The 70,820-nt window shown below is 44.9% G+C and overlaps 3 protein-coding genes across 3 annotated transcripts; 2 read left to right on the top strand and 1 right to left on the bottom strand.

Annotated features, from left to right (window-relative positions):
• Positions 1-3,372: 3,372 nt before the first annotated feature.
• Positions 3,373-22,364, top strand: SKIL (SKI like proto-oncogene). The gene is made up of 7 exons (XM_083868757.1): positions 3,373-3,419; positions 4,351-6,284; positions 11,064-11,161; positions 12,518-12,759; positions 12,970-13,211; positions 14,197-14,421; positions 17,196-22,364. Exons 2-7 carry the CDS (start codon positions 5,178-5,180, stop codon positions 17,355-17,357), a joined length of 2,076 nt encoding a protein of 691 aa, XP_083724883.1. The 5' UTR covers positions 3,373-3,419; positions 4,351-5,177; the 3' UTR covers positions 17,358-22,364.
• Positions 22,365-25,907: 3,543 nt separating this feature from the next.
• On the top strand, positions 25,908-37,910 carry CLDN11 (claudin 11). Its single transcript, XM_083868618.1, has 3 exons — positions 25,908-26,213; positions 29,315-29,479; positions 36,766-37,910. Exons 1-3 carry the CDS (start codon positions 25,988-25,990, stop codon positions 36,996-36,998), a joined length of 624 nt encoding a protein of 207 aa, XP_083724744.1. The 5' UTR covers positions 25,908-25,987; the 3' UTR covers positions 36,999-37,910.
• A 6,418-nt stretch (positions 37,911-44,328) lies between these two features.
• SLC7A14 (solute carrier family 7 member 14) lies at positions 44,329-57,574 on the bottom strand (the record flags this gene model as incomplete). The annotated part of the gene is made up of 7 exons (XM_083868853.1): positions 44,329-44,651; positions 45,854-46,731; positions 47,232-47,440; positions 48,332-48,478; positions 50,425-50,642; positions 51,402-51,638; positions 57,271-57,574. The coding sequence occupies 7 exons, from the start codon at positions 57,572-57,574 to the stop codon at positions 44,329-44,331; spliced, it is 2,316 nt and encodes a 771-aa protein (XP_083724979.1).
• Between the last annotated feature and the right edge of the window lie 13,246 nt (positions 57,575-70,820).

The following is a 70,820-nucleotide window of genomic DNA, read 5'->3' on the forward strand; positions in this document are numbered from 1 at the left end:
TTAGCTCATACCCTGCCACAGATTGCAGCGGTTTAATTTCTGTATTTCAGTGTCTTTTAAAAAGAGATTTTTGTCTTGCCTGTTAGCATGGGTGTGCGTCGGCAATCCTGGCGAGCGCTGCAGATGGCTGCATATCTTACATGCTTAACCTCCCCCCACGCACACTCCCTGTTTCTGTTCAGTTGCGTGCCCAGCTGCTCTCGCCTCAGTCTGAGCAATTGTTTATGCTGAGGCACTCTATGAAGGAAGCTAATAGATTGGATAATCTATATATACACTTGGGAAGTGCTAAGCAAGAAGTGTCCTTGCTTCAGCATGGATGGTGTAAGGTGCTGAAGCAATGGAGAAATCTGGAACTGGCCACAGAATAAGGATGTTTTCCTGGGAAGAGAGAAGGTAGGGATTGGAGCCCCTTTGAGAAAGAGTGGATTTTACCTTATCTTGCATTTTTTTGCAAAGCGTTCCCCCATGGGTTTCTTTTATTTTTTTTTTCTGCTTATAATAAAGGGATCTGCATAGTTGAAAGGTGGACTGCTTCCATTTAATCACCAAAAACTGAAGACAGAGCAGCATCTATATCCCAGGTCTGTGCAGCTTTTGTGGGAGGTGGCTTTTTCAGGCATAAATAGAACCAGGAACCTCTTGTGTCCACGTTTGACTTCTAAGGATGAGTAAAATCTCTGCATTTATACCCCCTCTTACACCAGAGGAATAGTTCAAATCCTTCAGGAGCTGAAGTGTTTTATGCATGTCCCCACTGTGATTTGTCCTGCAGGATGTGGTGTCTGCCAAAATCTATCAACTTTTTGTGCTTAAAACCCAACCTGTAACAGGGTATCTATTTTACAGGAGTGAAACCTCCTATGACAGATTAGCTAACAGTCTGAACTGTTACAACTTACTATCAAACATGACTACCAAAGTGATTTTTTTCTTCTTTAAAAAGCACAGTATAATCTCATCAGAGAAGAAAATGCACTGTCTTTGTTCACAGTTAAATTATGCTCTCCAGGGCACAGTTCATAGTTAAATTGTGTATCTTCAGGGACTGTGTATCAGGGAGGTTTGGGAGCTTCCCCAGAGCCTCAGCACTTCTTGAAAATGCAGACGCTTTATTAATCAAAGCAAGATTCCTCCTGTGCTATTAATGCACTTTATTACCACTTGCAAAGGTCTGTAATTCAGGTTTTAGTTGCACAGTGTCTTCAGAACTGCTTTTCACAGTCCACATTAGAAATTGTAGGCGGAGCTAACACCTTTTTTTAGACAATCCTCTACCTACAAACTTTGTCTTCCATTGCCTGATCACTGTAGCTCTATAGCAACACTATCATTACAGCACAATAGTTACCAGAATTTGAAACCTGAAATGGAACATTGCTGCAGCAGAACCTGAAAAAACAAAAAAAAAAAAAAAAAAACAAAAAAAAAAAACCAAACAAAAAAACCAACCAAATTAAACAATGCCACTGAATCCTAAGCTTCCATGACATCAGGAGGTCTAATAAAAGGTAGAATATCTGCCTACATATGTTGTCTTCCTCACAGACATTGATCAGCCCAGCTCTGATGTTAGATGTTACATTTTCTTCAATAAATTCAAAAGGGATTATCAAATAGTGCATTTCACTGATTGGTATTTGAAGAGATTTTTTTTTTTTTTAAACAGGTCCTGAAAGTCCAAGAGGGTGGAAAGCAGACAGGAATGTCTAGCATGTCTAGACAATCCCCTCATAGGTCCATATCTTTCAGAATCAGCTCCGAAAGCTGCTGGACTCAGAAATCTTGTTTAATTTTGCCATACTGTTGTGGCTTTTACGCAGACCTTGTATCTGCTTAGTAAATAAGTACTGGCTGTTAGTATTCTTTGCAAAAATGTTTGCTCTTCTATAAAACCCTGATGGTTGGGGTTGGAAGAGACCTTAAAGATCCAAAGATACTGTAGACAGTGTTGCAGATACCGGCAAATGATGTGGTGCTTTAAGTGCGAGTTAAGAGGCGACTGGTGAAGCAGCTTTGCAGTGATGCTCAAGGGCCTCTCCATCAGCGAGCCCGGCCAGCCGAGAGGAAACCTGAGCGTACCAAAGGTGCGAAGTCAAGGATTAAAGAGCACCAAGCACCTCTCTCAGCCGCTCGGCAGCGAGGCGGGTTCGGGGGCTGTGCCATAATCCTCCTGGAGCGGCATTAGGGGGAACACGGCGGAAAGGATCCGGCCGGTGCCAAGCGGTGCCTGGTGCTTGTACAACCGCCCCATTTTCCTGTGCTGCGCCTTTGTACTCGCATCAAAATATGTAACCGCGTGGGATGAAAGGAAACGGCAAATTGGATTGCGCCGTAATCCCGGCTGAAGCGCTGTCTTCGCGAAGATGTAGACTGAAAAGCTTTGGGCTTCTTGCAGGCAGAAGAAACTTGTAATACGCGAAGGAGTCGCACAGCGGCTAAGCTGTCCCTGAAGAGCACCTTCCCCGCCTCTCCGCGGTTTGATCATTGCGCTTCCCAAAACACCTCCAGCGATGCCGTGGCTGGAGGGAGAGGTTTCTGTGACACTGCTGAGGGGACAGGCACCGTCACACCGACCCGCCTTCCCCGTCCCCAGCAGTGCCAGAGCACGGCCCTCCCTGTGGGGAGCCTCGCTGGGGAACAGTCACTGTGAGACCCCCGCCGAGGGACGCTCTTTGAGGGACAAGGACTCTCACTGAGGGACCATCTTTGAGCGACATTTTTTGACGGACAGTCACTGAGGGGGCCTTCTTTGAGGGAGCCTCGCTGCGGGACATCGACTGAGGGCCAGTCACGGAGAGCCAGCCCCTCGCTGGCGGCCTCTGCCCGCCGCCGTCGCGCCTCAGGGGAGCGACACGCCCGACAGCTCCCCGACAGTGCCTGGCCCTCCTCCCGCCTGGCTTTTCCCCTTCTGCCATGGCCGCTCTCCCTTCCCCCGGCCCCAGCCGCCGCTCCGTGCCCGTCCCTCAGCCGGCCCCTCTCGCCCGCTGACGGGGGAGCGGCGGCAGGGCGGCGCGGGGCCGGGTCTGACCGGGCGGGCTGAGGGGAAGCCCGGGGCAGAAACAACACTTTTCCACGTATATTCACTTTTTAACGTATATTATATTTATTTATTTATTTATTTTATTTTCTATATCTTTTCCCCACGGGCAGCGGGGCGGTGTGTGGGGGGAAAAGCCGGGCCGGGTTTCCCGGCGCTGAGGCGGCTGAGGCGGCGGCTGAGGGGGAGGGGCGGGCGGGCGCTCCCGCCGCTGCCCCAGACAGTGGGCGGGGCCGGCGCGCGCCGCCGGCGGGTTCGTGCCCGCGCGCCGCCGCCGCCGCCGCCGCCGTCTCGGTCTCCGCAGTGAGGTCACGGGTGGGCGGCGCGAGCGCGGCGCCTGTTCCGCTCCCCGCGGCCGCCGGAGCCCCCGCGGCGCCGGGTGAGCAGCCGGGGAACTTCACTGCGAACGGCGGGGAGAGCGGGGAACGGCGGAGCCGTGGGGGGAAGGGCGGGAGCGCCCGCCCGGGGGATGGGGAGGGAGGGAGGGAGCGGCGGCTGCGGAGAGGCGGCGCGGGGGCGGCGGGGAGAGGGGCAGAGGGGTACCGGGGAGGGGAGCGGAGGGAGGGGAGGGACACGGGGGTGGCGGAGAGGCGCGGTACGGCCGGGGACAGCGGGGAGCCGGGCAGGGCGGAGGGGCGAGCCCGGCGGCGGGAGGGGGAAGGGCTGAGCCGTGCCCGGAGCGGTGCCGGCGGGGCCCGGGTGAGTCACGGCGCGACAGGGAGCGGCGGGATGCGGCGTCCCGGGAGGGGCCGCGGGGCGAGGGGTCGGTGCCCGGGATGCGGGGGCCGGTGCTCGGCTGGCCCGAGCGCCCGTCCTTTGGGGCGTGCACGCCGGGAGAGCCGCTCCGGGCCGCCCCCTCCCCCCCGGTGTCGCCCATGGGTTGGGGGCTTGTCCCGGTGTTCTGTGAGTTACCGGGAAACGCACCCGGCCTCTGGCAGGGAATCCCAGAATGGCTCGGGTTGGAGGGAGGCCTTAAAGCTCATCTCCTTCCAACCCCCCTGCCATGGGCAGGGACACCTTCCACTATCCCAGGCTGCTCCAAGCCCTGTCCAGCCTGGCCTTGGACACTTCCAGGGATGGGGCAGCCACAGCTTCTCTGGTCACCCTGTGCCAGTACCTCACTATTATCACAGAGAATAATTTCTTCCTTTTATCAAATCAAAACCTCCCCTCTCTCAGTTTAAAGCCATTCCCTCTTGCCCTGTCACTCCGTGCCCTTGTCAGAAGTCCCTCTCCAGCTCCCTTGAAGCCCCTTGAGGTACAGAGCAAACTCTGGCATTGCTTGTGATCGGCCTCTCTCTCTTTCACAGGATATCAGGAAGGACTGGCAGAAGTCTGTGCTGGCACACGGCATGAATTCAGCCCATGGCCTGGATCTCACCTCTATTACTAATAACTTGGGCTGGGAAAATTCTGACACACACCAGTGACATCTGGGCGAAAGGTGACTCTCTAGGGACGTTCAGCTTTTGCCGTCGATCTGGATCAGCCTTTAATTTCAGGATTTGTGAACTGCCAGAGTAGCTGTCACGGTGGTGGTGAAATCATAAAGCTTGGCAGCGCAGTAAAGGAAGCTCTTAAGATTGTGTTTGATCTCTGGGAGCTGAAAGTGCTGAATAAAATTTTCACACAAGTTAAACTACGTTTTGGATCAGTCGCGTTAAGATTGACATTCTTCTAACTGAGCCCATTTTCTATTTTAATATTTAAATAGAGACTTATTTGAAAAGACAGTATATTTTTTAAAGGAAAAAAAAATGATTGAGGATGAACACGCATCATCGCATCGTTTTTTACTAAATTGCTGGGCAAGACTACTGTGTAAAATAGTGGATAGTGTATGAAGAAAACATTTTGTATATGTATTGCATTGGGGTTTTTATATTATGAAATTGAACAAATAACTAAGGAAATAGTTATTAGTAATTTTACTCCATTAGTATTTACGGTATTACATGCAAAATGGTTTTAAAAACAGTTTTTACTGTTGGATCCTGAAGAAATAATGTTTTAGTGAAAGGTGCGTGCAGCTTGGTATACCTGAGGTAATCCAAGATCACATGAAACTATTTTTTATATGAAAAAACAAGAACATGCACATTCAGGACTGATTTAATTAAAGCTGTAGTGTTTAGCAATGGAAAGCCCACAGATAAACTTCCCTCTAGGTCTGGTTTCAGACCAAAAAAGGAGCAGGATCCAAGAGGATGGGAGTCCTCCACTGAAAAAAGCAATGACAGAAATGCATGTGAATAACAAAGTACAGGTCGTAATAAATAAATTGCCAACAATAAAGAAGGAAAACCTGGATGACTATGGTGAAACTCCAGTGGAGGCTGATGAAGAAACTTCCAAGCCAAACAGTGCTTCACTATCTGAGCCTTTGAGTTTAAATCCAGGTTTGAAACATACGTTGGCACAGTTCCACCTGAGCAGCCAGAGCTCATTGGGTGGACCTGCAGCTTTTTCAGCTCGGTATTCCCAGGAAAGTATGTCACCCACTGTCTTCCTGCCTCTCCCATCACCACAAATCCTCTCTGGTCCTCTGCTCATCCCTCCAGACAGCTCCACAGAGCTCACCCAGACCCTGCTGGAGGGAGAATCCATCTCTTGCTTTAAAGTCGGAGGAGAAAAAAGACTTTGCCTGCCTCAAGTGTTGAATTCGGTTCTCCGAGACTTTTCCTTGCAGCAGATCAACACGGTGTGCGATGAGCTCTACATCTACTGCTCCAGGTGCACCTCTGACCAGCTTCACATTCTGAAGGTTTTGGGAATTCTTCCATTCAACGCTCCGTCCTGTGGGCTCATCACACTGACGGATGCCCAGAGACTATGCAACGCTTTGCTGCGCCCTCGCACTTTCCCCCAAAGCGGCGGTTTCCTCCCTGGTAAGAACACCTTGGCCCAGCTGAAAGAGACTGGCAGTGCCTTCGAAGTAGAGCATGAATGCCTGGGCAAGTGCCAGGGCTTGTTTGCACCTCAGTTCTACCTTGCCCCCGATGACCCGTGTATCCAGTGCTTGGAATGCTACGGGATGTTCTCGCCCCAGACCTTCGTGATGCATTCGCACAGATCCCCGGACAAGAGGACCTGCCACTGGGGGTTTGAGTCGGCCAAGTGGCACTGCTACCTGCACATTAACCAAAAATACCTGGGCACGTCAGAGGAGAGAGAGCTGAAGCACCTCTTGGAGGAAATGAAGGAGAAATTCAGCGAGAAAAATCAGAAAAGGACTCGGTCCAAAGTAAGTTCACCTGGTGTAAAACTCCCAGATCTCTTTCTGGTCACATGTAAATACTTGTTTTAGAAGCACATTGCTTGGCTTTTCTAAGTGGGAATACTTGTCACATCAAGCCTAAGTTAAATTTGTGAGAGCTTCACCATGGAAATAACATTTCTCATTAAGAGGGATGGTAATTTCTTTCCTCTTTGGTCTGCAAGTAACCATTCGAGCTGGCTTGGCTTTGTTGGTTCTTATTCTGTCCTAAGGTATACAGGCTCTGCAAAATTTGGTCTATTGTGAAAATTTTTGTTCTTCCATTTGACCTTTGAGTAGGTTTTATGCAGTGTGTGCTGCAGCAGCTGAGCAAAGCAGAAAGGAGCTTGAAAATCAAGTATTACAGATGAATTCTTCATTTGTTATTTGTACTGCAGCACGCACACAGGGGCTGGATGGCAACCTGGCTTGCTGGCCACCCATCTCATGACTTGTGTGCAGGGCAATGGTGCTTTGCTAAATGGCTATTTAGAAGCCCAAAGTCTGCTTGTTCAGCAGGAGCTTTCTGTTTAAACCACTTGTGCGGTGAAATATGCCAAAAAGAGGGGGTTTTAAGCAGCCCAAGTAATGAGCTGTAGGCCGGTATCTTGACAATAGTTAATAATAGACATCTTATTTTTTCCTAAAATACTGCTGCAAGTCTGTGCTGTGGTTCCAAAATACAGAGCTTATTTGTCCCTTGGAGAGCTTCTACTTTAAATAATAGGACAAGCAGCAGAGAAACATTAATGTTATAGATGTTCCCATTCTTAGAAAGCACAATTTTGGGGTATAATTTAAACTTTAATAGGTTTTTAATGGTTTCTGCCCCATGACTGTTTCTTTTCAGTGTATTCAGTGTTTCTGTGGCTGCTGGTTTGATGATAGATCCATGTTGCCTGTTGGATGTTCTGTGGTGGGTTTCAAAATAGCAGCAAGAGCAGCGCAGATGGTTGAGCCCAAAAAGGGGTGCTGTGAGCTGACACCTTTCAGCACAAATTTCTGAAAAGTTGGTGTTGCAGGAAGGCTGACTGTAGTAACAGGTATTGTTACAGTGGTGCCAGTCTGCAGGAAGAGATTTTACCAGCAGATTCCCATGGAAGTCTGCAGTATGGCATGCTTCCACATGCAGAATTATTTGAAGATGCAGTCTCCTAGCAAAGAGACTTTGCTTTTCGACTGATAAAGACATGTCAGTCTTTATTCTTGCAATGCCAGTGTAGGAAATGAACTGCACCATGGTGGATGCATCAGTGGAAATTGTTTTCCATATGCACAACTATAAATGCTGCTTCTCTTCTCACAGCAGATTTCAGACAATGAGATCTTTCAGTTTCATGTGCAAAGATGAAAAAACCCAGCTGAAATTAGCAGTGGCAGTAATTTGGACTGGACTGGTACAAATGAAATTGTAAGACTTTCTGCAGTCTTCTGTTGCAGACCTGTGTAGTTCTTTCTTACAAGGCAACATGTGAAACCAGAGTCAGAAGCTGTGAAAACCTGAGCAAAATACAATGATGGGGGAGGTTTTGAGGTTTTTTTCCGTCCTCTGGATATTCATCTGGGAAGTACAAAAGAGCAAAAGATTTTAAAAGAGCAGTGTTGAGAGTTTGGTTTCTCTTTCCTTGTCCTGGGGGTGCTTAAGCTGCTTCAGTTGTCTTTTCATAGAATCAGTGAACGGTTTAGGTTAGAAGGGCCCTTAAAGATCATCTCATTCCACCCCTTGTCCCTGGACAGGGACACCTTCCACTAGAACAGATTGCTCACAGCCCCATCCAGCCTGACCTTGAACACATCAGGGATGGAGCAGCCACAACTTCTTTTCCTCATTTCTGTGTTGTGGGATCAGGTACAGCACGTAGACATTCCCTTTCCTTCCACTCCTAGGGGAATTTATTTGCAGGATGTTCTGTTTGCTGTTCTGTCACCTCCTCACCACCTTTGCTGAGTCAGTCCTCAGAAGTGCTGACACGTCTCTGTGGTTATCTTGGAGGGCCCAGGAAGAACAGTTGCCCTTGGCTAGGTCTTTCCCCTTCTAGTAATAATAAATTAATTAAATCCCATAGTCTTTGGAGCATCCTAGATCCCATGCTTTGCCTTTCTCCTTAGCATTTTACTTTAAGTTTTATTCCCCTCACAGTGCAAATACACTTTTGTTTCAACATTTTAAGAGCAAAGTACTCCTGAGATTAATTCCTTTCTGTTCTTTGTGCTAGTAAGAAAGCTGTAAGCTGTGAGCTTGGTTGTCATAATTTTCTGTGGAGTTCTAGGCTGCAGTGCAACATCCACCTGCTCTTCATGGAACAGCTGTCACCGAGTCTCTGCTGATTCCTGCACTGACAGATCCTTGTTCCCTTTGACTTTGCGACAGTTTCCTCATCATCATCTCTGCACTAAAACTTTGTCTTGCTTCTGATTCCTTGAGCTGGTCACAGTGTGTGAGGGAAATCTCACAGTGTGGGGGCTTAACATTTCTCCTGATTGTTTTATAAATCCAATCTCTGCTAAAACTACTGGTTTAATGATTACACTAAAACCATTTCTTACCTATATTTTTCCTTAAAGAACAGCTTTGTCCAACTAGCCTTGAAGAAAAAAAAGTAATTTTTCATGTAACCCTTTTAAACAGTTTGAGTAGAAATAATTCAGTTCAACTGGTTGTGTTTACAAAATTATTTAAGAGCACCTAAAATAAACAAATTGTTGGGTAATGAGATATATATATACGCACATATAGATATATATATATAAATAGATGCCTTATTTCATTTACTTGAATGTTGAGGGAAGAATCCTGTTAAAAGAAGACTTCGTTTATTTATGGTAACATTTCATTTTCATTCCTAAGTTAAAATGTGATTGCATGCTATGAAATTCATTTGTAAGATTCACACACTAATGGGTAGACAGTAAATTCAGTTTCCATTTGAAGTAGGTAAGAAAAAAAAAAGGCAAAAATCTGACCTAGTAATTTGAAAATAGAGATGACCTGATAATTTCGTATGTAAATATTTAAGCAGCATGTTAAAATGTGAGTCCTGAAATATGGACAAATGCGATCTGAAGCTGAAATCAGATCACTGCATACTAGCTGCAGTATAAGTAGATTATATGTGATTATTTAAATTATTAGAATGATCTGAGTAAGTAGAAAAAAAGCTTGACAAGTGTCAGGATGAGGCCATTTTTCTAGAGATTATTCACATTTTTTTTATTTAAAGCCTTTTTATGAATTTACAACTCCAGAGTTTCTCTTCCTTGTGCCCTCCCTCCCTTTCTGTTTGTGTTGGAAGTGAGGAACTGCAGGGGTGGAGTTGAATTTCAGTTTCATTGTGAGAGCTGAGTTTGGTGGGGTGGAAGGTTTGCTCAGGATGGGGTGGGTGGTGTTGGATTGTGCAGACCAGGGCTCAGGTCTCCCACTGCCAGGGATGAAGTTCTCTCAAAGTTTATTCCAGGCTGTGTAAATACAAAGTTTTCTGATAATACAGCACATAAGAAGTTGTGAAGATATTAGAACACTACCTAAAGGTTTTAATACAGGTTTATTTAAGTTTTTTTAGCTTTATAGGCTGTTTTTTAATTGAGCAGCTTATCAAAGGGACTGGGTCTGGTAGGAATGGTGTTGACTTACTTTGTAGCAGCCTGTATGGTGCTGTGTCTTGGATTTGTGGCTAAAACTGTGGCTGCCATACCAGTGTTCTGGCTACTGCAATAAAAACTGGGATAGAAGGAGAAAAGAGGGTTTGGCATCCAGGGTAGAGGTTGTTCAAGGGTGGCTGGGCAGTTGGCTGAGGGAGGGACTGAGCCATGCCCTTTGCTTCACTTGTGTTTTTCTCTTTCCTTCACCTCTCAAACCAACTTTATCTTGATCCAGGAATTTTCTTGCTCTTTTCCCTTCCTTCCCTGGGGATGGTGCTGGGGGAGCTGCTCTGTGGGTGCTTGGCAGCTGCCTGGGGTCAGCCAACCACACCCTACCCAAAACCCCACGTCCCAAGGCTGTTCTAATACAGTGAAATTACAAATCAGTGTCTTAGCTATAAGGATATTGTAAATAGATGGTGAGCCACCTTTCACTTGAAATTAAGAGCAACTTCACAGGAGAGCACAAAGTATCACCAGGAATTTTGAGTAAAGAGTAATTCCAAAAGCGTTTCTTGAGACACACAGAAGAAAAATGGCTTTCCAAATGCAAAATACACAGAAGTTTTTAAGATTGTATATTCTGATGCACCTGAGTTAATTTTGTTTGCTACTGCAGAGGGAATGGCATTTTCATGTTACTGGGAGCAGCTTTGCCTGGTTGTGTGATAAAAATTTGTGATGACCGAATGAAGTTCTGTCCCTGGAACACCAGCACACTGTTCCATTTAATTCTGAAATAAAGTATCTGGCAGGTGCTTACCTTATATAGACACATTATTACAAAAGGCTCCTACACCTTTTGGGAATCCTAGTTTCTGCTTTCTGTTTCTCCCAAGCTTGTTTAGTAGAGTTCTGGAAACTCAGCAGAGCTGTTAGATAAGTCTGTAAAGAGATTTTCCTTTAGTTTCATTTATATTTTGCCCACAATGTTAAATTGGAAATCAAAGAAAATTCTGTGGCTTGCATCACCCTGCATCTCTACCAAAGACACCCCATTTCCCAGTACCCAGTGTCTCTAGTGTGCCTGGATTAATGGTGTAAATGCCATTTCTCTGAAGAGTGCTTATGAGAATGTAAATAACCTACATCCATGTCTCAGTTATCAATTTATTTTCTTTCCTTTAGGCAGAGCCACAGCAGAACCTGGAATTATCACAGTGGTATCCAGTTATAAAGCAAGAAGCAGAAACTGATCCTCAGCCACCTTCCTTTTTCCACCCCAGGTAACTGAATTTCCTATGTAGAACTATAAGCACTGTCAAGTATTCAAATACTTTTGGCTATTTAGAAATAATTCAAACTGAAAAAAAATGTATTTACAGCCTGAACTGTCAGGAAAATTCTTAAAGTGTCACACAGGAATGATTTAACCCTAAATTTTTATGCATTTCTTCATATAAATACTAATGAGCTGTTTATGAGTGTTTTTTGGTATAGGACTCAAGCTGTGACCTGTGGGTGTTCTTCAGCAGGCAATACAATTGAAATGTAATTAAAATTTCCCCTTTCTTAGTAGAAATGACAGAGGTAACTTTTGATCTTTGATATTGTAGTATAGTGCGTGCATGTGGAAAGCTGCACAGGGCCTGTTTACCATGAGGATAACTTAATTTCCTTCCAGAAAAGACTTCCAAAAGGTGTTGGAAGGTTTTCTTCCACAGTGGAACAAGGGCTGCAGCTGAATTGTCTGTGGACTGGTTTCCTGGTTTTAAGAAACCAAGTGCACTTCCTTGAGTCCTTGCCCAGTTTGTCACCTGCAGCAGTGAGGGAAATAGTTTTCCTTGATATTCCTCTTGCCCTCACCCCCTGTGGTTGCTGAGGTCCCAAATTTGGGTCAGAGCAGACCTTTTTTGGTGCACACACATCACACTGGTTCCATGCAAAGAAGGGAGTGGAGGAAGTTCTGTGATGGGCCCTCATGTTGTTTCTGCCAGTGCCTTCTATCAGGACCAGGAGAAGGGGAACAGTTGAACTCCAATAACATTGGTGATCTTGGCACTGACCTGAGCACTCCTGGGGCTCTCCCCCCTCTGTGCTGGGCTGGGTGCTGAGGTCAGGGTGGGACACAGGGAGGCTCCCAGGAGTGCAGGAGCTGTGGAAATCCAAATGGGCAGCTCAGTGTGCTTGGGAAGGAAGGTCCAGCATTGGTCTGTCAGAACACAGCTTTGCTACTTAAGTGAGATGCTCATTCCCACTTCACTAATCACCTTCCCATCCTCCATTGCTAATATAAGGATTATGAAAATATTGGAGAGTCTGGATTCAGTGGCATTCTAATTTCACTCTTAGCATTTAAATGAAGTCTTCATACGATTTCCTGTAATTTTTTTTAATCAGCCATGTTTGGAAAATCTACTTGTTTGATAGCCTCAAAACCTTATCTGGATAATCTACTCAGTAAAGATTAAGTGGGTCGTTAGGCTTTCCTTTTGCATAGAAAAACTTTAAAAGGATGTGCTTATTTTTCATTGATGCTTTCAGAGTTTCAACTCATGTTAAATTAAACTTACTGCTCTCAAGCAACCATCATTTATTATGTCTTACCTTTCACTATGAATTTTATTCTTTTGCTGTTTCAGTTACTACCTTTATATGTGTGATAAAGTGGTTGCCCCGAATGTGTCTCTTGCATCTCAATATAAGGATGTTTCAAAAACAACAGTAAAAGCTTCAGAAGTTAATAAATCCTCACCTGGGCAGTCAGAGAAGAAGCTGAGTAGTGGAAAGCACAAAAAACCTGCCTCCTATCCAGAGCTTTCTCTTGAAGAACAGGAAAAAATTGACTTGAAAACTGGTGTGGAGCAGCCAAATAAACGTTTAGGTGAGTAGTGAAAATTATATTGAAATCTTTTGATTTTAATGCCACGGAATTTTGGAAAGCTTTACACTGAGCTAGAATTTCAGGAATGTCACTTCAGGTACCCAAAAATTCCCTCCACCTTTTTGTAATCTCAGTTTTCTTTGCATTTTTGTCACTCTGGAATTTGAACTTTCTGTGATTGTTGTTCTCTGGTTTTGTTTTCCTGTGTAGATCTTCCTGTGTCAACTCGCCCTGCGAGAGGTGGAAAGTCTGAGCGTGTTCCTTCCAAAACCACCAGAGACTGTGGCCGTGGGGAGGGAGGGGCTGAGGCACGAACCTTGTCCCCCACCCTCATGAAAGACATCAGCTGTGAGGATGACAAGGGGAAGATCATGGAAGAAGTGATGAAAACCTACATCAAGCAGCAGGAGAAGCTGAACGTGATTTTGCGGAGGAAACAGCAGCTCCAAATGGTACCGTGGCAGTTGGGGGGCATTTTCCCCTGGGCAGGAGGGAGCTGGTGTGAGCTTGTTGCTCCACAGTCAGCATCACAGATTGATTGCATCCTTTAGAAACACAGATCATCTTTTCCTCAGATTAAATCCAGACACCAAATCTTCAACATCCCTTATGCTCATGAGTTGTGAGCCCCCTAATAAGTGGTGTCTCTTCACTTTGCAGCTGCTGGGTCCAAGCAGCTCCTGCTTTTGCTGTATCTTCTCAAGTGACTCAGTTTTCAGGTTTTTAAAGATGCAGATATCAGTATTCTAGGAATGGTCTTATCACTGCCCTGTGTAAAAAAGACCACTATCTTCCTATTCCCATTTGCTAATCTGTGCTTTTAGGGATTTTATTTTCAGTCTTTTCTTTAATAATGGATTATTCTAGAGGCTGGTGTTCATTTCTGTTTCTGAATTCAGTTAAATACTGTCTTTGCTTCTTGCATCTTGCATGGAACAGACTAATATTTTAATTTATTTTATTTTAATTGAAATACTAATCTCAGAATCTAGGAGCTCAGGTAGGGCCCTAGAGCTGCTACTTCAAAGTTTTTCTGCTGTTGGAGGTAAAGCTTGTAGATAAGTTAAAAAAAAAAGGAGTTTAAAAATATCGAAGTGTCAGTGGACAAAGAAATCAAACACTTCATTTTGTTTTCTGATGCTACACTTGCATCTTCAAAGTATATTTTAGTGAATCAGTGCTGCTGCTTCCTGAGGTTCACTGCTGGAAGCTCCATGTACTTGGAAGTGTAAGTAATTTCTGAAAAATCAGGTGCATGTTACAGAATTCCATGCTGTCATTGGTAAGTAGATAAAATACCATTATCAGGCTGTTGTTATTGGTAGTTAAAAATGGTCTTTTTGGCCTCACTGGCTCCAGAAACACTTTTAAATTCAGGTTTTTTTACTTTTCTGGTGTTAGAAGGAAGGAGTATGTGATCTTGATCTTTCTTTACAGGAAGTGGAAATGTTAAGCAACTCTAAAGCTATGAAGGAACTGACTGAAGAGCAGCAGAATTTACAAAAAGAACTCGAATGTTTGCAAGCAGAGCATGCACAAAGAATGGAAGAATTTTATTTTGAGCAGAGAGACTTGGAAAAGAAACTGGACCAAGTGATGAAACAAAAATGTAGCTGTGACTCCAATTTGGAAAAAGATAAAGAAGCTGAATATGCAGCACAGGTGAGAAAGGAAGGTTTATTTCAAACAAAACATGTTTAGTGTATCAGGAAATTGTGAAGTTGTTCAGCCAGCCTAAGGTTTCATTTTCTCTGTGTGTTCTAAAACCACAGACACCAAAATAGGTCAGAGCAATATTTAATTCCCTGTTCCTTGATTGAAACTGAGGTAGAATGTAACTTACAGAAACATATTATATTATTGATGAAATGTTAAACTTAAACGTGAGGTCTGTTAAATGCTCATTTAAAACAAATTCTGTTTTTAGTGTATATGGGCTTGCCCATGATATAGACTTAGACATTATCATTATTTTGTGTAAAAAAAAAAACAAATCCAAACCTCTGAACCATCTTTTTGTCAGATGAGCAGCATACCTTGCTGCTCCTCATGTTCCTTGGTGGTAGAATCTTCTGCAATATCTGATGAGCCCTTTCTGGTCTCTCCCAAAACATTTGGCCAAGAGTTCTCTTGGAAATGAAAATCATATTAGTGTCTCTCATTATTTTCTCTTGGATTCATATGTCAAAACCTATGGAGTTGTTTTTTCTTCTCACTTTCCTTTTAGCTTTTACTATTGCTCTTTATGTTGGAGGTTATTCCAGTGGGAATAAATATAGTTAATGACAAAGGGAACCTTGGAATGCCCCTTTTAAAAATCAGCTGTAGTTATGGTTGAATTTTTTATTTTGCACCATATCACAGCAAACCAGTCTTAACAGGCTCATTTTTAAAGTGAACAAATTCCAAAACTTGAGCACAGTAAAGCTCTGTGGTCCTTTGTTCACAACTGTGTCTATTTCCTGTTCTGACTGACTCAAACTGAGAAACAGGCACTACTTGAGAGACAGGTTTTGGTATTTTTGGTGAGTAGGGCAGAGACTCGCCTCGTAAATCCTTCTCATGAATTTAATTTCATGACATCCCACTCCACTGATTCCTGGCCTTTGCTGCCAGAAATAATCCTCTCTGACTAAGGCCTGATTTACTAAACATCTGGTACAAGCCCTATTAGTGCAAGTAACAACGTGTTCTAATTTATGGAGATCATCATGTACAGCACATTTTAAAGGGCTTGTGCAGCTTTACTTCCTTTGGAGGGTGAAAACTGTGGATTGTTCCCCAAGGAGATTGGTTGTGTGTTTCTTTTGAAGTCAGACTTTGAAAACTACATACATTCCTTGTGTAGAAGTTTACTCTGTTATTACCTCTGTGGTAGATCTATTCACAACGTATAATTTGAACCTTTTTCTCCATTTATCACATCTTGCAGTGGATTCTGGTCCCAAGAAGCACCAGAGTTAAACAGAGGTCTTGGGAACAGGGAACTTCCCCAAGCTGTGTATACAGCACTTTAAAAAAGCCTTTATCTGATGTGTTCTTGAAGCAGTGGCCCAGGCTGCCTTTTCTGTCTGAGAACTGTGGACTGGGAGGAACTCTCCTTGTGCATTAAACAGAATTAAGAATTTGGTATTTACAACTTGCTTAAAAGTCTCTTTCCCTTTCTAGCTAGGCCTGTCTGAATATGCACTGTCTTGTCCTCCTTTTTGACTTGTTTATTGAACCAGTTGATTCACCCTGTCAAGTCACAGTAGGGCAGAATAACCAGTCCTGGAGCCTTTCCTTGGAGCTGGAAATCAAAGCCAGAGACGTGCTGCAGCATGCAGGCAGTGGGCACTGTTGCACTGCAGCACTTCACTGCATCACTGATGCAGTCAGGACTTGCATTAACAGCCTGTCTTAAGAACTGCTGAGGTATTTCTGATTAAAGCATGGGGATGAAATGTGGTGTTTCTCTGAAACCAGCACAGCCATTCCTTCACCCAGCACGTTCTGTAGCAGTTGGTGAGCACCAGTAATAAATACCCTGTATGTTCCTGCTCTTTGCTTCTCATGGGCTGTCTTCCTGATTCTCAGTGAGATGGATGCTTAGTGATGATGTACATCAGGTAGATACCCATCATTTTAAAGGATTTTTTTAGATGGAGTGAGGTCTTTTACTAGAAATAACCCCATAAATCAATGGGAAAGAGTCTCCTCCCTGTTTTAGCTGCTGGTCATATACTATAAGTAATAAGGAACTTCCCCACATTTGAAAAGATGTTTCCAGATATCACTGTAAATAATTTTGGTGACATTCTAGCAAGTTTGAGCCTTGCTGTTATTCCAAAGAGGAAAAGAATACCAGATTTCTGTGTTTAAACACAAAATACATCACAAAACCATTTGTGTGGACTCAGGTTTATATTTGAACACACACACAGATGGTTATGTATAAGATTTTCTGACTATTTCATTTATACTAAGGAATATCAAAAACCATGTTGGTGGTTTATTTTGTTTCTTCTAGAAATACATTCAGGCTTTGAAATAAAGAAGTAATATTTTGTCAGGTGAGAGAAATGGACCCTGGGAAATGGAAAAATGCAGTTTATTCTGGGATTTCTGACACATCTGATGCAGACATCATCACAATTTTCCCCAACACAATCTGTGTGCTATTGACAGTCTGCTGTGACAGTTCACATAACTAGAACTTATATGCATTTAAAAATTAGATTTTTCTCATTTTTTAAATTATAGTATGATGTTTATGCAACTTTGCACATTGACATTGTTTGCTAATGGTGTAGCAGGAAAGTGCATAATTCTTGGTAACTGCATAATTCTGGTGGACTGAAATTCTTGGATGCTTAGAGTGGCCATCTGTGACCCTTTGATGTTTTAAATGAGTTTGCTGAAATTTACTGTGCCTCTCTGTCTCTGGTGTTTCACAGCTGGCAGAGTTGAGGCAGAGGTTGGATCATGCAGAGGCAGATAGACAAGAGCTCCAGGATGAACTGAGACAGGAACGAGAGGCCCGGGAAAAGTTGGAGATGATGATAAAAGAATTGAAGCTGCAGATCCTGAAATCTTCGAAAAACGGGAAAGGAAAATAGAAACTGGAAGGGGAAGCGTGGCTGTGTCCTTCAAACAGGGTGTTTTGGTTTTAATGATTGTGAATAATTTTTGTGTGCCGAGAAAAAGTGTTCTCTATGGATTTTTATTTCCCAGACTGGTCCAGATGAAGATATACATAGATATAAATAAATAGAGATAGACATTTTTGGATTTTCCTAACCAATGAAAATCTGCATTGATTTATACTGGTGTTTTTCACAAACAATGAAAAATATGAAACTCTTGATTTAGAGTGACCAGTTTCTGTCTATTTCTAATGCAGTCTTAAGGACTCTACACCTTTTAACATTGTCTGTTAAAACATATGTGGATATCTTTATTTTGCTATCACTTGCACATCCAGGTATAAAAGTACATTAAAAATATCCTCAGTTCTTCAAGGTCTTAAATAGTTTGGGTTTCAGTAAGAATCAAATATTCTTGAACTGAAGAAAGTAAAGGCAGCTTTTTGTCTGTAAGGCAGAGCTCAAAATTGCCACAACTGATTGATGATTGAGCATCAAAAGTGATTTACCAGCATGAGTTTTTCTCATCATTTCATTGTGTCAATTCAGCTGATCTTTTCAGTATTGTCTATTTAACAACTCATTATCAATCTAAAGAGTGTTAGAGCCAGCACTTGCTTGCTCTGCTGGAAGAAGAAAACATTAGGGGTTGGTGGGTTTTTTTTGGTTTGGTTTGGTTTTGCAAATTAAAAAAATTGCAATTACAGTGGAATCTTGGGAAGTTAAAAATTCACAAGTTTTCTTCTGTTTTTTTTCTCTAGAGTATGAAAGAAACATTAATGAAAGGCTTAAAGGTGGGGCTTTTCCTTTTAGAAACTGAGAAAGCCTGACTTAACTGTTTTTCAGATATTGATGCTTTCAAGAAAAAAAAATTATTAAGGAATATGTATTAATTTCTTCAGTACCCCCAAGCCTCCACACTTCAAGCTTCTTGCCAACTTGTGGATTTTTCTTTCATTACAAAGAACAGGCCTTAACTGACATTGTGATCATAACTTAAAATATAAAATTCTGAGGTATGGCACTTTGAAAAATCATTTTGATAGTCTCTGTATTTGAATGGCATGGTAGGGTTACCATGAGTTAAGAAAATACAGCATGTTTGTTAAGCTATAACATTGGGAAATGTGTAATTGTACAGAATTACTGTTTTATGTATATATATAATGTCTGAGTACTTCTGAAGTCTGGTTCCTAGTGGGTTAAATGCATGGCTAAAGTTGGATGAAGAAAAACTTTTTTTGCACTTCTCTCCAAAAAATTGGATACAGCTGGCAGATGTATCCAATCCTATCCAATCATGTCAATGATAGGAATATTTTAGTAATTCTAGTGTTTCACTATGGAATTTTAACTTGTGCTTTTAGTTTCTGGTTTTGAGGTACTTAAGTTTAATAATCTCTTAATAATTCAGTTAATTTTGGATAAAACCACTAGTAAAAGCCTACATTGATTTTTTTTCCCCCCTCAACTAGTAAAACTGAAAACCTGTTCTTTTTTGTTTCTCTGTTAGTGCTATAACAAGACTGAATATCACAGAGAAAGATAAAATTGCACATATCTTTAAATTGAATGAGACGTGAGGTGGTAAATTAAATGCCATGGAGTCATAGGATGATTTTTTTGATAACTGTACAATTTCGTTTATGAGCTCTGTGTCATATTTACACTGATAAATTACGCAGGTTAGATTAAAAACAAAACCAACAATTTTCTTTGTCAGTGTTGAGAATCATAGAATGGTTTGGGTTGGAAGGGATCTTAAAGATCATCTAGTTCCACCCCCTGCCAGAAAAGAAGACCAGGGTTATATTTTTCTCTTCTTCAGCTCCCATCTCCAAATTTTTCCTTTAAAAAAAAAGAACAAAAAAATCCCCCCACAAAGTAAAAAGGAAAAGGCCTGTTTTCGCAGCTTAATTTGGAGAGAAAGGTGCTGACTAAATGGTTGTGTGTGCACCACTTGCTTTAAAAACACCACAAATGTTTTGCTGTCCAGCCACCAGACCCGTGGATCCAGGGAGAGCAGGCAGGAGGTTTGTTGGAGGTGTGATTGTTGGGGAGCAGAGCTTGAGGCTGTCCAATGGGATTGGCAGATCCTGTGCTGGATGAGCTGGAAAATGGGAAAATTTCACCTGGGTGCTGCTGAAGGATGGAGAGAGTCCCTTGGTGTTGCTGCTCAGTGTTGTGGAGCAGGCTTGGGCTGTTGGTGAAGCCACAGCTCCTTCACAGCTGCAGTGGCTGATGCACCACAGTGTTTACAGCTTAGCAGTGCAATGTTTGGAGCCCTCCTGGGATTATTGAAGTTGTAGGATAGTGAATATTCCATTCCCATTCTTGTCTGTGCTCTGTGGCTCCTGCTCAGCTGTCCCCCTTGGTTCAGCAGTGGCAATGGAGGGCTGGTGTAGCCCAGGTTCCTGTGCCTCAGCCAGCACTTGGGTCACTGCTGGAGGCTCTGAAAATGCTGCTGGCCATCCTTTGTACCAATATTTCCACTGCTGCAAGAACTCCCAGCAGCTGCAGGAAGTTTTTACCAATTCCAATTGCAGATAAGGCTTCCTAATAGTTTTTGAACATCTGGCTGGTAAAGCAAATGGAGCATTTATTAAAATGACCTTAAAAGTAGCTTTGTAAATATTCCATTTAGTTAATCTAAAGTTAGAATGCATTTTAAATTATTGTAATCCTCTTAAAATTCTTAAATACTACTTTCAGGCTCTTGACGTAACATAAACAATTTTCATACGTGTAGACTTGATTTTATACTGATTTTAAGTAATAATGTATACATAAATGTGCCATAGACCTTTGTGTGCTCACAGTCTCTGAAAGATAGTTTTTTAGTAAATTGTAAATAATGCTCTTAAGTTTTAGAATATAAATATGTGTTGATTTTTTTTTGCTACCTTATCCTAATTCTATTGAATGGTTCATTTTATAGGCTGACATAGGAACTTGGAATGCACACTTGAGGGCCCTCACTTAAGTGCACACTTAATGGTAGAGACTAAATCAGTCATTAGGTCTTTGCTTTTAGTCATAGCATGCTCATTTTATGTATTATTTGGTTTGTCTTCAGTCATTGCTTGCTGATCTTTTCAGGCAAGAAGTAATTTTCCCAGGTAGTTGTGATATGAAGCCTGTAGAACAAAGTCCTAAAATTTGTCTATAATTTGAAAGTTGCTTTATTAAACACCTACACCAAGATGGAAGTTGCCTAGTGCACCTTTTGGAATAAGTAGGATTCGAGGTGAATACCTAATTTACTCTTAAACTTTTATAAAAGAGAATTTTAACATGCTTTGTATACTTTAATCAATAAAATATAAGAGCTTAGAGGGTAAAACTCTTGTACTTTTGGCAATCTGGAAACACCCTCACTCACAGTGAAACCAGGTGTCCCTCAACGAAAGAGATTTTTATCTAAATCTCCAAACTTAGTAAAGTCTGTGTTTTAGTTTTTGTAAAGCATATCGTTCAGTTGAGTATTTAGATGAATGTAGTTATGTTTCACATTCTTAAACTAATTTTATTCTATATTTAATATATTGATAGCTTAGGTGTAAAACCATCTGTACATAGTAAAGGCATAATGCAATTAGTGATGTAGGAAAAGTTGGGTGGGAGCATAAAGCTACTGGTGGCCTGAAAAGAAATAAATTTTGGCCCATATTTTAGAAGTCACAATGTTTTATTCATACATTCTTGTTTTGTATTGGGGGAGGGGATAGCTAGAATGTGTTATGAAATTTTTGGAAACCTTTCCTAGCATTAGTTGGGAGGTTGGCCTTGAAATGCTGTCGTGGTCAGCTTCCTAGAATTCACTTGTTTGTAGAGTATATATTTTGATTGTCAGTAAAGATAACAACTTTGTATTTTTTCTGCACTTAATTCGTGTAATTAATCCACACAACAGAGTTTTCTATAAAATGGTGAAGTCGACAAAAGACGTAATTTCTCCTACCTATTAATCTGTGCTTGCAATATGTCGGTAATTTAATTTAAACCATCGATAGGAAGCAGCAGAAAGCTGCAAATTTCAGTTTTCTTTTTGCTCATTACATTTGTGGTGTGAGTGTTCATTGGTTTTCTTTACAGAAAGCTTGTAGAATTTTCTATTTGCTGCATATATCTATTTTAAAAATACAGTAATTTTTTTTTTAGCTTTTGTGAAAGCAGTTATTGCTTACAAATTGCACGATGATTTTATAGTGTGTCTCCAGTACTTAGCAAATTGGTTTTTTTCAGGGTTAGTGGTTCAGTTGGAAAATGCTTGAAAAATGAGTTTTAAGCACTTCATCAAGCACAGCAAACACGGTATATAAAATTTTGCTATTTGAAAATTAATTAAGTGTAACGATATCAATTGAATTTTTTTTTTCTTCTAAGAGATACCTCACTTAAAGGAAAGCACAGCTGTACTGTATTTAAACGAATCCTAGGAAATAATAAAAAGTTGGTCTGAAATATTTCGTTGCCATCATGTTGCTTTCTGTGATTGACAGAACGTGTTTTTTTTTTGTGTTTTCATCCTCACTCTCTGAAGTATTTATTGCTGTTGACATGCCAGTATGATTCTCTCAAATGACAGAAAGTAGCTGCAAAACAACAGAGTCCGTGTTAGCTCAAGGCACCAGGCTGAGTGACTATTCTGAAACCATAGGAAAAGCCTGTGAAAAACGACCAGTGCATTCAGCAATTTTTAATACTTTGCCAATGATGTACAGTCTTATTGTCAGCATTGCTGTGGTTGCATTACATGACACACAGAACTGTCCTCTACCTCACGTGAGATTTAACAAATATTTTATATGGTTTTAGTAGACAAGATGCATCTATCTGGTCACTTAGTTTACAAATTTTGAATTATATTTATTGAAACATGACATACTGTGCTCTTAGCTTATACCTCAATTGTATTTTGTGCTGTTATCCATTTCCATGCCTTGTAAATACCTGTATAGATCGTGGACTCAAAAACAAATAAAGAACTGTAATGTCAGAACAGTTGTCTCTGTTGTATTTTTGAACACTGACTTCTAAACTTGGCTCTTTGAAGGTATTTAACTCAGTGCTTTTCTAAAAGCAGAGCCTTCCTTGCTTTGATTACAGTCAATTAAAATCTGATTACACTGAAACTTGGTAGTAGAGCTCCCACAGCCTGCAGCAGGTCCCCAATTTCTCTAAGAGGTATTTTAAGCAAAAACTACAAGATCAAAGCCATCCCTCCCCATGGATCCACTTTCTAAAGCTCTTAAGATTCTGTGAAGATATTGGCACCAAGCTTTCTATGTATCTTGGCATAAATTTGGTGTTTATACCTGAAAATAGAACTCCTTGCATACTTGGCAAGTTCTCTGGTGCCCAGCTTTGTTGCTGCTTGACTGCTCAAGCAATGTGTGAGTTGTTCACGACACTCTTCCACAGCTCAGTAATAAATGAGATTAAAAACACACATTGCCTGATTAAATGCTGAGACCGTACAAAGTTAAAATCAGAAATGAGAATTTTACTATGCTGATAAAATAGTTACTCCTGATGGTGAATGACTATCAGGAGTTTTTGGTTTTTGTAAACCATATATTAGCTTAATGTTTTTGTGGAGCATCAGGGAGCTTAAATAGCAGAAATACTAGAGTAGGAGAGGGAAGGAGCAGTGGAGGAAAAAAGAGGGAGCAGTTTCTCCAAGCTGCATGTTCTTCCACAAGTCTTTAATTTACATTGAATTTCCACCACTTGCAACAATAAACTGTTTTGTTGGTCACTCAAACCTCCCCTATATTGTAGTAAAATACAGCTTCTGCTACAAATAGTATTTTTGTGATTTTCCGGGGGATTTTATTCGTACTGAGAAGTTTTTCTTGATGGGTAAGAAAGCACATTCACACACATTTTGGTATTTTTTCTTCCCCTCAAATCAGTGTAAAAATACTTTGTATTAAGGAACTGCTCTTCCATATAGAAAATCCTGATGATGTTTCAGATAATTGCAAACCCTACATGCTACCATGAGCTTGCATGTATTTTACAGATAAAGAGCGAAAGAACCAGGATAAAGATGAAAATTACAATGATGAGCTCAGCCTTTAGTATAGAACAAAATTAAGAACTCACTGTGCCACTTTAAATTGTTTATTTCTGCGTCCCATCTTGCTTTTTTTTTTTATATTGCTGTATTTCCAAACAGGGAAGAAACAATGATGCTGAAAATGTAAAGAAAAGGTTCAAGGTGAATCATTTGGATGAGAAAGCCCTGGGGTGTTGATAGCTTGGGTAGCTATGACTAATTGCAACGCCTGTCTTTTGTCAGAGAGAACAATGAGGATCAAGGAAAAACTCTGGGAGTGAAGGGTAAAAAGATTGATTTTTAAGGAGCTCACACTTGCTGGAATAAATGTCTGTGTAGCACTTGCTTTTAAAAAGGCAACTTTTAAGATCATTGCCCAAAGTGTATCAGTTTATTTGGCATATGACTGGCAAGTTGTTCTTGTTCCTTATTTTATTGATCTTTTAAATCATTGTCCACTTGCCTCATATGAATTTATATTCACTTAACTGTGGGTGATGTGATTTATAACACTGACAAAATGGTAAATGTCTCCTGTCGCTATTGACATTAATGAAATAATTCACACTGTGCCCTGTGGGCACCAGCTCCAGTTCTGTTGAATAGTGCTGGTTACCAAAGTGCCAAATTTACTCCTTGATAAATACATTTGTGAAGGAAAATGTGGAGTTAAGAGACTTCTGTGGTTAAGGAAACCAAAAACGTAGGAGATGGAATTACAGAAGGATGTATATGCCAATGAATAAGTATTGTGCATTAGCATGTCTCTGCATTGTCCCTGTGTCAAATGATTCCAAAACTAGTTTTGGGATGAAATGTGTCACCTTCTTTTGAATTCAGGAGGTGACCCATGATCTGTCCAATGCAATTGCTCAGTCCAAGAAATGGAACAACACCACGTTCACCCAAGAGATGACAAGTTTATCTCCTGAATAATAAATAAGCAGGAATATTTTTTAAAGGGAAGATCAAATCCACCTAGAATTGAACCCTAGACAAAATAAATTGGTGTTTGGCTATCAGTAACAGCACACTCCACCTGAGGTGGGTGCAGTAGAAGGGGAAGCTGTGCAGGAAGGGGGAATCACATCAGGAATTTTCATGGAAGGCCTGCTGGCTGCTTGGCTTCACAAAAATATCATAAACCAGGTATAGAAAAAACCCAACAATAGAAAACAAATGTGGAAACAACCATTAAATTTATATTTATTATAAAAGCTTCCCTTGAAAAAGAATTGATAGTGCTGCAGTGTTCAGATGAAGCTTTGACAGAAAACTGTGACCTCACGTCCTCGAATTTTGGATCTAAGGACCAGATGATGAAGCTTAGGATGCTCTTGTTCATGTTTTTGTTAAATAATGGCAAAAAATACCCTTGGATGAGGAGCAGGATATATTCGATTAGTAGCACTTTAAACTCGGAGCGGCGTTTCCAGTGTTTCTTTCTCACTGACAGCTCTAGGAGTGAATGAAATTCATTGTTGTGTCACTTTCCCATCCCTTTTCCCTGCCCTGCAGCGCAGACAGATCTCCACTAGTGGTCTCTGCAGGCTCGTGGCATCTGCCTCTCCCCAAACCTTCCCTTCCCAAAACCAGCAGCTCTGGAGGACACACAGCCCTGAAATATCCCCAGGGATGTGCTGGCACGAGAGAACACACGTCTGTGCCGTGAAAATACAGAGAGAAGTTAGGAAAGTGTCCTGCCAGCCTGTTTGTCCTGATGCAGAACGGGAAGATGTGAAGTTTCTGCACCTGTGGCATTTTGGGCTGCTCCTGTTTTGTCAAATGTGCTAAAATTAATACAGTAAATTTACTCGGACTAAAAGTCGGAGTTAAAAGCAGCTCATTTTAATTTGAGGATCCAGAAGTGGGACTGTGGTGCTGTTAAACACGTATTCAGGGCTCGGTGGGTGTTAGTTGTTAACACTCCTGAAAGCCCAGGCACAGCAGGGAAAGCAGTGATGGGTCTTTTGTATTTTTACAATTACTGGAAACATCAGGAAAGACCCAAGACTGATTCTGTCCCTTCACTGCAGCTTGTGCTGATGGCTTTGGTGAGACGATCAATTCCACCTCTTGAGTAACTCTGTCCACCACATTTCTCCTGTTATCTTTCCACGAGGAGATACTGCTGCGACTATTAAACTTCAGCTCTCAAACACTGCCTTAATTTTTTCTCCCTCTGCACTAAATTTCGACTAGTCGTGCTGTTTGCAATTGAATAAACCCCCCTGGCTTGTTTTCCAAGCGCGGTTGGGTGTGATGGAGCATCTCCTCCTCTCCACTCCCTCCTCTCCCCCCGGACGCTCTGGCAGAAGTTGGGGCTCCCCCATTTGCTCCTCCCATGCGCTGGGGGGCCGGAGGCAGCGCTGACCCCTCCCAGGGAGGGAGCTGGGCAGAGGCAGCCCAGGGTTTGCAGCACAGCCTGATCAGGGACTTCATCCTGCCAAAGCCCATCCCTCCCGCTGCAGCAGCCGGGACCTCGCCCCGCTGACCCTCGGGCACTGTCCTGTCCAGCTCTCCTCGCCAAAGGACGGAGATGGTGGCCACCTGCCTGCACCTGGCTGGATTTGTCTGCAGTTTCGTGGGCTGGATCGGGGTGGTTGTGGCCACGGCCACCAACGACTGGGTGGTGACCTGCGGCTACACCATCACCACCTGCAGGAAAATGGATGAGCTGGGATCCAAGGGGCTGTGGGCAGACTGTGTGATGGCAACGGGGCTCTATCACTGCAAGCCCCTCGTGGACATCCTGATACTGCCAGGTGAGAGTGTTAATCCTCCCCTTCTCACTCCGAGGGAGGGTTGAAGCCTTGTCCGGAGCAGGGCAGGTGGTGCTGCTGCTGCTGCAGGAGGTGATGGTGAAGCTCCTTCAGCTTCATCAGCCCTGGAGATGGTCCATTAAGTGCACTAAAGAAGGTGAATGATAGCTCTTAACATGATTTTTTATTGATTTACACCTGGTTTTAATCGTACCCAGGTCTCGTGTTTTCTGTGGCTACTAAAATCTGGTTAATGTTTAATCCTTGCTCTCAGTAAAATCTCACTGCTCCTTTCACATCTTGTCTCTGGACTGCACTGCAAAACACACAGAGCACACTGAGGTCTAATAGAGCATTTCAAGGGGATGGTGAACTATTACAAATGTTAAGGTTTGATTCCTTAAAGTGATTTGGAGCATAATGAATCTTCCAGCATCTATTTTTAATGCTGCTATGGCTTTTAATCTTTCAGAAGATCATCATCAGTCTTGATGGTCTTGTGCTTCCCTTCTGAGGCAAGACAGAACTTTTACACAGCAAACTGATGGAACGATATTTAGCTTTTAAATTATATTTTTTAATGATATAGTAACTTTCATCTAGTTTACTGCGAAGCAAAAATTAAGCAAGATGTTTAATCACCATTAATAGATCTTTTGAGCTAATTAAACCTGCCAAAATCTTGTGAGGTCTGGTCCCTGTAAGTTTAGTTTGTGGGATTGCCAGTTTCAATCACTGTTCACTCTGCAGCACTTCATTCTGTTGTGTTTTAGATTGCAACTCCTCCACCCCTCTACCATGTCAAAGGTGCCTCTCTCAAATCTGACAGGGCAGAAATTACCATTTCTTGTAATTTTCTTTCACGTTTCTTTATTTACCAGTTCAAATAATTGTGAAAATAATTTTACAAGAGGGTAAAAAGATAATTCCTGAATTTCTCTCTGTTACAGAGCTTGGTCTGTGTCCCACAGTGTGTAGCAATGTTGAATCTCTCATTCTCCCTTTCTCTGTTTGTGCCTACTTTTATTTTAGTAATTAAAAATTTGCCTTCCCTACTGCTACTGTTGTTAAACCTGATCCAGCAGAGAAGAGAGAGGAAGGTTTTGCCCCAAAGAAACATTAGTGAATGCAACTTAATAAAGAAGTGAACAGGTCTTGCAGTAGCAGAGAGAAAAGCTCCCCTCAAGCAGAAGCAAATCACAAACCAAGATGTTTCTGCTTGTAGCCTGTTTGATACCCACAGCTTGGCATGAGAGGGAAATTTATCTTGGTGTGCCCAATAGCTGAAATATATTTAGAGCCTTTCATTGTCTGAGTCAAGTCTTTAAAATGAGTTGTTTGTATTCTCATTTACTTGGGATTGATTGCACAGAATCCACACTGGGTACAGCCATCTCCTTTGTTTGGAGTCTCCCCTTATGCCCTGAACTCCTCAGGTAATTTTTTTTTTTAAAGTTTCCTCTTGAAAAAATCAAGGAAATATTCAATACACACAGTGTCTGCATTTCCAGGAACAGTAAAATTCCTGGTGTTGTACCTGTGTGTCAGTGGGATGTGCTTGAGGCCCCTCTTTGTTGATGTTGGTTGAAGCATCTTGAATTTCCATGTCTGCATCTGACAGCTTCTAAGAGGGGACAGAGAGCCAGCACACTCACTGTGCTGAGACTGTCCTGAAAACTGGGGGAGGTCACCAGGCACTGGGGCAAATCTGACATTTGTCCTTTTCCTTTTACATGCTAGTAATGACCTGGTATTATTTACTTACATGTAATTTTTGTATAGTGTATATATATATACTACATATAAAATATAAATATTATAAATTTAGATATATATACTGTATATGAATATTTAAAAAATCATATATTATGATACATAGATCCTCCCAGAGCAGCAGAAATGTCGTGGTCCTGCCCAGCACCCCAACAGCCCCTGGTCCCTGTTGTTTCCTGTTGCCTTGTGCAAAGGGACAGGTAGGAGAGGAATGGGAGCTGATGAAGTGCCAAGGGATGCTGTGATGTCCATAGGGATCCAGAGGAATAATGTGGCCTTTGGTCATGGCAGCTCAAACAGCTCTGCAGGGCACAGTCTTCCCTAAGGAAGGGCTGTGCCAATACTCAGCTCAAGTCATGGATCCCTCTATGACCCCACAGCCAGGCTGAGCCCCTGGGGTGCAGGGCTGGGATGTGGCTGTGGGTGAGGAGTGTCCCTCCTCCTCTTCTTCCTTCTCCTCCTCCTGGTCCACAGTGCTCATTGCCTCGGGGCTGCTGCTGGCAGCATCCCATGGACCTGCACAGCCAGTAAAGGGTCTTCCACTACTCAGCCCTTTGAACAATGGGAGTGTCTTTGAGGCTTTAAATCACTGTTATTTGATTTCGAAGATTTTAAATTCTTGTCCTTTAATCAAACTCTCACTATAAGAAGATATAGGGAAACTCCTTCCTGGAGAAAATTTCTCCTACTTTGCCTTCCCATATATTCCAGCTCCGTGATTTCTCAGTGTCACTGTGGGCAGAGCATGTGTTTTCCAGGCAGTGCTGTTTGTTTGTTGGAAAACTGTGAGCCTGAAGATCCCTTGTTCACTGCACTTGTTCACTGTGTTTTTGCATAAAATACAAAGAAATACATTATTTGCAGACACATACACATATTTAATTCAAATATACACAATGACTATCAGCACACGTACCTTTCTTTCCCTAAACAAGAGCTTAGGGACCCAGGTCTGTACATGAGGGGAGTGGAGCTGCAAAAGGGAGGGAACAGGAGGACAAAATACATCCATGAACATCTGTGCACAGGTGGTGGGGAAGCAAAGGCCAAGAAGGTGCTGTTGCCTCAGAGCCCAGGCAGCTTCTAAGAGCATCAGTAACTGGGGAAATGGATTTGTTCCACAGACTGTGAGAGAGGGAAGATGGAGGGGGACACTAAAATCCCACCAACCCAGCCTCACAACCTTATGCCTGGTGAAGATTTAATATTTACACAGTAATGAACCCATTTCTCATGCAACTCTTGGGTTTCTAACCAAACAGGAGCTTTTGTCCAAAGTCTCCTTTTCTTGTGCCAAGCAATAAAACGCTCCCCCCTTGCCTTGCCCACAGGGTATGTCCAAGCCTGTCGAGCGCTGATGATCGCCGCCTCCGTACTGGGCCTTCCTGCCATCTTCCTGCTGATCACAGTCCTGCCCTGCATCCGGATGGGCCACGAGCCTGGGGCGGCCAAGTACCGGCGTTCCCAGCTGGGAGGGATCCTCATCATCCTCCTGGGTAAGGCACCTGACCCATGTGGGGGGCTGGAGCCCATCCCCTGCCCTGGCACGGTGCGGGCTGGTTGAGTGTAGAAGCATCCATCGATGGCAGGGACAAGGAATTCTGCTGACCTGAGATATTCTAGAATTTTATTGCAAGGGTTGTGGGTAAAAAGGGCTTTGCCTTCAGCCACCAGCCTCAGCTGAAGTGATGCCCCAAAGAGAGAGGGAGAAAGAACAAGAGAGTAAGAGGTAAGAGAGCAAGGTCGCAGGGGTCAGAGTGCAGGGGGAAGAGAGCAGAGGTAAGAGAGCAGGGATAAGAGAGCTGGAGAGAGCTAAGAGTAGGGGGAGAAGAGAGCTAAGAGTAGGGGGAAAAGAGAGCTAAGAGTAGGGGGAAGAGAGCTAAGAGAGAGCGGGAGTAGGGATAAGAGAGAGAGTTCTTTGTTACAATACATTATATCTCCTTTTGTGATGAATATTCTAATTTACAGTGACCAACCAATACAAGACACAAAATCCTATAGAATCTACATACAGCCTATAAGAACTACTACATTACCGTACTGTGTTGTATTTTAAACTCTAAAAACTACTCATTAGACTTTTCTGTTTTGCTACATTGACCTTTAGATCTTTTAGCCAGCAGAAAGGTATTGTTCAATCAAAAGGGATTCTCCTTCAGCTGGCCAAGCTATTGTTTTCAGTTTATATAGTAACTAAGACTCGGTATCCTACAACTCAAAGTAAGCTTTCATTTCTATTTCGATTATAGATTTCATATTTTCAGAATTTTTTGCTAAGCAATCATATTTATAAGGTTTCCCTGATTCATCTTCCCCAACAGTTGAGTGTGTTCTCCCAGAAGGGTTTGTGCAGGCTGGGCTGGGCCTGGAGCTCTCCAGCATTGCTGCAGCCTGTGGGTGGACAAAAGGCGTGGACAGGAGTGGGAGGACAAGGACAGGAGGCAGGGAGTGAAGCAGGGTTAAAGGGAGGGCTGTGAATCCCTTCTGTCTTTGCCTTGTGGTGTCCTCAGCCACAGCTTCCCTTGGAAGGCCATCCCACACTGGCAGTGTCTGCAGGGCATGGATTGTGCTGGTTCACCATGGAAGTGATTCTTGGGAAAGGGTCTAAGCTTCCAAGCTGTTATAGGGAAGGCAGAGCCCTCAGATTTTCCCTGAACATCCAGGGAAAGCAAGCTGAGGCATGTGAGAAGGGAAGCCCTGACTGGATGGGGCTGCTCCTGTGGCAACCCCAGGGGAAGGAGTATGGAGGTGTCCCAGACATGGGAAGAGGGATGGCACTGGCACGGGAGGAGGACTGGCACACCCTCCCTCTGTCCTCCCAACCCCCTCTTGGCCAGCCTCCCCTCAGCCTCCAAGCTCCCCTGGGAATTTCTTCCCGTCCTTGGTGCTTGTGGAGGAGATTGTTTTGAGCAGCACAGACTGTGGAGCTCATTGTCCCCCATGCAACACCTGCATGTTCTTGGGGCCTCGTCATCTCAGCAACAGCCTGCGGGGCCTTGTTTTCACCCGTCTGTGGCAGAGGAGGAGGGGAGAGGCAAAGTGGCCTCTTTGTGTGGCTCTGCTGCTCGCTGGCAGCCAGCACTGACATCATGCCCGTCTTCTTTCTTCTTCTTCTTCTTCTTCTTCTTCTTTTTTTTTTTTTTCAAGTGGGCACTGAATAGTGCACACTTAGAAGGGGTGTCCTCTGGATGCTCCTTCCATGCAAGGCATCCCTTCTCTGTCACCTTGTCCATACATCCCAAATCTGAGGGGTTGAGTCCAAGGGGCCCTATTGGTGCCCGTGGAGTCCAAGAGCACAGCTGGAAGTCCTAACATCAGCTTTATAGGGCCTGTCTAGGATATCCCAATCATGAATAGCCATGTTGAAATGTGCTCTTCACCCTTGCCCTGGAAACTTGAGTCATGTATTTTGAGCTTGGAGAAGTGAAAGAAAAAGTGGAGCTTTTCTGCCTGTGAATGAAATTTTAGTGTTGGATGAGTTTGCCCTGATGGATTTGCCTTGCCCGGGATGGGAAGGCCCAGCAGAGCTGCACTTGGCCACAAAATTCACAAGATTTTGGTTCCAGTCAAGGAGAACCATGCTGCAGGTCAGCCCTGCTTGTGTGGCTGCAGATGTGGAGGCAGGAGGACTGTCCCTAAAAATCCCAAAGGGCAAGAGGGTGACAGGACCAGCTCATGTGTGACAAATTGCAGTGGCAGGGCTGGGTATCACTGTGTTAAAACAAGTGAAATCCTTTATGCTGCAGTGTCCCACCAGGGTTTGGGGTCTGGTGTGCCACTATCCCATCCCAGTCGTGCTGCAGTGGGACACCAGGGAGGAAAACACTTGTGAGGGGATGATGGAGAGTTGTGGTGCTCCATAAACCGGGTTCCCTTCTGCCTCAGAACGTGGTTTTCCAATGAGGTAGATCCTGTGAGGAAAGGAAATGTGAGAGATCACATCTCTCACATTTGTATCATGGAGACATTGGCAGACAAATGTTCTCTGGGTCAGATTTGGATCAGATCTTATTGATTTTTACCCCTGTGAGCTCTGAAGCACCTACAGGTGAATGATTTACTGGTGTCACTGATGCCCTGAATGATCTGGGCTGGGATCAGCAGCCTGGTCACAATGTTTTAGTCACAATTACAATAATGCTCTTTCTGTCAGATCACAAATGAAGAATAAATAAGCTTCTTTTGCTCCTAGGTTGCTTTTTGTTTAAAAAAAAGAAAGAGCAAACCAGCACACATTTACATTTACAAAGCCCATTTTTTTCCAGGCTCATCTGCAAGACAGTCCCTTTGGAAGAAGAATAATGTACAGAGTTTAGGACTTTGACGTTATTTAAGCTGATTAATGATCTGTTAGTTGCAAGATGAGGTGTCTCCCTTCCAGAGCATTTAACAAGCATGGATCAGGCCCTGAAAGATACAATACTGAGTTAAAATCCATTATATTCTAGAAGTAACATGCCCTGCACTATTTTTATTCACCCTCCAGCCACTGAACTCTCACTCACGGTTTCCACAACTTCACAGACTCCACACTTTTCCTCTTAGGGGAGAGCAACACCCAGAGTCCTGGTTAAAAGAAAATGGCCCCCAAAACACTCCCTAACGCAGCAGAAATGGGGAGTGGGGATGCAAACAGGGGAGCTGGCCCCATGGCAAACTTCACTTGCTGCTCAGGGGAAGCATGGCAGTTTGTCACTAAAATTTGTTATAAGGGAAAACAGGGATTGAAACACAGCATGGAGCCAAAAAAATAAATTATATGTATATATAAAAAGCTGGAAAATTGCCAGGAAAACAATGGGCTCAGATATTCCATTGATTTTTTTTTTTTTCTGTGCACTGATAATCACAGGTTGCTGGAGTGCAACCTGTGTGCACACCCTGCTATTCTGCTGCTGATGTGTTTATGGCTTTGCTTGATCCTATCTGACCGAGAGAATTGATTTATGGCTGAAAACAACCGTCAGCAGAGGTTTGCTCTGAGCTGGTATGAAAACATTTCACACATTGGTGTTGATGGAAAAACCATGGCCCAGCCTGTGTTGTTGATATTAATTTGAGGGACCCCTTGCTGGTAACCAAGGGGGCATTTTCCCAATGGAGGAGGAGGACTCAGACACTGGAAAAATAGATGAGATATATGTCAGTGGGAATTGCTACTACAAAATGACCCATTGTGCACTAAATAAATGATGTTAATGAGTTTTTCTGAAGACTGCATGAGGTTTACTGGTAAAACCATAGATAGCAAGATAAAAAGATTCCCTTGAACACAGAAAAAAAAAAAGGTATCTATTTTTTTCAACTAAATGCTTTGAAAGAGAAATCCATGTGACTTTGAGTCAGCAATTCGGAATAGTTAAAATTAGATGTGAAAGAAAAGTATTCTTTCTTTTGCAGAAAGCCTTTAACTTACTGTTAAGGAATTTGGCAGGGACTCACTGTCCCTTGAGTTAGAACAATCCTGTTCCCTCTCCCCCAGCTCCCCAAGCACCTTCTGTGCTTCTTGTCTCTGTGCACGTCCTTCTGACTCCAACACATCTCTGATGTTGAGTATTAAGGGTTTCAGCTCAGCAGACTGAGCTACTGCAAATCCACAGTTAAAAAAGACTTTGAAACACTGGGAGCTGGGATGTATCCCTGTGGATTCACAGCAATCTGATGGAGCAAGGACATTCATGCCATGCACTGTTGAGAGAGTGTTTTAGTGGCTTTTACAAGACTGCCTACTCCAGCAGCAAAAAGCAGGCAGGATTTCCACACGTGTGCCACAAAACAGGCCTGTTTTCCCAACTAAATTGGTTGCTCTGATAGAAAATGTTCCTTCTCTTTGCAGACCTTCTTTAATTTTTCTGCTAGGCTATATTGGGTACAGCAGCTCCACAGCTTCTGCTTCAGCATTCTGAAGATTTCTTTTATAGAGAGATGCAAAGGCTGTCTTGACTTCAGCACAAGAGAAGGGATAACAACTTCTATCTACACCTTTTTTCCATGTAGCCAGCTGTTTTAGAACCTGAAACTTGCCTGAAAACTCCTTTTCCAATCTCTTTGGGTTTCTTGTCAAATTACCTTTTTTACAGCCTTTCCCTGTGGTACAACCAGAATAAAATTTGAGCCCACAGAGAGATATTGCAATTGCTGACTGTCCTTTTCCCATCTCCTCGAAGGATTTACAGCCCAACCTAATCTATGCAGAGGGATGAAACCCAGTCCTGTTCCAGGGCATTCCTCTTGCTCAGCAACAGGGTCACTGGTGACTGACAGCAGCTGGTGGCCTCCGAGGACAGAGAGGTCAAGTGAACCCATGCAAAGTGCTTGGCTTGTGTTTCACAGCTTTCTGGTATTGTCAGCATTAAAATAAGGTGGTTTTACATGTAGTGGAGCCACATGCACAAGAGATGCCATTGTGTGGGCATCCCTGAGAGCTCTTCTCACCCCACTGCAAGTGTTTTCTTCAGCCCTGTCTTGTGGGGGAGGGTCTGGAGAGATAAGGCTCTTATAGTCTATAGACAAATATATATATATATTTACTGCTGACAGAGAAAGAAAAGATGATTGTGTTTTTTCGGACAACAAAGCAGCTTTGTTCCCGGGGCCCATTAGAATGCTTTGTGGATTCCCAACTGATACATTTTTGTTTGAAAGGGTTGGAGGTTCATGAGCTGTTTGCAGGACCACTCCACACACAGGAGAAGCGCTCTTCTCCCCTCCCTGCCTTCTCCAAAATTCCTTCCAAAGCTGCGGGGCCCTTCCTTTGAGGAGGCCCAAAATTATTTCTGGCTTTATAAGCATCCTTCAAATGTTCTTCTCTTTCCCATAAGAAAATATTTTCTCTCACAATAACTGCAGCTTTGGGGATGGGTTTTTTTGCTGTACCGGCCAGGAGCTACGGTTTGTTCTCTGCTTTAACTAAACAATTTTATTTTTAATCTCACCCCTTTCTTTTTCCCTCTTGCAACCTTAACTTTCTGACACTGCCTCCAGATACCTTTTAACACGGTTGGTGGAAATCTGTAACGCTGCCACGGTCCTGTTATTGTTTTGCTCTGATTCTCTGATAGCCACAAGGATGGAGTCCTGCACAGCTTGTCCCAGAGGCAAGTAAATATTGACAGATTAATTCTTTTCAGATGTACAGGCCATCAAGGAGTATTGTTTTAGGACCTGCTCCTGGGAGGTGATTAACACCATCAACTCCCGTTGCCCTCGGTGGTTGTGGAGACTCTGTGGGGACTGTCTCCCTCACATGTCACCTCACAACACCACTGCAGCTGCCTCATGGCTTTTTGTGGAAAATCAAGTAAAATGTGAAGCTTGGAGTAATTTTTTGACCAGCTGTAGTCCCTAGGTAGGATCCTGTTTTCCCTTCTGCAGACTCTTCAGGTCCCTTTTTTATTCAATTCAGTAAATGTCTGGAGAGCCTTGCTGGGTTTGTCCCCATCACTTGATAGAAATTTTCCACAGGGAAGTAGATTCTGTTTTCCAGAGCTCCAAGACATTTCCTTTTCCATTAAAAAACCCCAGCAATGCCTAACTGTTGCTTATTTTGTCCCTGCTCATTTTCTGCTCATATTTCATAAACCCTACTCTGTGTAAGAGTGCTGGGATATTTTGGTGATGTTTATGTGACCACTCAGTAGAGCCACTGCAATGATGAGGAGTGACATGGGCTGAGGACACAGCATGTGAGTCCATGAGGAAATAAGGATTTAAACCACTTCACACTGGTCCACAGATTTTATTCTCTCACTGATCCATATGGTTTTCATGGCCTTGCTTTATATCTAATCTATTCCTAATTCTGCAGCTCTCCAGAACATCAGTTTCAGGGATGACTCTCTTTTTTTCCCTCTTAGAGATCTTTCTAGGGAGCAAATCTGTTTCCCTTCTAATAAATATATCATGTTGTGTCAGGCAGCAGTTATTTTTCCTTCCTGTTGGTGCCTGAGAGAGGTGACTGTTCTCTCTCCATCTCGCTCCTGGGGCTCCCATGTTGCCTCCTGCTTGGAGATCTTTCATACCCAGCCCTGATGCTGCTGCTTCTGGGTCCCACCAAGGGACTGGAAGGGAGGAGGGATAGGTTTCCTCTCTGTCCCCAGGTGCATGTGTCCCATGGCAGGGTGACACTCTGGTGTCACTCTCTCCAGTTTGGGTTGCTTTTCCAGTTTGGGTTATTTTCTTTTCCTGTCAGAGTCGGGATTAAATGCTCAAGAGACCAGGGTTTCTGTTCTGATTCAGATGTGTATTAATTCTTATCTATGGTGCAGTCTCACAAGCTGTGAGTTCTACCTACAAAGTAGAAAATGGTCCTGTCTCTACCTCTCCACAAGGCCTTTTAAGGATGAATTGTCCAATTATGAAATGACACCTAAATTATTTTTGCTTTTAACCCAATAACCAACCACCTGTGGTCCACAATGAAGATTTTTTCTATCCAATTAACAAGATACCACCTAGACCCATGGAGAAGAAGGTAAAAAACAAGGACTAGCCTACACCCTATAACCTCCATCTTGCTTGATATATACATATATATTACAATAGTCTAAAACCTTAAACTCTCAGTTTTCCACCATGTGATATTATATGCTTCTATTCAAACTCCACACCCACAATCCCAGTGCTATCACTCAATTTTGGAAGCTTTGTCCAATGCCTCAGGTCAAATGCAGCTTTTTCTTGAGAGCCAGTGCCTGTCAGCACAGAAAGCCTAAAATTCTCAGTGCCCAGGGTGGTCCCAATATTTTGGAATCCTAACACCATCCTCCTCCTCTGTCCCCAGCCATGTGCGGCGTCGTGGCCACCATCTGGTTCCCAGTGTGCGCCCACCGCGAGACCACCATCATGAGCTTTGGCTACTCGCTGTACACGGGCTGGATCGGCTCTGCCCTCTGCCTCTTCGGGGGCTGTGTCATCGTCTGCTGCTCGGGGGACGCCCAGACCTTCGGTGAGAACCGCTTCTACTACGGCTCGGGCTCCAGCTCGCCCACCCACGCCAAGAGCGCCCACGTGTAGACGATGCCCCGTGGCCGCTGCCCGATGCTTTGGCTGGTGGGTTCACCTGGCCCTGGGTTTGCTTCAGGCTCCTCAGGGGAGGTTTAGAAAAGCAGCACAAATGTCTGGTAGTTCGAAGCGTTGTTCTCCCCGTCTCTTCCCTCCCCTGCCCCTCTTTCTCTAGAAAGACAGCTCTGGCCAGCCCTACCTCTTGGTCCTCACCGTTTGTCCCTGCCGCCTGTCCCCATCTTCTTTGGGGGTTGTGGTGTGGGGTTTTAGGGATTTTAGTTTATCTTCTAGCTCCCCTGATTAAAGGAGAGTTTAAAGCAATAAAACAGAAATGAGAGAGACACTTTCCCATTGTCAGGAGGACTCTGACAGTTTCTCCCCCATCCTCACTGTTTGATTTCCCCCATTCAAGGTCACGGCTCTGGCACGGCTGGGGAGAGAGGATAGGGAGAAAGGCTGGCCTCTCCCACCCGGCAAATGTTTCTCTTCTGGAACAAGAGGAGGGGATTTTTCTGCCTTTCTCTGTAAATACTTTTGTATGAGTCTGACCATTTTAGTAACAGTGTTTCCCCCACCCCCACAGTCATCAGTATGAAGGAAACCGAACCCAAAGGTCCTAATGACATGGTAGATAACAGTGCCTTTTAAAATAGTTATAAATGACTTTGGGGGCTCTAATCCCTGCCCTCTGGTTTAGTTTCCTTTTTGTTTTTTTGGTTTTTTTTCTTCTTTTTTTTTTCTTTTGTACAGATCAGTTACTAAAAAATGTATTTTTACATTTTTTAAACTCCTTTCTTTCTTTCTTCCTCTAAGTTTGTGTTCTGTCTTGCCTCATTAGAGCAACATATTTTAACATGCAGTTTAATGTACCTGTTACAATACAATTCTGGTGAGTACTGATGATGCCTTTGTACTTTCAGTGAAATACTGTACAATAAATAACAGAGTACCTGCAACCCCTGACTTCCTTTTTTTTCCTTCCTTCCTGGGTGTTTCGATAGCCAGTTTTTCCATGACAGGGTTTTGCCAATGATTTTGAAGATATTTTTTTAATAGCAGTTCAGGATGAAAAATTCTGCTCTGCTGTGGCATTAAATGAAAGATATTTAAAATATGAATAATCTTCCTGCATGGGAGTGTCCATTATCTTATCCTTTGGTTCTTTCAATGCTTTCAGTAGCAGCTTGTACCAGTGGTACCCACTTGTGTATTTCTTTATATTGGGAAGAATTAGAAACCCCTGAAGTGGTGGAGATGACCCCGAGCACTGTGAAGTTGAGACCTTGTGTTGCTGAAAGTGCTCTCAACTGAAGTAGGAGTCTGATCTGGGGTCACTGCTCTGATTAAAACTGTGTAAGATCAAGATCTAACTCTGTCCATACCAGAGGCTGTAGCAATTTAATTACACTGGTACAAAATCCCATCTGTTCCCAGAGATGTTAACTCAGCTCAAACAGTTTTTGTAAGCCAAGAGAAGGAAAAGAGGAATAGCTGCTGTTGAGACATGGGCAAGAGGAGAAGGGTCTGAGTAAAGTTTCTTGGGATGATGAATAATGAGAAAACAAGGCTGTCAGTCAAGGCTTGGGCTTTCTGGACTGTCCTTGGTCTGCTTCAGCTGGAGAAACCAAACTGAGTGACAGAGCCACGGGCAAGGATGCTGCAGCTCCCACCTCTCCCTCCTCCACGCGGGAAGCTGGAACATTTAAAAGGATCCAGAGGGAGTCTGGCTGTGCTCCACAGAGTCCCTTTGCCTGCCTGGCCCAGGGACAGGCAGCAGCCCCAGCATCTGCCCCTCGCACCGAGCAGAGGTTCTGTTGTGCGAGCTGTGCATCGCTGTGCAATGTCCCCAGGGCGGGCGGTGGCAGGACACTTGTGCCCATGACATCACGAGCAGGGCACAGGCGGTTCTTGTGCAGCCGGAGGACGCTGTCAGTGCTGCCATTGATGTGCGGGGTGCCCCGGGCGGAGGGGGGCACAGACGTGCCAGCTTGTGCAGGCTGCCCGGGGATTGTGGATTGTGCCCGCCGGTTTTACCCTCTTAACCCCGGGACCGGCTGCGGCGTGGGACGGCTCGGAGCAGAAATCCCATGGGACGCCGCCTGCAAACAGCCCTGGAGCAAACCGGGAGGGAAAAGCGCTGGAACACCTGTGTCGGATGCCGGAGGGGAGGGTTTTAGTGATGTGGGAGGTGCACGACATGATGGGGAGCAATCCCTAAAGGGGATTTTTTTTTTTTTCTGCTCACATCCTTAGGATGCACCTTGTCCCTTCACATCTCACCCATTCCGTGACCCTCATGCACCCTCGGCAGGGGATGGTGCTGGAGCTCTGTGTGCTCTGCCCATTGCCACAGGTTACCGACATCTGACCTCAAATCCAACTCTTTAAAGGCCCTGGGAGTGCCGCTCAGAGGAAGGAAGAAGTTTTATTACAGGGAAGATAATTAAAAACCAAACCAAACAAAGCAACTCTGCAGCAGCTGCAGGGAAAATGTACATGTGCAACCGTGGGGTGAGAGGAGATGGGGCCAAGAATGTGGTGGGGTATTAGTGCTGGCACCACAGAGGGGAAGTGTTCCCAGGAAGCACAAAGAACACAAAACTTTTCTAGTTTTTAAGGGATCAAAGCTGAAACACTTGCTTTGTGCCCTCCCCAAACACCCTGCTCCCCTGTGGGGCTCTCTAGGTCTGGATTGGCCACAGCACTGTTGGCTCATGAAGGCTTTTAATGCTCATTTGCTTACCCAAAGCCTCAAAACAGGATCAAATATAATTCTCCTGAATTGAAAAACTGCTCCACACCATTCCTGACACCAAGTGTGGAGTGCTGGCTGTGAGCCATGGTGGTCACATCAGTGTGGAGGTGACAGTCCCTGATGCCCAGCAGAGCTGTCCCCAGCTCCACCAGGACCAGCTGGAGCTCTTGGTCCCATCCCCAGGATGGGGAGAGCACCTGGCAGGCTCCCCACTCCCCAAATAACAGGGACAGCAGGGAGGAGCCCTTGGGGGGCACACTGGTGGCCCTGAGCACCCCAAAGGGGACAGGCAGCTGTGTCTGCCCCTCCACAGCCCCACTGCCCAGGCAGGGAGGGGACAGTGCTGTGACACCCCAGGCCCCCCAAGGAGAGGTGAGTGCCAGCAGATTGCAAGACAGTGGTGCACCCCAGGCTTTTGCACTGCAATAGTCAACCTGTGGTCATTGGCTTTAGGGTTTTTCCTTTTTTTTTTTTTTTTTTTTTTTTTTTAAATTGTGTAAACAGATAACCATTTTCTCTCATAACATTACAAGTAAATAAAAAAAGTCAGCCCTCTGAAATGGATCTTTTAAAATTGATTTTTTGGATCACTTAAAGCAAGGATTTGTTAATCTCTAGCTTCAATTTAGCACTGGAAAAATATCAGAACTTCAGGTACTGACTGGCTTAACAAAATTTACATGGGAATTTTTTTTATTATTACTTTTTGGTTTAGTCTTTCATTTAAAAGATTTACATTACTATGGAAACTAATTCTAAGACATATTTGTCTCTGGCTTTCTTTACAAATCCCTTAGTTCCTCTTTGATTTTTAAATGTAAAGGCACACAATAAAGCTTTATGCATTTATTAAAATATACAGATTTTGGTAAATTTAGATTTTTTTTTTTCTTAGTATCTTGATTATATATATGTATTATATGTATAGTTGTCAACAACACAGTCATTTCAAAATAAAAATCACTTCATAACATATCTGCATATTTTTTTTCTTTCTCATGACACACTACAAGACCCCATTGTACAATGCACCAATGGGCTTCTGGAAATCACAAAAAAAAAAAAAAAAAAAAAAAATTAAAAAATGGATAGAACAAACTGCTTATAACAAATACACCAACTTCATACCAGAACTGCAGAGAATTGTTACACCAGAAAGTACCACCTAAAAAAAAAAAAAAAGTAAATAAATAAAAGGCAAGATACACATCAGAAAGACTGAACAAAACGAAGTGAAGGTCATTTACAAGCTGGATTTACAACATCCCATGTTGCTGGGGTGTGATTTTGCTGCCATGTGGAGGATGCTGGAGTGCTGGGCCTCGGACTGAGGGGTTGTGACTGTGTGGAGTGAATTTGTGGAGGGGCTGAGATCCTACAGAGTCGGCCTGGAAGGTTTGAGGTATTTATGCTCCATCTGTACCATGCATTTGGCCCCTCAGGGCGTGTGCCCATGGAGGTCAGGCAGACATGGAGGGGCTTTGTGCCTCTCACCAGAGGTGGGAGCAGGATGGTCCTGCTCTGCCACGTCCTCCTGATGGGCTCAGGGATGTGAGAACCTCCCTCAGGGCACTCAGAGGAAAGGCTGGAGTTGGGATTACAGCAAAACAAGCACTTGCACCTCTCTCCAGCCCTCTGGCCAGCAGTGCCCAGAGGTGATGGTCACACCTGGACATTTTGCCTTCTCAGCCTTTGCTCATGCCCACTGAAAAGCCCAATGCTGCTACAAGAGACAGCACATGAGTTCCCAGAGGCTGAACCTGCACATCTCCCAGGAACTGCAACCCAGAACAGGGAGCAGGGATCCTGTAAACCAGTCCTTGGCTGCTGGAAAACCCCCAAGATCTGTGGCTTGATCACCTTCTCCTTAAACACCTCTGTTGGGTGGGATGTGGTCGGCTCAGGAGGAGGGTCCAGCTCCCACGCCCAGCACAGCAAGGGCTGACAGCAGCCCATCCACATCCAACAGTGCTGGGGCATCAAATGCTGTTCCCTGGTGGTCCCAGGATGGGACACAGCCAATCCTGCCCCACCACTTCCCCAGGAAGGGGGAGGATGATGGGTGAATGAGAATGAGGGCAGCCAAAAGGCTGTTTAGATCCAATGGTGAAGTTCCTACAGACACCAAAGAGCAAGGGGTCAAGCCCTTGTCAAATAATACGGCGTGACTAGAGCGGACGTGACGACAGACACTGGTAACTGCTCTGTAGCAAGAGATTAAGGCTGCAAGAAGAACAGGCTTCAACTCAACAGGGTGCTTGGGCATGAGTTTGTGGCTCGGCAGATGCCCAAACACCATGCGGAAGCAGGACGAAAACGACTGCCTTGGATATGGTATAGTACAAGAGCTGGTAGGAAAATAGCATCAATCTTTCTCCCTGAAGACATAAAGCCAGACCTGCGAGGTGTCATCTCTCTTGGGATACTTCTAAGGCATCAAGGAGGAGAGCAGCCAAGCATGGGTGAGCGGTGACCGTCGCAAGGGGAGCTCAGCACCGCCGCAGAGGTTTCCCGAGCTGGCCCGGTGCACATTGCAACAGTTTTTCAGTGGGAAACCCTCAGGATTTCTGCTTGTAGAAGCCTGGTAGGGGTGGACAGCAGGAGTCAATGCCAAAGCAAAGCTTACAGGTCCTTTAGCCAAATCCTTGCTTCCACCCTGAAGCTGCTGCAGGGGCCAAATTTCCCTTGGCTTGCCCGGAGCACTCCAGGTTAAGATCTGCCGAATTGGATGCTCTTCTCCACTGGGAAAAGGACTGTAGTTTGTCAATATTTGGGACAGGAGCTGGAGGGAAACTTTTGCAGCCCCAGGCAGAGCATCTCCATCAAGCCCTTGCATCCCAGGAGTGCTGGGGCTGGGCACAGTCCAGGCACCCTTTGCACCTGCTTGCCCACAGAGAGTGCCAGGCAGGTGTTTTGGGAGCCTGAGCCTCATCTAGTGTACCAAAGCATTAATGGTTCTCCATATCTACAAAGATATTTCCATATTGGAAATCCTGCCCCTGTTGATGTTCAGTTGTCCCCTGGGATGCCAGCAGGCAACCCATGGTACTGGGGTTTGGTCTGGGCTGCACTGGAGCCCCTGGGATGGATCCATCTGCAGCCTTCAGCAGCTGAGGGGAGTTGCTGTCTGATGGGTTTTGGTTACTGTTTGTTCAAAAAGATGTTCCTCCACCCCAGTGTTTTACACGAGGCATGACGGGCTCCACAGCTGGACCTGCTGATAATCCCTGACCAAACCCCATCACTGCTGACTGACGGTTCTGTGGGGACACTGGCAGCAGGGAGTCTGATGGCACTTCTGGGCGCCATGGCCATGTTCAGGGGGTTTAACATCCACCTGCTGACCACCCTGCGAGCCACCAGCTCTGTTTGGTTTCAGACTGAGATACAGACACTTACGGAATGAGCAGCATTTCAGTGTTTTTCATACAGCACCCACCAAGCCAAGGTCAAAAACAGAGAATATTGTACAAGGTGCAGACGACAGCAGGGAGACAGATTTCAGCCACCAAGTCCTCTCCACTTGCCGCCCATGGCCCAGCCCTGCCAAGATGTGGCTGGCCCATGGATGCTGCTGTTTTGTGAGGGCATGGATGGGTGTCTGGACCACTGAGGGCAGAGTGAGCACTGGAAGGTGCCCAGCACGGTGAGGGAGTGACAGCACAGTCATTTTTGTAAAAGACACAAGGTGGTGGAAGCAGTGTTCAACCTCAGACTGGTGACATTCAGAGGAATGTGTCGTCCTCGTTGACTATTCGTACAAAGAGGATTGAGCCAAGAGTGGGTCACAGCCCTCACTGTGACCAGGAATGGGATCAGGGTCCCAGCCACAGATTTGGAGTGTTGGGCCGTACTGGGACTTAAAGGTTGGACTGAGACATGGACTAATTTTGAATTACAGTATTGGGATTTGGGGTGTGTGGATGGACGTGGGGGAAGCACTGCTCCGTGCAGCGTGCCAGAATGGGCCATGGAAAGACTGTGTGATGGAACCAACTATGCATCTCTGAGCTACTCCCAGGGAAGAGTGTGTCCACCTCCATTTTGTTCCTACCCACCTCTCCATGCCTCTGGCTCAGCTATCACTTCTAGGTGGCTCAAAGGAAAAAAACACACATGCCAAGAAAGTGCCCAAAATTTTCAAGTGGCATCCCACCGCTGCTGCCATTGAGTGGATATTCCCCAGGGACAATTTGACTCGTCCCTTCATGCGGCTCCTTCCACCTTTCAACACCCTCCTGGTTTGGCACATCTCCCACTCCGCTGCCTCCACTGGTGCAGCTGGTGCTGGGAAATCAGCCGATGCAGGGGATCAGCCAGCATTCACCAGAGTGACACCCCACTGATGGAGCTGGTGCTGGGAGATCAGCCAGCATTCACCAGAGTGAATGACACCCCACTGGTGGAGCTGGCACGGTCCACGGGTGGTTTTGGTTCAAGGTCAACGGCAATCGCGGAGCTTGTCCCGAGTACTGGAGCTGAGCAGGGCAGTGGTGGAGGACCCGGGGAGGATGGGGCAGGATGGGGGCAGCCACAGGGGACCCTTCCTCATCTCCTGGGTGGGGCGGTGCCCCGCTGCCTGTCCTGCTACTCAGGGGAGTAGTCCAGCTCGTCGTTGTCGATCAGAGCATCCGACGGCGGTTTGTGCCGGCCTTTGCTTTTCGGCCTGCTACTTGTCCGATGGCTTTCCTTGGCGCCCGCCATTTGCTGGTAGGAGAAGCTCTTGTCCTCAGAAGGACCCCAGGCAGGGTAGCTCTCGCCCTCGGGGGCGAAGGAGAAGCCATCATCCACGGAGAAGGGGTCGACGTCCACGTCGTAGCGCTGGTAGGTGCTCTGGTGCAGGGCCTCCTCCCGGGCACTAATCTCCAGAGTGCTGTTCCACATCCCGTAGCCAAAGTAGATGAGCAGACCTGGGGTGGGCAAGAGAGAGAGGGTTGGACCCAAACTACCCACTAGTCCCCCTAGCCCTGCCTGATGTCACCTTCCTGCATAAATGCTGTCACTGGCAGCAAATGTATCCAGAGAGCTGATTTCCAGTGGATCATGGGATTAACCTACCCCAGACATCTGCACAGAGAAATCCAGATTCCGCGTGCCATGGACTAGCCATGGGAGACTGATGTGAGGTTAAATCAGGACCACACATCTCTCCCAGAAAAACTAATGGGATGTCCCATCCTCAACAGCCATGGATGGGCTGGTGGAGCTCATCACACCTAATGCAATGGTTTAATTGACTCATTGCTGGCAGCTCGAGAGGTGCTAATTTTACTAAGAGGGCAAAGTGCTTAATTACAGCAGATTAAATTGATGCTTTGAAATAATTTTTTTTTCTGGGTAGAAGGACTTTCCCTGAATTTGCAGCTTCATGTATTGTCTTCATAGGCCAAAAAAGCACTGAGTATCTCTTCTCCAGCCCAAAAATTCAGATGGCAGCTCCTGCCCAATGGCTCAGCTTGGAGGAGCTATGAGAGCTTCTTTATTTGTCTTTGGTTTGTGGAGTAACTGGGTTAGAATGTAAAGCACTATGGATATGCTGGACTCCTGGTTATGTGTCAGAAAACCTAAATCTGAGAAAAAAAGGGTCCACAAGAGAGTCTGTGAGTCCTAAGATGCCCCTACCCCAAAGTTAAGAACTTGGGCTAAAAAGAGATACACTCTACAGATCTGACTTTTCCAGGGCTTCTGGGATTGGGCAGCTCTGAGTTTTGGAAAAGCAGTTTTGAAATACTGGTGTGGGCTGCTAAAAAGCTCAAGTGGGTGACATAGCAAGAAATTAGGCTGATTTCTATACAAAACCTGCCTGTGAGGCAATTTCCAGGACCTGCCTACTTTGCATCAAAAAAGACATCAAAATAGTCACCTTTGCATGGAGTCATTCTCTTTCATGAAACCGATGTTTTCTGGAGGTGTAATTTTCCATTTAGCTGTGGTTCACGGGCTGGATAAAATGAGATTTCTAAGAACTTCAGGACAGCAAGGGGCAGGTAAGAAGGACTGGGTATGTCCCAGGCATCAACCTATGCACTCTAATTAGGGAAGTTGTTATTATCAACACCCTTCCAAAAGAGGATCAGTGAAAAAAATGAAAATAAATGAACCTGAGACTCACCCACAAAACACCAGACGGCAAATCGGATCCAGGTGACTGTGGAGAGCTTCAGCATGAGATAGATATTCACCAGCATGGCAAAGGCAGGGACGAAGGGCAGACACGGGGCCATGTAGGGCAGCTTCTTGGGGTTCTCTGGCTGCTGCAAGATCACAAACACCAGCACAGCGATGAGCAGGACCATCAGCACGACCAGGAGGACAGCCCACCAGCTCTGCTCAGAGATGTAGTCTGACCCAAAAATGATGAAGGAGCAGAAGATGAACATGAGGACAAAGAGCAGGAGCACACAGGTGGTGACCGTGTGGCCAGTGGCCGCCGTCGGGCGATCCATTTTCCCCGGCAGCCCCAGGTGGATCCTCATGGTGTAGTACCGAGGGCCAATCAGCTTCTTCAGCTTGATGAGGTAGATGTTCTCAGACTCATCTGCCTCTATGCCCGAGGTCATGTCAACAGTGCCATAATTGGGGTGATTCACGTTGTAGGCGGATTTATCGGATTTCCCAATCAGCATCTCGTTATCTCCGAGCGACGGCAGATTTTTTGCCCCGCACGTGTTAGTTGGTGGGCCGGAGAACTCCTCTCCTTCACTTCCAGGGGAGCAAGCTTCCTTCTCACAGTCAGCCAGGATACCCTCCTTCTTCTTGGTGTGCTCCTCGGAGAGGAATTTGACAAAGCCGTCGATGTCGCTCTCGGGCTGGTACCGGAGCAGCAGGACGCAGACAGACACCAATGTGTAGGCCAGCAGGGTGCCAATGGACATCATTTCAATCAGATCCCTCAGGCTGACCAGCAAGGAGAGCAGAGCTGCCAGGAACCCGGACACGATGCAAGCTACGACAGGGGTTTCCGTGTAAGAACTGACGTGGGACAAAAACCTGGAGCACAGAAAGTTAAAGGTTTGCACAGAGGTTCCCTGTTACAAGAACCCTTCCCTGGTTGCAGGGGACAGTCTCAGGGGTCCCTTCAGCTCTTGTTGCTTTTTGGAACTATGATTCCAGATGGGGGCTGGCAACACTGCTGAAGTTGAATCTGGGGTTAGATCTGGGTCTAACCAGCTCTGCAATGAGCACTCAGAATATTTGCAAATAAGCGCCCAGATTTTATCCATATAAACTGCTCTCCTTTGCAAACACTCATCCTCATATAATCAGAATGTCTAGGTACCAGCACCAAGTGAGAAACTGTAGGGTACACTGCTCCTGATATTTCCCCCCCCCGGATATTGCTTTGGCTTGTGCCCCATTCTGCACCCACCGTGTGTGCATACCCATTGCTCCCTGTAGTAACAACACCATTGGGTGTTGGCACCCCCAAACCCACCAGCACAATTTCCCTTCAGATCCCAAAAATAAATTCCAGAATGAGCATGACTGACCTGAAGAGCAACCCATCACCAGCCATGGCATAAATGACTCTGGGCATTGGAAAGAGGGAGCCCAGCAAGCTGACAGTCAGTCCAGCCACAGACCCAATGGCAACGATGAATTTGGCTGCATAGAATCCGTGGACCACAAACATTTCCATCAGTGGGGACTCTGTGTCGATGGCATCGTAGGGCACCATCAGTGTGAGGATCATGCTCACCTGGGAAAGGCAGGAGGAGCAGGACAGGGATGTCAGCATGAGCACTGGGGGCTGCTGGGGATTCTCAAGGTGGAGGGGATGTAAAATGCTGGAGTTGGGTCTGTTTGCACTTTGCTCTAGGGTGGTAAATTCAGGAAACTCTGGGGTCTTAGTCTCTGCTACCCAAAGGCAAGAAGGGGATGCTTGAACCTTGCTTCTGGGGTGTTGCAGGAGTCAGGTGGGACTGGTGAGACTGGTGAGGCTGGTGGGATGGGCAGGGTTAGTAACACTCACTTTGGCTGCATTCCTGTGTGGGAAATAATACTGGGGCAGACCCCAAATCCAGATTGCATTGCTTGGAGCAACACTATGGCTCTATTTGAGTCAAAGAATTTGTTTTCATGAGAAGCCTACTCCCATGCAGGAGAGTTAGGAGGTGAATTTCTTTGAAATTATCAGAACTGTGGTTTTTTCTCCTTCATAACTAATTTTTGCTCTTTTGCAAGGAAAATCTCTGAGCTTTTATGGGGGTGCAGAGCAGTGCAATCTCACACAGCCATCCCTGCATATCATTCCCCTCACTTGGATCCTCTCCCATATCTCCAGCAGAGGCAGTGCTGCTTTTCCCAGAAACACGGAGAAAGGATGCTGCAATGCTGCTGCTCCTCCGTCTTTGCTTCTCTCCTGGGTGCAAAAATAGCTGTGGATGGGGATGAGAAAAAAAACTGTCTGCCACCAGGTCCCTGCAGCTGGCAGAGGGGTCTTGTCAGGTGACAGGAGCTTGGGGACAAATGAAGAGGAGCCTTGGCAGGCACTGTGCAGGTGCCCAGAAGGGACTCACATGTACAAATATATATATATATGTATACATACATATTTATGTGCATTCACACCTGTGTAGGGACTACTTACAGACACATAAGCTGTCAGGCATGTGACGAGCGAGGCTGTGATGGCATAGGGGATGGAGGTGTTGGGATTCTTTGCCTCTTCTCCCGTGGTAGCAATGATGTCAAAGCCAATGAAGGCATAGAAACAGGTCGCAGCCCCCTTGAGCACCTGTGGGGAGGATCAAATGTCTGGGTGCCAGGAGGGAGGCTGGCACCCAGCCAGGGAGAGGGAGCTGAGCAAAAATGGAGCAGCCCTGTTGTTGTGCCCTGTCTGAGCTAAAGGGTGAGTGGCCACAGGTCAGGGGGTGTATATGTAGCTCTGGGGACTGACCCTGGGAGCACCCCTAATCCACTGATTTGATCTGGGGAAGATTTCAACCTGTGCCCTGAGCCAGTGGAGGTATCTGCACTCACCCCACAAACCTGCACCTGTGCAGTGCCCAAACCTGCTAGGAGATCCTGCCAGTGACAGAGAAAACAGCCAACCAATTTCAGGTTTGCTTTCACAATCCTCCACCCCAAATCCATTTTTATGAGTAAGGATCTTGAACATGTTTACACGTTCTGCCTTAGCAAGATGTCTCATGTGGCAGCAAGATCCGCTTGCAGAGGAAGCAGGAGAGAGCAGCCGCTGTCAGATGTGAGCCGCTTCCCAAACAACCTCTGTTTTGCTTGGAAGCTGCAGACAGGTTAGGAGCACACATTAGAGAGCTTGGATGAGGAATTATTTGCACTGTTTGGTTATTTTTTTAAATGTGATTTTTAAAAATATACAATATTAGCGAGGACATTTATAGGAAAGGAACGCCAGAGCTGGGCAAAGACTGCCTGGCTGTGGGTGAGCTGATCTGGAGCTGTGAAACCCTTGCAGCTTGCTGGGTACCACCTGTCCATCACACCTCTGTCATCTCAGCTGTCAAGTGATAATGCACACAGAAAAACTCACTTCTTTCAGGGACTGTCTGTAATTATCCTTTTAAAGTATGCCCTATGCTCCTGGTGGTCTCACACTTGTGCTTGGTGGTATATTTACTTTTATGAACAACTTGTGAGACAATGTACCAGCTGAAAAGGATGAGACCACCCTACTGAGTTTTTTGTGGTTTGGATATGCATCTATCATTTAAAACTACTTCTTTTTTTTTTTTTTTTTTTTTTTTTTTTTTTTTTTTTTTTTTTTTTATGCCAAGAGATATTTGGTGCATTGTATTGGAGCAAATCAGATATTTTCTATTTTCTCTTTTTAATTCGTAGTGTATTTTATAACAATTCAAGCACAACCTGAAGGCAAATATGACCTCTGTTCTCAAGTGAGCCTCAGTGCTCTTCTCCTCACTATTGTTCCCTGGCAAAGGGGCATTGATTCACTGGAGGAAGGTGCAGGGAGTGTATGGTAGTTTGGGACCTTTTCAATAATCAAGATTCTTGGTTTACTTTACTTTCTTGCTTATTTTTCTGCACCAAACCCCAATGGAGTTGAGCAGTGTAAATCTGAGAAATTATCTTGGGTTTAGGCCAGCTGAGATATTTTCAGTCTCTGTTCATCCTTGGATAAAAACCAGTGCAAGCAAGCTAAAAAAGCCAAATATGTCCAAAATCTCAGTAAGCTTTGAGGGAACATCCATAAAATAAGTACTGGCAGGTGGCATTATGAAGTGCTCAAAACAAATGCTTGAGAACATTGTTGTTGAAATACAGCCAACAAAAGTACATCCCTGCTCCACAGAGGCTGAGCCAGCTCTCTGGAGTGCCCTATCTCAGATAGCCACAGCATTTTGCTCCATTGCCTGTCAATTAGTGGCATTTCCTTGGGGATACTTTCATGTGGAGTTTGGCTCTGCAGAAGAACATTTTGGAAATGTTTTGGGTTTATGCTAAGAGGAGTTAGGAGATAAATGCAAAGCATTGCTGTACTCTTTGGGTTTAGTGGAGAGAGAAGGTCTGGATCCAAGCCTGAACTCCAGGGATTTGGAGGTCCCTGGCCAAAGCACAGGTGGATTTAGCAGGGCTGGGTTCCAGAGCTTGGAGCAGAATTGGGGTGTGTACACCATGAGCAAAGCTGAGTGTGTGTCAGCACTCAGGTGCTGTGTGTCCCTCCGTGCTCCCAGGACTTACCCCTGGCCATCCAAATGGCAGGAATTGCCCTTCAGCCCAGTTGTCACTTTTGATGTAGAACAGACCAGCAATCATGATGAAGATCCAAACTGCCAAGTTAATGACATTGAGCACGTTGTTCAGTCCCACCGAGTTCTTCACCCCCATGGCCACAATGATGGTGACAATGACAGCAATGACCAGAGCAAGAAGGTCAGGGTATGACTCCTCTCCTTTCCCTAGGTGAGAGAAAAGAGATGTGTTACTCTCCATCCACAGAATATCCAGGAACTCTGTGGGGGAGTTTTAAACACTTTTCAGACTTTGACGTTCAGCAGAACTCTTTGGTCTCATTGCAAAAGTGGTCTCCAGAGGCCCATGCCTCCACTAGCTAAAGTTGTTTAATTAAGGTGATAAATCTTAATGTCTCATGACACTGTTTGGACTTTTGGGAGAGCAGCAAATCAATGACTGTGTCCCAATTTGCATAACATGTATCTGCCAAGTACTCATTAAAAATCGATCAGCTATGAAGTTTTCTTGACACAGGTTAGGGACAGCTGGCTGGTTTGCTTACTGGTAGGATTCATGGACTGTTGCTGGAACTGCTTGGTCATGCAGGACCACCACAGCCCCCAGTCCCCTCCAGTACAGCAGACACCAACTTGTGTTCTCTAACAAAATTCTCTGTGTGCCCCAACGGAACCAAGCAGGGTGTTTGCAGTGGGTGCAGTGTTTCTGTGCTGCCCTTACCCTCTGACATTTGACTATTTCTGTGCACCTATTCTAAATGCCAGCTCATCCCAAAGGGGCTCAAACTACCTTGCATCCCATCCCCTCCAACTCTGCCTGCACGTCAGGCTGCCGAGCCAAATCACCAGAGCCAGACAGACGGTAAATAATGAATGAAGCCTAATATCCCTGTCTGACTTCTGACGAGCCTCCAATTACTTTCCAGGCCCTAATTAACGGAGGTGTCTGTGCCCAGCAGGACTCACCCAGGCCGTTGAGGGTGCCCACACTGCTGATCATCCAGCGGCTGATGGTGTGGTTGGCCAGCGAGTCGAACATGCTGCTGAGGGCACTGGCGCCCGCGGCCGTCCCGATCAGGTACTCCAGGATGAGGTTCCAGCCGATGAAGAAGGCCACAAATTCCCCCACAGTCACGTAGCTGTAGGTGTAGGCAGAGCCCGTGGTCTTGGGAACACGCACGCCAAACTCGGCGTAGCAAACGCCTGCTCGGAAGAAAAAAATGGGAAGCAGCATAAGGAAAACGTGGTTGGGGAATGGAAGGAGTAAAACTGCCTTGGTGACGTGTCAGGACTGTAGTCAATGTCAGGAACACAGAGACATTGCATGGTGACCCTCCTTCCCCCATTTTTTGGCTTAAAACCCAGAAAATTTTCTACTAAAATCAAGTTGTGATGTGTTTGGTGTTTTTTTTGAGAAGAGACAGTTGAAACCAGCCAGACATTGACATGGGTTCCTGGACCAGTGCTGCAAGCCTCATCCCAGAGGAAGATGCCATGGGAAGGCTACACCTCTCCCTCCCCTAAACCTCCAATCTCCAAACACTCATCCTGCATTATTGCTCTGCAGATTCAGGCATGAGCACTGTCCAGATCATCCCTGCTCTTTTCATACCCAGGCAAGAGGAGTTTGAAGACATCTTACATGGAGAACATAATTTATTTTAACACTTAAAAAATATTGTATTTAACTCTTCTAAAGAATATTTGCAAAACTAACTGTGCAGAAGAAAAAAAGAAAAGCAAAAAGAAGTATTTAACTGTAAATGTTTGGGAGGAGAATTAATCAGACTTTAATGCTTTCTGAACTCCTTGTGTGCTTACTATGTCTGGATAATTTTTAATAAAAACCTGACCCTGACACGTTGATGTATTAAAACAACCATTAGCTTTTTTTTTTAAAGGAATGGATGTACTTAGTCTCAAATTCTCCAAATATTATTCAGAACAAGTGCTGGAAGGGTCCTGCGTGTTTAACACTGATTAAGCCCCTGCCCCAAAGACCCCAGTAAAATTCATATGAGTGAATTGGTTAAGGCTGTTACTACCATTGAGTAAACACATAGTAATTATTGAGCTCTCTATCGACTGATATTCTCCATTTAGAAGATAATAATTGCTTCAAATTTGCAATCAGTTTAGTATAGAGAGGGGAATGAATAATTTATAAAAGAGTTATGAGGTGGCTGCTCTTACTTTAAGTGCCATTTTTACACTATACAAACACAGAGTTATTGAATCTCTCAAGTTGAATTTGGTGGTGCTTCTTTTCTTGCTTTTGGAGGATTTTTATATTCCATTCACTGCTTGACTTGAATGTGGGTTGCTTTGCAATGGGACTCTTCAAAACTTGATTTCTGCAGAGCAGCCCAACAGGAGCCACAAGACGTTCCCATCATCCATCCAGGCCTACTGACAGTCATTATTCAAAGCTGATGAAAAATGCATGCACTCGGCAAAGGTACGGCGTTCACAGATAACTACAGGCCTGAATGATTTATGAAACTGATGCTCTGACAGAGACAAGTTCTAGTTTCCCTCTTTGATGGCCTTAAAAAAACATATAAAAAAATATATACACATATATATATATACTGTTTCTTGTAGGCAGCTCTCCTTTTAGCCAAAGACAAGATAATGATTGAAGAGGATGGTTGTTGATACACAACGATAATGCCAAAGCAAAGAAATGAATATGTATAAAATGTTGGAGTTTTTGATTATTCTACTAGGATCTCAAAACAGGAGAGCAGTTTTTCACTGTGGGTTGGGTACAGCAATAGGTTGAGAATATCAGCATTAGGTGTCAGCATGTATTACACACACATATATATACATATAATATAGGCTATGTCTACTGTATTTGCACTGTATTATTATTATTACTATTGTTGTTGTTATTATTATTGTTATTTTATTATTTTTACAATCTAACTGCACAATAAAACTGCATTACTCTGTTACTCCTTGGCAGCTCAAGCTATTCAGCACCTTGTCCCATGTATCCAGAGGGACACAACTGTCTCAGTGCTCCTGCATAGCCAGCCCAGCTCTGGGACTGCAGAGAGGCTGGGTACATCCTCCCTGTCACAGCTATTTAATTTGGAGACAGATTTATCTTCTTGCCCTCAATCAAGAATGTTTGCAATTTCTGAAGGAAACAAGTCAACAGAGTGTTTTTTTGAAAGAGTAAACATTCTACAGAGGACCATTCCTTTTCCTTAAATATCTGCTACACCTGTGCAATAGGTGTGACAGTCATTACACTGGTGTAATTATGCAGTTATTGACATTGTTCAGCAGGACATAAACACAGCTGAGTGGTCTTGGTCCTTCCAAGATCCCATCCACAGAACAGCCACTGGGCAGCACAACTGGCGGCATGAGGAGCTGGTGTTTTTGGTGTGCGGGCATGGTGGTGGCCGTGCTGTGGATGCTGACCCTGCCACTGATACTTGGCACAAGGCTACACAGGAACCATGAGACATCCCACAGGGCAATGATATGATGTCCATGATGTTTCAGCTGAAAAATAACTTCTGAGAGGGGCCTTTCAGCTGCTCTGGAGGTAACTCCAAATAATTCATGCTACCACACAAGAAATCCAGAGGGACTGTCTTCCATCAACCAAGAGCAGCCAACTTATAGAGGAAGGCATTATTATTTTCATCAAGCCACTGAGCCTGTCCATTGCATTTCATAATCACTATGATGTATAAAAGGCAGCTCCCTAAAGAAATCTCCCACAGAGCAAGGATTCCCATTTCTCCAGCTCCACCCAGGCAGCTGCAGCCCCTCATCCCAGCCCTCATCCTGCACCTGAGGCACATGCTCAGCTCCCTCATGTTCCATGGCACATCCTGGCTGTTTCTGATCCTGTTCCCATACCAGTATCAGGTAAGAGTGTGGCACTGTGCTCCAAACAAGGTTATTGCTTCAGGAAAGAAGATCACTAAAGGGACAAGGAATGGCTGGCGGAAAAGGCTGTGGAGAGGGTGATGGGGTTGGGTGAGATGCAAACTGCTGATTTTTTCTCAGGAAGCGTTTTGGATAAACAGGGGTGAAATTGGGGAATGCTGGTAGTTGCAGCTGATTGCAGGAGACTACAGTGCACTGGAGGCTTTGTGGAGGGAAGCTGGGCAAGCACTTTTACTTGAGAGATGAATGAAGGGCCTTCTAGTGAAAGAATAAAAGAGATTGATTCAATTTATCAGTTTAATCAATTATAGTGTGTTTGTAAGTACCCTGGTGGGGTATGTGTTGTTTAAAACTATGGAAGGTATAAGTGGTATCTGTTGAGTAGCTGAAATTGGAAAAATCCCTTTCTGAAACAAAGCTTAATAGTGCAAAGAGGCTTCCCAATGGCAGGGCTTCCCTATGGCTGTCTCCCAGGGAAGCCAGATGACCTTCTGGATGGTTTTAATTTGTTTTTTCTTTGTTTTTGTTTTTTGGTTTTTGTTTTGGTTTTTTTAATCCAAAATCCTTCTGGGCTCACTTTTGCAAGCAGTGGGGTTTTACTTAGTGATCTGTTATGGACAAAGCAAAAATTCCTAAAATCTGTTCATGCACACTTGCCCAAACTCAGTGCCTGGCACACCAGGCGTGACCACGACAGGAGAGCTGAAATCGCATCCCCGCGGAGTCCAACAGCCTGTCCAGCTCCTGAATTCTTACTTGGCTTTACTTTGCCAAAAAAGTGTTGCTGTTACAAACAACAGCAGCGTTAACGATGAAGTGAGGGAGCAGCCAAGGAGACTATCAAAACACTGCATCCCTCACAAAACACTTTCCCAGGGCTACAAAAGCAAGGGGAGATGAAAGCGGCACAGGCTCCTGTGGGCGAAGGCAGGAGGAGCTCCTGCTGAGGGGCAAAGCTCATGTCTGGGGTGAAAAAAACCCTTTTGGAGAACAGGGTGTTTTTGTTAGCAGAGACCCACCCAAAATCCATTTGCTCTGGGTTTGCATCACGGCCAACAAAACCTTTGCAGAGGAGAGAAAGCAGGCAGTGGGAAAGGAGAGGCACTGATGCTATCTACTGCCTTGGATAAAAAAACAGGCATTTTGGTTCGTTTGTTGTGTTGGGAACTCAAATAAGCATTTGATCCCATTGCAAACTCTTGGCTCTTGTTATGGGCTTTGGAGAGAGCCTGAGGCTCATCCCTGAGCTGTGCCAGAGTTGTGCCTCTGGGCTGCAGGGACATCAGGGGTTCAAACTCCCACTCACTTTGGTGAAATCTCCATGGAGCAATCTCCACTGCAAACTCCAGGGAAAGACCATGATGTGCTTCCACCTCTCATGACAAAAATCCAGAGTTCTGAAAAGTTGATCTGGGTCACTTTGCTGTGTTGGCTCTTCCTGTCTACTATCAAAGCCCTTTGCCATTTGCTCAGGTTTCATTATCCAACCCACAGACAAAAGCTGGATACCAGACTGACACAGCATGCAAAGTCCTCTGAGCAGAGAGAGCAGGAACATCACATCATCGTGTTAGCACTGATCTGGAAAGGACAAATGCCAGCAGTACTGGCTTCATGTAGGAACTGCCATCGAGCCATATGCTCAGCTGGGTTCCTACAGAGGAGACAGAATTCACCGTGTTTTCACTAAAATACATCATTTCTCTCTCCCTGCACATTTGTTTGTTTTTGGGTTTTTTTGTTTAGAAATTCAAAGACTGACCCTGCGTGAATGGGAGCCAATGAAATCAACTCCAGAACTAATTGAGGAATTTTTTAACTGTTAGCCATGTCAACAAAAGCAGCTGGCCCTGGTACTGCCCAAGCCACTGACATCCTTCCTGCTGGAACTGAGTTTCCCACAAGCTCTTGCTCCAGTGCTGTGGCTTGGCCGTGCTCTCAGCCTGGGACACACTCTGCAAAACTCTCAAATGTCTCAAAAATATTGCCCAGAGGCTCAATCCCTGTAGAAGCCATTGGCAGTTCATGAGGATAATCACGCTTGGGCAGCTGGCTCCCAGTACAAAGTTTGGTCTGATATTTGGGCAATGAGGGACAGTGCACCCCATGAGCTGTGTGAGACCTGTGGGAAATGGTTTTTAGTTGGTGGGGAAGGTGCTGCCTCCTTGTAGCTCATGGTGCTGAGTAGGTGTCCACCCACCAAGGGAGAGGATGCAGGACACAGCACTGTCGGGAAAGATGGGACAGGAAGGACTTGTGGATATGATTGCCTGGTAAGAAATACTGGAGATGTAAAACCTGTGAGTGAAATAGAAATGAAGGCCAGCTTTGAGATGTGATCATGACAGGCAGGAAGATGGTGATTAGCTGGAGATGGGTTGAAGGACAGAAAACAAAAGGACCCAAGAATGTAGCCCCTCTCCACCCTGCCAAGGTATCAAGGAAAAGGTAGATAAGAAAAGTAGTCTTTAGAGTTTAGAATATAGGATGATATGGTGATATAGCAGTTCTCATAGGCTGCATGCAAAGTCTGTAGGTTTTGTATCTTGCATCGGTTGGTCACTGTAAATTAGAATATTCAATCCAAAAGAAGATATAATGTATTGTAATAAGTTGCTCGCTCTCTTACTGCTCCCTCTCTCTTACCTCTCTCTTGCTCTTGCTTCTCTCTTACCTCTCTCTTACCTCTCTCTTACCCCGCTTACCCCTCTTAGCTTTTTTACCTCCCTTACCTCATACCCTCTCTCTTTCCCTCTCTCTTTGGGGCTTCCCTTCAGCGAGGCTGGTGGCTGAAGGCAGACCCTTTTTACCCACAACCTTTGTAATAAAACCACATGTTTCTAGAACATCTCAAGTCTGCAGAATTCCTTCTTCCTGCCATCCACAGATGCTCCTACACGGCACAAGACTCAAAACTCACCTGACAGGATGGATGCGACGGCAGCGATGATGAAGGACACGATGACCCCGGGCCCCGCCATCTCCTTGGCCACCAGGCCGGACACCACGTACATTCCAGTGCCCACACAGCTCCCAACTCCCAGGGAGATGAGGTCCAGGGTGGTGAGGACCTTGGCCAGGCGGGCGCCCTGTGTGGCCGCAGCCCCGCTGCCCTCCAGCATGGACTCCACGGGCTTGGTGCGCAGGACACGGGTGCGCAGGGCATGGCCCGCCGCCCCCCAGGGCACCCGCCGTGGGTCCAGCCGGGACAGGAACCCGCTCATGGTGCTGGGCTGGGCAAAGCTGGGTCACAGACTGTGTCAGCAGCACCCCTCAGGGCTGAGGCTGTGTCTCCATCCTGCACTGGCAGCCCTGCAAGAGAGGGGAACGGAGTTTTTGACTGAAACAGCAAAGAAAGAAGGAAGAGTCAAAAGATGCCCCCACTAAAGCTGGTTTTTGTTGGGCTCTGGTGCTGGCAGAGCTTTGCTTTGACCAATGCTGCTGCTGAATCTCCTTTCTCCACCCTCAGTTGTTTTGTACAATAGTGATGCACTGCCCTCCTTTGTGTTCCCATGGGCTTAGCCTCAGTCATTATTACAGTGCTACAAACAGCAGGAACATGATTTCCTCCCAATCCTCATTGCGTGACTTAATTGCTACCAAAAGTGATGATGGCTACATGTAACTGTGAGGGGCTGGTGGTCACCGAGGCACACTGGGCATGACTCCCAGCCTGGCAGCATTGCAGTTCCAGCAGCAGGGATGCTCCTGGTGGCACCATGTGCAGGGACATTCTGTGGGACAGCTCCCCTGGGGACAGGCTGAGAAAGTGGGGGCTGCTCAGACTGGAGACAAGAAGGCTCCAGGGAGATCAGAGTCCCTTCCAGTACCTAAAGGGAGCTCCAAGAGAGCTGGAGAAGAATTTGGGCAAGGACATGGAATGGCAGGAGCAGAGAGAATGGCTTCAAAATGAAAGATGGAATATTTGGATTAGATATGAGGAAGAAATTCCTCCCTGTGAGGGTGGTGAGCCAGAGAAGCTGTGGCTGCCCTATCCGTGGAAGTGTTCAAGGCCAGGTTGGATGGGGCTTGGAGCAGCCTGGGATAGTGGATGCATCCCTGCACATGGCAAGGGGGCAGGAATGAGGATATTGAACGGCCCTTTCAACTCCAACCGTTCTCTGGTTCTGTGACCACTCTGCTCTACCTGTAGTGCAAAAAGGGGGGTCTGGGACTGCAGCTTTGCTCCTTCTTCCAGCATGTTGAACCCACTGCCTGCCTGTGCCAGGCTGGAGCTGACTCTGGGGCTGGATCACCACAAACTGGTCCTTACAAGGACAGGTGATTTATTTTATTTTGGTGCCAAAGAAGTTCACTCTTATAGCTCCCTGGCTGTGCTGGTTGTTTGGGGGTTTTGAGTGGTACTGTCATCCTGGTGAAACCTGAGGGGGAAAGCTTTAACAGGTGGTGCTAATTCAGGTTCCCACAAATCATAAGGGTTAGAAAGGCTCCTTGATGTGGTTTCTTCACTTCATTCTGGTAGTTATTTAAATACTGTGTAAGGAATACTTTTTGAATTTGAAAGTTGTGGGTTTTGCTAGTGTAACTGCAACATATTTTGGGGTCTATCTTGTAGTTAAGGCAAACTGGGAGAGAAGCTCAGCAGGAGCAGTGTGGGCTCCACTGGCCACTGGAGAGTGAGTGACCAACAGCACAGCCAGCCGCAGACATTTTAAACACTTCTAAATTATCTTGCCTGAACCCATCTGCTCTAGGATAGTTTCAAAAATCATGACCTTATCTTGGTTTTCTATTTCTCTGTGTTTTTTCATCCCCAGTCATATTTTCAAGAACAATTCAGCAACTGCCATTTTCCCCTCTCCCCTCCCTTTCTGCTGTTCTTCAGCAAACTGTGTAGTTCTCATAGTACCAGCAGCAATGACTGACTTCTTGACTTTGAGCAAACCAAGAAGAATTGACAAGCTGCAAGCTAACACAAGGGAACAGGAAAAATAGTTTATTAAATATTAATTTTTTTTACCTGGCAGCTTCTTTCCTGTCAATACAGAAACATTCTTTTATTTTAATTGCCTTGAAGACAAAACAATTATTTCTTTTCCATCTTTACATCCAAAACAAATTACACTGTGTCCACAAGGCAGCCTTGTGTTGCTGAAGTTTATTAAATGAAACACAGCATTCATTTCATGTTTTGGTTGATCACTGTTCAAATTGTGTTGATTTTTTTACCTCAAGCAAGCACAGGCTGAAAGGCTGCATGTTCTAGCTAGGAATAATAATGAGAAATTGTTACTGCTCCTGAGCAAACGTGCATCTTTGGGTTGAGAATAAAACATGGGTTTGCCTTTTGGGTTGTGGGAGGGGCTGGCTCACAGGTGAGGTTTTAGTTTCTGGTTTAAAGGAAGGTTTGTGTTGGAAGAGGCCAGCTGACCCAGAGCTTCTCAAGTGCCAAAACTCTGCATCTGTTAAATCCCCCTAAGGTTGGTGACTCCACCAATTCCCTGGGCAGTGTGTTCCAATTCTTGACATCCCTTTCCATGAAGAAATTTTTCATAATATCCAATCTATACCTCTGCTGGCAAAACCTGAGGCCATTTCCTCTTGTCCTGTCATTTGTTACTTGGGAGAAGAGACTGACTCCCACCTGGTTCCAACATCCTTTCACTTGTACAGATCAGTAAGGTCCCCTCTGAGCCTCCTTTTCTCCTCAGGGCAATGTGTTCCTACCCTGGCACCTCCACAGTGGCTTTGCTTTGCCAGGAATGTGTTTTAGCAATGTGGAAAAGAGAAACCACCCAAAATTCATCCTCCCTTTATCCAAAGCATGGCACCTCTGTAGTGTGGGCTGGAAAAGAGGTCTTATTGCGCTTCCCACTTCCCAACCTTTATTTAATTGCTTTCCTTGAACTTTTTGGCTTTCTTTGTTGAGTTTGAAAGACTTGGACTGCTGTGCTGGGGTTTGCACTAAATTGACTTAAACTAGTCAAGAAGTTGGGTCTTCAGAAGAGGTAAGTTGGTGTGGGATGAAGGCACCAAACATTCAGGCTGGTCCTTGGTGCCATCACCAGGTCATGCTCTGGCATGGGAAGACTTGTCCTGTGTTTTAAGGGGGTTGAGACCCCAGTTTCTCATCATTGTGTCCCTGGGTGTCTGATGAAGGCTTTGGGAAGGGTGGCATATGCTCCTTACTGGAGGAATTCACATCCACACTGGAAAAATTAGTGTATTCCTCAAACAAAGAGAGAGATGACTGATCTGGACAGCCCAGCTCACTCTCAAGACGCATCATGGTGTAGAAATTACTTTCTCACCAGCATCGCACAGAACCCCAAGAAGACGTGGCAGCCTTGTCCTGGAATAATCTTAACTGCTAAAATGATAGAAAAAGCCCTTAAATATTTTAAATGGTTTAAAATTAAAGCAGGAACTGGCTGGTGGATTAGTGATGCTCCCAGATTTAGGCTGCTGAGCTGTTCCAACTGCCTGGGGCTGGGCTGTGACCAGGTCCTCCTGCACAGCAGCCCAACAGAGCCCTGCAATTCACAGGGTTTTGTCTTCTCCTGTAAGTCATCAAGGAAGAAAAACAACCCTTTCAAAACCCCTGAAATGAAATAACTCTATAATTGCTGCTATACTCAATTAAAGCAGTCATTCAAAACTATTCCAGATGTTTAAGGAGATCAGCATATTGCTGCTCTGTAGCTTGGAAAACATCTTTTCACTCCATTTGTGAAACCAAAGAAATCAAACCATGAGAAAATATGTCATGGGTGGCAACCACCTCCATGGGGCAAAGGCAGCTCACTTCTGCTCTGCTCCACTAACCCTGCCTGTCTAGAAGCAGACAGTGGAAAGTAAAAGGAATTTTTATTTGTTTTGGTTTGGTTTTTTTAATCTTCTCTCCTCACCATAAACCCAGAAAGATGAAGGGAGCTGTGGCTCAGAGGGGACAAGCTGCAGCTGGGTTTTGGAGCTGCTCAGCTCTCCACCATCAGGCTGTTGGGTTGGTTTTCCTCACTGGCTGGCACTTGCTGCTGTCACCATGTGCCTGTCAGCACCACTGTTTGTACCAAAACACTCCTCTTCATCAGGGTAAATTGACTAAAACTGCAATCAAGCCAGAAGGAGAGGCATAGGTGTTTACAGGCATGGGTATTCCTTAGTGTCTGGGTTGATGCTGAATTATTCCTCATGGAAAACTCGTTCTGCTGGGGAGACACAGCACAGTGCCCCTCCAGCATCTCCCATCCTCACCACCCCCCATAGCTCCAGAAAATTGTCCCCAAACCACACCTGTACCCTGGGATGGCTTTTGATTTTCTGTTAAAGACTCCCTACTGTTCAAAAGTCTGTAGGGGTATCCATGAGCAAAGATCTCTGTAAAAATCTGCTGGGAATGCAACAAGGAACAATATCGATGGTGGTAAATGGAACAAAGAGAGCTCCTGTTGTTGTATTGATGGAAAGCCAGGCAGGGGCACTCATTAAGAGGAAAAGGTTGGGTTTTCCCTGGTTTTCCATGGCTCACAGATTAATTACTGCAGAGGAAAGATTGCTGATGCCTCCAGCAGCTGGATCAGCATGGATCTGACCCTGGCATGCAGGACACCAGTGCCTGCTTTGCTGCAGGGGTTTTTAGGGGGGAAACTCCCTTTCTCCTTGCCCAGGGGAACTGTGCTTCAGAAATCTGGGATTGAAGCTGGTTCCTATCAACCCCCGAGGCAATGCCTGCTGTGCCCCCCAGGAATATCAATTCTGGTGTTTGTGGTGCAGCAGCACCAGCCCTCAGACCCCCTCCTTGCTCCAGCAGTAACTGTGTGCGAGCATCCCCCCTGGACAAACAGAGCCCCAAAGGGATGCTAGAGGCAGCTTGGCATGATGGAAAAAGATGATGAAAAAGCTGCAATCCAAAAAAAAAAAAAGAGGAACAAACGTGCTGGGCTGACCTCCCCGCTGTCCCTCCCCTTTTCCCTTTAATTGCGAGCTCGGTGGCGGCGAGGCGGGTTTGTCTGGAGAGGCACAGGGGGCTGGATCCCATCCCAGCTCCTCGGGCAGGGACAGCCTGACGTCAGGCGGGGGATGCGGGATCCAGGCAGCGGCTCCGAGCGCGGGGATCGCCTTCTGCCCGTCCCCGGGATGTTTTCATTGCGAGCGCGGCTCCATTTGGAGCTTTATGTGCTTGTTTTCACAGCGTCGGTCCCCAGCTGGGCTGCCACTGTAAAAGCTGGCTCTGTCTCCACCAGCAGCCCTCCTTAGAGCGGTTTAAAAGCCAGGCACGGAGCCGAGAGCGAGGGCTGGTCCCGCCGGTCCCGGCGCCTCTCGCGTGGGTCCGGCTTCAGCAGCCTGGCCTGCTGCCTTTGCTGGTAATTTTGGGCTTTTCTTATTTTTAATCTTTCCATTTTTACCTCTGCTCGAGCAGTTCAAGTGGAGCTGTGGTTAATTTAAACTGCAGTAGTTGCTAAATTAAACCCGCTGATAACACTTCGGGTTTAAAGGGCAACTTTCTCTGTGCATCGAGTAAAAAAATTGTGATGTTTTCTGTGTGTCTTCATGGCAGAATGGAAGTGGAGAGGTTGAACAGCACTTTTCCATGGTACTTCCATCAATGTTATACTGAGTGCTTTGGCAGGGTTAGCACTGCTGTAAGATGGGTAAACAACATTATCTTCTTTTTACAAATTAGCAAAATAAAAGAGGAAATGTTTAATTTGACCATGCACCCAGAGGCAGCCCCCAGGAATTCCTAAACTTTATATTCCAGTCTATAGTGCAAGTATTAAAAGAGCACAAATGTATAATCTAGTGATATGATTAGCATGTACAGAGAGATCACCCTTTCTTCCTCTTTCCAGCCCTCAGGGGGGTACAGTGTGATGGTTTAGCTGCTGTTCTTGCTGGGGGGAGACTGGACTGCCTGGATAATCAGGGAAAAGGCAGAGGGAAGGATGGGAGTGATGTAAAAGCTTCTTTCTGTCTTGCAGCTGGTGTTTCCCTTTTCCTAAGTAAACAGCAAATCAATATTTGAGCACTGATCTGTGCACAGGCAGGTGAGCCATGAGGAGGTTTTGGTAGCTGAGGGCTCATCTTCCTGCCTGGATGAGGTGGGAGATGAGGTGACACATTCAGAGGTGAAATTGGAGTGTGCCACAGGGAAGGCCAGCAGATCCCTTGATATTGAGCTGTTCTAAACTTTGCCAGGATTAATTACATGCCAACTTCACAAGCAGCTGGTCCAGGTTCCCTTGGGATCCTCTGGAGCACCAGGGTAGTGAGAACAGCTCTGGGACTGAAAGGAGCAGCATTTTCCTCCCTCCTAAGGGCTGGATGCACATGGAAGCTGAAATGTTCCTTTTGGAGATGCTCATGTACATCCTTGAGGGCACATCCCTCCCCTTGGAAAACCCACCTGCCCCAGTCCAGTGCCCAGCATTTTGGTTTTCCACTTGTTTTCTGCCCTTTTTGCACAGGTACCAATCATTCCCATGGTGCAGAACAATGTAGGAATGGGTGCAGGGTATGAAAAATACAAGAGCCTGTGTGTGCCGAGCTGTAAATAATGCAATATGCATGAAGTGCTATTTGGGTTTGCAACAAAGCTATTTAACCACCAGAAGGAAAATAAATTTACAAAAAATGGAGAACTACAGAGAAAGAGGTATAATCAATTTGCACATTTGCAAAAAGGTCTCATTTGTCACTGTTGTCTTGAGGTGGGAAGGTAAAAGCCTTAAAAACTGCAACAATGCAGGGAAATGGCAAATCAATAGATGGGTGAGCTGAGCAGGAGGTGGGGAACCAGGAACATCTTGGAGCTGTTCTCACAGGCTCCCTCTAGGAGAATAGTGAAACCATATGAAATTAGTAAGATTTGTTGCTCCACCAGTAAAATGGAGAAATTCACTGCCTTGATGTGTGTGATGGTTAATCTGTCTGGGTTTTCTACCAAAGCAGACAAGAAGCAATGCTAAAAATTATTAATGGCCCCCTAGGTGTGCCTTGCTGAAGTCAATATTGGGTTTGTACCTGCACGTGCTCAGCTGCAGAAGGACCCTAGAGGCTCTGTGCACTTTCACATGCTCATTTGTGATTTTGCCTTCCAAGTGCAGGTATTGATACAAATTATTCGAGCTCAGCCTCCCCCACCTTTCTGCAGTCACAAACTGCAGTGATGCTGAACACTCCTAAAGGAAGTTTGGGTTTACAGGTCTGGGTGCTCAGGCTTTTAAGGACCAATGTACTGACCAGTGAGGTTCAGGCATTTTAAACACCATGGGAGGGGTGCCCAGAAATGCAGATTTGTCTCACACAGACTCATAGAGTCACAGAATGGTTTGGGTTGGACAGAATCCTAAAGATCATCTCATTCCAACCCAACCTGCCATGTGCAGGGACACCTTCCACTAGACCAGATTGCCCAGGGCTCCATCCAACCTGGCCTTGCAAATATGCTGGCACATCCTTCTGCAACCTTTTTTTTTGGGAGTAGCAGTTCCAGACCCTGAGCTGTCACAAGAGGAGAAGCATAATCTGATTTTTCTGTAATATAGTGAGCCGCCCATTTGCAATGCTGGGCATGGATTCCTCTAATATTCTGACTGCCAGCAGCATCAGTGGGATGGTTGCAGCCTTGGGTTTTTGACTTTGAGCTTTTCCTTGGTTTTGGGTAGCAGGTTGTGCATTCAGTAATTACCACTTTGATGAGATAACACATTTTCTGTACCAATCTCACAGTGAGAGTGGACAATGGCTGCCTTTGTATCACTGAAAATGTAGACCTGGGCTATCAGACAGTTTCTTCTAGAATTATGCTCCTTTTAAAACTGTCTTTGCTTTAACAACACACAAGAGGAAACCTCTGTAATTACTGGGCTGTGTTTTCTTTTTCATTCCTCAGTGGATCCATACTTTTAAATCGCAGAATGAAAGTCATTATGGTTTGCTGCAGACCAGACAGGAGAGCTTTTTTCATTGGACATAATTCACAGAATGGGTTATTTATTAATGTGTGAGGCTCTCTAAACAAAATGGATTTTTACTTTTGCAAGAGTCTGGCTGATACATCATTATGACAACTTATTTCATTTCTGGGTAGCATTTTGAACCCAGTGACAAAAACACAAATCCTTTAGTAAAGAACTGATCTAACACTAAGGCTTCGTCATCCAAAACAAGAAAAATTTCCCCTGCATATCAAATACACGACCTGAAAATCCACTATTTTTAAATCTCTAGTTTTATTTTGAAGATTGCTGGTTTTATAGAGATTCCTTTATTCTCCACTAAGAAACTGCTGGGTTTTTCCCTCTCAATGCTGACTCTCACTCAGCAGCAGTCTTTCCACCTTTCTGCAATAATTCAGTAGGAGTCTGAACTGGCCTTTTACACAGTAAGCACATCAAGCTTACAAACACCGTTCAGCTCTTACCGAGTTTCAAATGCATTTATCTTTTGTATGTGCACATGGTCTCATTAATTACTTATCATGTTCCATCAGCAGTTATACAAATGTAATTGATTATGCCTCACTGCCCCACTTCCATTGTTTTGGCTATCAGCTAATTAATGCAGGAGAGGATCTCAAACAACTGCTTTCCTCAGAAGAAGATGGAAAAACACATTCTTCAATCCCAAGCCTACTAAAGGTTCCAGAAGAAGCAGTAGTAGCATATGCAAATCAGTGGGAGATTTTTGCATATGCAAATAGGAGCCTTTGAGCAAGGGGGGAATTTGTCTGGTTGTAACCTCTGTCTCTAAATTCCCCAACAGAAGCCTGAGGTAGGTTCAATGCACTTCCAAGGAAGTGAATAGCAGCTCCTGCTGATTTTAATACATTTTGCTGCTTATTCTTCTTATTCACTAGGACAAAAACCCCTTGCTTTACATGAGTAATTCTGCTGTGTTTCGGCACAACCGATTATATGAGTAATGTGATCACAAGTGGATCAAAGATGATGATTTAGAATTGAGTTCATGTGTTTAGTCATTTATCATCATCAGTCAGGCAAAGGCACTGCAACACCTAAGTGATGTGTAGTGTGAGTAATACCTGGCACTGCAGCAGGAGGGCTTTTTGACGTTTCCCAGTGAGTTACAAACTCACATCTAACACTAAATTAGTCTCTGGGATGGTACTAGACAAGCAGAATTAAATGAAGATTTATGTGTTGTTAAAAGTGGTAATAGCATAAAAGTTAGAGTATTATAATGTTCCTGAGGGATGCACATGCACTGCCCAAAGATGTCCTTATGTAGCAAGGGAATCAGTGGGAGCCAACACGATTCCCTTAACTTAAAGTAGCTAATTGCATCCTTGCTCCTAATCTCCCTTAGCAGCAAGACCCCAAAACCTCTTTCCCTGAGACTTTTGTCTCCCAGCTACAGTCAATAGAGAGTCCCCACAGTGTGCTGCCCTGCCTGGCAAGAATAATTCCACTGGTGTGCCTGCACATGAGTAAGAGAAGAGCTGCTGAAATATTACTGCTGTAGTTCCTGTTTGTGCCAGAGCTCCCAGCCAAAGGAACTCGACATATTGCTTCTTTCTGTCTTAATTTACTTCGAGCAGAGCTGGTGACCCCGGTTATTAATTGCACATCTCCCAGTCCCTGTTGCTTCCCAGCTGGTTGTTTAATGAGTGGAACACACCTGCTGGTGCCCAGGTGTCTTAGACAAGGCTCTGGAGAGTCCAGATGCTTCCTGAGCACGTTGCTCCAGGGCTGGAGTGGTGAGACCTGTGCCCAGTACTTCCCACCTGGGAGTGAAGGACAGCCAGGAGAGGCAGATGTTTCCTTCACTACCAGACCAGGGTGCCCAAATCCTACCTGGAGCCACCCTGGCATAGCTGAGCACCACGGGGCAGTGGCTCATCTGCACAGCTCAACAGGTCCATCATTAAGACCTGGTTCACTGATGCTCAGGCACACATTTAAAGCTAAGTTTTAATTGTGCTGCTGCAGGTGGAATGTGCCCAGGTGTGCACAAAGTGATGCAGAAAGGAAAATCTCCACCCTCAGCTTTAAAAACCTTTGTTGAGGAAGACTTGGCCCACACTCAGGGAGCTGAGGATGTGCAGGAGGAATAGATTAAACCACTAACTGAGGTCATGGTCACCAATAAACAAGAGGCAATGGCTGCTGAGAGGGGCTGCCCTGAGCCCATGTGTGGTTTTATAGATGTTTACTGAAGTTTTGACACAGATACACCCATAAACAGTTGTAGCCTGGCAACAGAAACTCATTTCCCTGTGGGCAGCAAGCCACTTTGATCCTGTCCTCTCAGAATTAGGATATGGTGCTGAAAACACATGTGCTGCAAAAGCTCTTCTTCTGTCCACCTGTCAGGTATTTTTAATTTATGGTATCATGACTTTCAATGAATTATTGATACTGTGACTGTGCAGAGGAACAGAAACAACAGAGTCATGTGCTGTGTGGCTCCACCTCGCTGGCTTTGTTTCATAAGTGCCTGGGCTCTGCTCTGACAGTTTTATTGTGGGAAAAATTTGTTTTCTCTTAGAGATGTTCCAGCCTGGTGACAGCAAGGGATGGGGTGTGGTGGGAGCATAAATGCTGGCCAGAGCACCCAGTCCCCTGAAAATGACTGCATAGTCTGGAAACAGGTCTGCTATTCAATGAGCCAAGAAAACTCAAGAGAATTTTTCTCAATATACAAGGGAAAAATTACAGTTTCCAGCTCTTTCAATTCTGGCATTTTCCCACTGACAACCACAGCTTAGCTACATCTCATTCCTTGTAAATGAAAAATGTCTTGGGAATCTCTGTGGATCTGACTCTGCTCCCATTTACACGTGGGTGGTTTAATGAGTTCAGCAGACTCACCCTGGACTGAGGTGAGGTCTGGCCAGGTTTTCATTTCCATAGGAAGTAGCTGAAAAATGCCTGCTGTATTTCTGGGCTCTGGATACTTTGCATACATAGATCTACTGTTTCTCACAGGCTGACAAGCTCAGACCCAACCATGGCTTTATGTATTATAGAGGGCACAAATCTGGGGGTGATTTGAGGCTTTAATATTTTTTTATTAATGTGAGAGTCAGAAATGCTGCTCCCCTGCTAATGTTGTTTTTGTGTGACATACAGATCCCACTGCCACACACAGCTGAAAGAGTATTTGTTTTGTTTTCACATTCTTATTTTTAAAATGTCTTAATAATCCAAACAACAATATGTTGCTTAAACATTATGATTAATAGCTCAGGTGCTCTGAAGGCAAAGTTTTGATTATTTGGGGACTAAGAAGTAAATTACAGACTTCTCTGTTATCCTTTTTTTTACTAGGCTTGATGAAGAGTTCAGGATTGTGTTTATGTTTGTGAAGGTTCTTGCCATCCTATTTGTTGGAATATTGCAGGGCTTCAGAGAAAAAGCATTAATTTAGTCATTAGGAGGTCTTCCTGTTCTTATTGAATTTTCTAGAAAATCTCCTGTTGCCTTTAAAGGAACATGGAAGAAATTTTATTATATGTGCGTGATTTCAGAACTGAGAAAACAGACTGTCTTCAGAAGCAAGTAGTGTCAAATCAGCCTACAAATACATCCTTTAAAGTGATTTTGGCTGGAATCCTTTCTGATATGATCCCATCTGAGGCTCTGAAGCTACACAAAGAATAAATTTTCATCATTTTTGTATAATCCAAAAAAAAAAAATAAAGTAGAGAAGGATAAGATATATCTTGACTTGAGAGTCATGAATAATTCCCTAAAGAGAATTATTTATGTTTTAAAATGCTTCCCTTTACTGCAACACGCACAAAGAGATTATTTTTGGGGAGACCTAATTAATGAAACCAGTTGCAAAATTGGAGGATTCAAAACAGAAGTTGGTCACTCATTTGTTATGCTCTTGGCATGTGGCTAAAAATCCCACCCACTGGGGGGGTTGCACTTATCTAGGGGGGTGGCTGGGGCACCTGAAGTAAAGCTGTAACATCTCTGTGCCTTATTTGGGGAATTAAGGATCAAAGGTACCATAAAGTCCTCTGAGTTAATTCTGTCTGAGTCTCAGGCCATTGGTTTCCAGGCAATTACTCCTGCAGGGAGCCCAATGACTTGCTTTGGCTAAGTTGCATATTTTGGGAGGAGATCAAATCTTGTCATAAACAGATGGAGAATCCAGCATGTTTTCTGATGGCTCCTTCATCAGGTCATCAGCACTCCTCTGTTCCAAAATGTGATCCCTCCCTTAAATTGGAATGTTTTGGCTTTAACATCTCGGCACTAGTTCACGTTGTGCCTCTCTTTGGCAGACGGAGGAATAATTCAGTGCCTGGTAATTTCTTTCTGTAGAGGCTCTAAGATTCAAGGATTCACATCACCTCCCACCCTGCTTTTTAATGAAGTGAATTCTCAGGTGCTGTAATTCCTCCTCTGTAAGGGCCTTTCTCCAGCCCTTGACAGGCTTCGGCTTTCCTTTCTTTTTTTTTTCCTTACTTCCAATTTTGTTGCCATTTTTGTTGATGTCTGCTGTACTCTAGCAGTCTGTTTTCAAAGGCTGAGGTAAATTTCCCTTCCTACATCTCCACTTACTGAAGAGCAACTAAACAAGCCTTTTTTTCCCCTTGTTCTTGTTCAATGACTTGTCTTATCACAGCTCTTGCATCTGTGCTGTCTTCTCAGATATGTACTGCACATTTGAGTTCATGTCGAGAGGACCCAAGATTCTTTGTTGACACTATTTACTATTCATCACTAACTGTTTTGTTGGAAAATTTTACCACCTTCAATAGATGAAAATGGGAAATCAGACCTTGGACCTCAGCAAGACCCCCCTAATCATCTGTTCTCATGCAACAGAGATTCCCCATGGAGAAGTACATTTTAAGAACAGATACTGAGTTTAATCTAGGTAACTTTTCTCTCTAGTGTTTTTTTTTTTTTTTTTTTTTTTTTTTTTTTTTTTTTTTTTTTTTGCTTGTTTGAGGGTTTTTGTTTATTTACAATATGTTTTCCAACTCTGGTAAGCCACATGCCTCAGCAATGTGTACCAATAAAACAAACACATGTAAATATCTTTAGCAATCAGACTTTCAGTCTCATGACAGTTTTTGGGCAGTTAAACAAATGCCTTGGCATGCTAAAATGTACTTTCCTGCTACTCAGGGACACTGGGAGGATTAATTACTTAATACACTAGATTAAATCAGACATGGCTCTTTGGAGACAAAAATCACCTCTGGGGTCGGCCAGACCCGGCTTTTCCCTCCTCTCCAGGGCTGGTGCTGCTTTCAGAGCCTGTGTTAGAGCATCTCGGCTCTAACTGCGACAGGAGGGCACCAACTATCATTTAACAGGCCACAAAACCCGGGCTGCAGAGCAGTTGTGAGAGCAGAGATGAGGCTTTTTAGCAGCGCTGCTGGAGCACATCTCCCCGGGCCCGAGGAGGGTGCCAGGCAGCTCTGAAATACCCGTGTGGAATCAACAAACAGCACCGACTGGGGGTGACGTAAAGAGGAAACCAACTCCATCACCGGCCTCCAAGTCCGGGGAGTTTTTG

Source organism: Zosterops lateralis, assembly GCF_965231275.1.
Source record: "Zosterops lateralis genome assembly, chromosome: 10".
NCBI classification, from domain to species: domain Eukaryota; kingdom Metazoa; phylum Chordata; class Aves; order Passeriformes; family Zosteropidae; genus Zosterops; species Zosterops lateralis.

What these genes read in the sequence shown, in the direction of transcription:
- SKIL (XM_083868757.1), top strand. Translation starts at nt 5,178, where the DNA reads ATGGAAAGCCCACAGATAAACTTCCCTCTAGGTCTGGTTTCAGACCAA. An exon ending in CCTTCCTTTTTCCACCCCAG is followed by an intron (nt 11,162 to 12,517) that starts GTAACTGAATTT and finishes TTGCTGTTTCAG; the next exon opens with TTACTACCTTTATATGTGTG. An exon ending in GGAAACAGCAGCTCCAAATG is followed by an intron (nt 13,212 to 14,196) that starts GTACCGTGGCAG and finishes CTTTCTTTACAG; the next exon opens with GAAGTGGAAATGTTAAGCAA.
- CLDN11 (XM_083868618.1), top strand. Translation starts at nt 25,988, where the DNA reads ATGGTGGCCACCTGCCTGCACCTGGCTGGATTTGTCTGCAGTTTCGTG. An exon ending in GGACATCCTGATACTGCCAG is followed by an intron (nt 26,214 to 29,314) that starts GTGAGAGTGTTA and finishes CCTTGCCCACAG; the next exon opens with GGTATGTCCAAGCCTGTCGA. An exon ending in GATCCTCATCATCCTCCTGG is followed by an intron (nt 29,480 to 36,765) that starts GTAAGGCACCTG and finishes CTCTGTCCCCAG; the next exon opens with CCATGTGCGGCGTCGTGGCC.